General features: G+C 44.0%; 5 protein-coding genes across 14 annotated transcripts in view; 4 read left to right on the forward strand and 1 right to left on the reverse strand.

Moving 5' to 3' along the window:
* Positions 1-2,573: 2,573 nt before the first annotated feature.
* Positions 2,574-29,497, forward strand: phf21ab (PHD finger protein 21Ab). Of its 7 annotated transcripts, XR_004614030.1 has the most exons (20): positions 2,574-3,250; positions 7,450-7,489; positions 8,338-8,389; positions 8,721-8,810; positions 9,797-9,829; positions 9,945-10,010; positions 14,315-14,467; positions 14,788-15,027; positions 16,082-16,180; positions 17,920-18,249; positions 18,473-18,586; positions 18,660-18,711; positions 18,811-18,890; positions 19,095-19,155; positions 21,867-21,973; positions 22,392-22,547; positions 22,851-22,926; positions 23,011-23,114; positions 26,592-27,903; positions 27,956-29,497. XR_004614030.1 is itself a non-coding variant. In XM_034587130.1 (19 exons), the coding sequence occupies exons 3-19, from the start codon at positions 8,348-8,350 to the stop codon at positions 27,366-27,368; spliced, it is 2,496 nt and encodes an 831-aa protein (XP_034443021.1). In that variant the 5' UTR covers positions 2,574-3,250; positions 7,450-7,489; positions 8,338-8,347; the 3' UTR covers positions 27,369-29,497. The 7 variants fall into 7 exon arrangements, 6 of the variants coding, with proteins under 6 accessions (XP_034443021.1, XP_034443018.1, XP_034443019.1 ...); XM_034587130.1 differs by lacking the exon at positions 21,867-21,973 and adding an exon at positions 21,751-21,773 and having other exon boundaries at positions 26,592-29,497; XM_034587127.1 differs by having other exon boundaries at positions 26,592-29,497.
* Positions 29,498-40,753: 11,256 nt separating this feature from the next.
* On the forward strand, positions 40,754-49,681 carry prdm11 (PR domain containing 11). 2 transcript variants are annotated; one of them, XM_034588626.1, is made up of 7 exons: positions 40,754-40,961; positions 42,314-42,388; positions 42,482-42,741; positions 42,817-42,884; positions 43,550-43,737; positions 45,328-45,822; positions 47,033-49,681. In XM_034588626.1, the coding sequence occupies exons 2-7, from the start codon at positions 42,361-42,363 to the stop codon at positions 49,192-49,194; spliced, it is 3,201 nt and encodes a 1,066-aa protein (XP_034444517.1). In that variant the 5' UTR covers positions 40,754-40,961; positions 42,314-42,360; the 3' UTR covers positions 49,195-49,681. The 2 variants fall into 2 exon arrangements, with proteins under 2 accessions (XP_034444517.1, XP_034444518.1); XM_034588627.1 differs by having other exon boundaries at positions 42,321-42,388.
* A 3,513-nt stretch (positions 49,682-53,194) lies between these two features.
* LOC117763727 (CD59 molecule (CD59 blood group)) lies at positions 53,195-57,243 on the forward strand. Its single transcript, XM_034589094.1, has 3 exons — positions 53,195-53,528; positions 54,674-54,775; positions 56,872-57,243. Exons 1-3 carry the CDS (start codon positions 53,474-53,476, stop codon positions 57,069-57,071), a joined length of 357 nt encoding a protein of 118 aa, XP_034444985.1. The 5' UTR covers positions 53,195-53,473; the 3' UTR covers positions 57,072-57,243.
* Positions 57,244-61,341: 4,098 nt separating this feature from the next.
* On the forward strand, positions 61,342-67,151 carry LOC117763131 (E3 ubiquitin/ISG15 ligase TRIM25-like). Its single transcript, XM_034588039.1, has 2 exons — positions 61,342-63,006; positions 65,350-67,151. Exons 1-2 carry the CDS (start codon positions 61,342-61,344, stop codon positions 67,033-67,035), a joined length of 3,351 nt encoding a protein of 1,116 aa, XP_034443930.1. The 3' UTR covers positions 67,036-67,151.
* Positions 67,152-67,692: 541 nt separating this feature from the next.
* The window catches only part of kcnj11l (potassium inwardly rectifying channel subfamily J member 11, like), a 3,429-nt gene continuing 1,332 nt past the window's right edge, over positions 67,693-69,789 (reverse strand). For 2 of the 3 annotated variants that reach the window (XM_034587800.1, XM_034587799.1), the window contains exons 4-6: positions 69,498-69,767; positions 69,005-69,212; positions 67,875-68,870 (exon numbers count right to left, since the gene is read on the reverse strand). In XM_034587800.1, the coding sequence (XP_034443691.1) occupies positions 68,440-68,870; positions 69,005-69,212; positions 69,498-69,767 (909 nt within the window). In that variant the 3' untranslated portion in view covers positions 67,875-68,439. Of the gene's footprint in view, positions 68,871-69,004; positions 69,213-69,497; positions 69,768-69,789 lie in introns of all 3 variants that reach the window. The other variant, XM_034587801.1, reaches the window with a different exon arrangement.

Here is a 69,789-nt window from a genome sequence, read left to right on the forward strand (position 1 = left end):
ACGATGTGATGACTTTAATCTCCTGACAGTTAGTGAGTCTGTAAATTTGCACACGTTCACTTTACACCATACTTTACATTTTCAGCTGAAACAAAGTTCTCTATTAACTTTGCTCTTCGTTGTTCTTCGTGCAAAAACAGAGGAATTTCAAAACATCTGTTTCATCTGCAACTAAAAAACCAAACGCCTCCAGATCGGTCGGTAGAAAGTGTCCGACTTGACGTCTGTGTGTTTCAACTCCACCGCTGCAGCTGCTGATGGATCAAGTCAGATACAGTCCGACCAAGTCAAACGCATCTCATGTCACAATGATAGACTGCAATATAGGGCATAAACCTTTCTCCTCCATGTTAGCAGATGGGACATGAACCAAACTAAAACATCTAAGTACACGTTAAACAAATATGTCAAGGATGGTTTCTGTCATTTCAGGTCGTTCTTATCTCACTGATGCTTGTTCAAGTGTTTCGACAGACAGACACTAAAACAAACTCTGCTCACTGCTATATATATATATATATATATATATATATATATATGTGTGTGTGTGTGTGATCCACTCATATGTTGATCTGTGTCGTGTCGCCCTCCGGTGGTTTCTGTGTGTCACTGCATCTGAACTGGGAGTAGAATCGACAGAGACAAAGAACAAACTAAAAGCTGTTTATTTGTTTAACGTGACTGACATGAAGTATTATCAGATAGAGTAGAAACATAATGTTAATATATTAACAAATTGTTGTCTTACAATTGGTTCAACTTAGATTTAAAAGTAAAATTTCTCCAACACTGATGGAGGATCAGTTACAAATCGTTTTCTACATCACTGAAACTAATCAAGAGATTTAAGATCGATCAAATCATTCAGACCAAACTGGAATGAACCTGCATCTGTGTGTGTGTGTGTGTGTGTGTGTGTGTGTGTGTGTGTGTGTGTGTGTGTGTGTCTATCTATAGTTATGAGGGACAATTTTGTTTGAATACCATCATTGTGAGGACCTTTTGTCTGGGCTGTTTGAGGGTTAAGACCTGGTGCTAGGGTGAGAGTTAGGTTGAGGTTAAGGTTAAGGTAAGGGGCTAGGTAATGCATTATGTCAATGAGTGTACTCACAACTATAGAGAGACGTGTGTGAGAGGACACACACTTCATGTGGTCTAGTTGTGTTGTGTCGCCCTCTGCTGAAGAGACTGATGGTATAACAGGTCCTGACTTTGAACAGTCTACAGACCTGAAGTAAAAGTCTTCATACTCCATTACACTCACCCCTTGTCGGTGTCTCCACCTCTCTGTGTTTATCAGATCTATCTGTTTATTCATTGATTCATAAATAATTCTGATATTGATTCAGACAAATATCAGACGTCTGAAAAAGTCTTTACTTGATTCTTTGACCATTACTTTTAAATGATGTCTTATTTTAGCTGTTGTCTTTGATGTTTTGTTCTCTTGTTTGTTGATGTGTCCTCTTTGTAAAAGCATTTTTTAAAGGTGCTATATACATATATATATATGAATTCATTCGCATAAACATAACGTTCCTAATTAAAATCTTATCAAGAAAAAAAGTCTTAAAGTTTCATGATAAAACTTGTTGCATATTTTATATAGATTTTTTTACCAGTGAACACGTCTCCCATTAATGATTGAGTATCAATAAAGGTTATTGGAAGAATATTAAACTGCAAAAGAGAAGAGAAAATAAAGAAAAGAATAACATAGAACATCACAGATAAAATAAAACAGAACACAGTGAAGACGTGTAAAGAAAAAAGAAAAGTCTGTATCTTGTATTTATTTAATTAATTAATTAAGTTCTGCTGGAACATGACGGACTCACAGTTCAGTGGGTTTAAAGGAGGAGGAGGGGGAGGAGGAAGAGGAAGAAGAGGAGGGGGAGGAAGAGGAAGATAAGGAGGAAGAGTAAGAGGATGTGCAGTAGGAGTAGGAGGAAGAGTAAGAAGAGGAGGAGGAAGAGGAAGAGAAAGAAGAGGTGCAGGAAGAGTAGGAGTACGAGGAAAAAGAGGAGGGGGAGGAGGAGGAAGAAGAGGAAGAAGAGGAGGAAGAAGAGGAAGAAGAGGAGGAGGGGGAGGACGAGGAAGAAGAGGAGGAGGAGGAAAAAGAGGAGGGGGAGGAGGAGGAAGAAGAGGAGGAGGAGGAAGAAGAGGAGGGGGAGGAAGAGAAAGATAAGGAGGAAGAGTAAGAGGATGTGCAGTAGGAGTAGGAGGAAGAGTAAGAAGAGGAGGAGGAAGAGGAAGAGGAAGAGAAAGAAGAGGTGCAGGAAGAGTAGGAGTACGAGGAAAAAGAGGAGGGGGAGGAGGAGGAAGAAGAGGAAGAAGAGGAGGAAGAAGAGGAAGAAGAGGAGGAGGGGGAGGACGAGGAAGAAGAGGAGGAGGAGGAAAAAGAGGAGGGGGAGGAGGAGGAAGAAGAGGAGGAGGAGAAGGAGGAAGAAGAAGAGAAGGAGGAAGAAGAAGAAGAGGAGGAGGAAGAAGAAGAGGAGGAGGAAGAAGAGGAGGAGGAGGAAGAAGAAGAGGAGGAGGAAGAAGAAGAGGGGGAGGAGGAGGAAGAGGAGGAAGAAGAAGAAGAGGAGGAGGAGGAAGAGGAGGTCCGGCTCTTCCTTTGAGGAACAAACACAAACAGTCGGTTACATAATAATAAACAACAAATAAACAACAACAAACTGCTCTGCTGAGTTCAACTCGAAGCGCGTGCATGTGTGCGCGCGCGCTGACTTTCTCTCCATAGAGTTTCAGTGAGTTTACATCCGGGTTTTTTCCCTAGGCAATGGGAGTCGTAGCACCGCCGTTCCTTAGGCAAAGTGAAATAAATTCGCCGCACCGACACAAAAACTAGTCCGCTTTTCGAACACATTTTCCCGTCGCGTCGCTTCGTCCATCGGTTCCATCGGAGCAACTTTAACGGCACCGGCCGCGGACGTCGGCCGCTCGGTGGCGGATAAACGAGCCGGTGTCGGTCGGTTGAGGAGTTTTTGTCCCCCTTCCTCCAGCGCCGCAGCGCAGGGATCTGTGCGGTGCTGCGGCCGGGCTGAATGAGATTGAAGAAGAGTTCTTCTTGTTTTGTAGCTTCAGTTTTTCTCTTTTTACTCTTTTTCTCTAAAAGTCCGATTCTCTCCGGAGCAGCGGCGCGTGCGAGCGGGGAGCAGCGGCCGAGCTGTGCGGGGCCGGAGCGTCCACCGTGGATCGGCTGCTGACACATATATATTTAATTAATCTGGAGGAGGACTGCTGCTGAGTAAGTGCACATTGGGGCTTTTTAATTTCATAACTTTAATTTTCTCTCCTGTCAAACTTTACCTGCGAGCCGCGGCCCGCCCGAGCCGCTGTGTGGGAGTGTGTCTGCGGGCAGGTGTGCGAGCTACCGCCGCTGTTTGGGTGCAGCAGCCCGGTGTGTTTCTGTGTGTTTAGCTGCTCTGTTTCTTATTCTAGGAGTTGATATTGTGGAGGACAAGGGGCCGAGGTAACTTGGAGCCAGCGACGGCCGCTCGCTGTCACAATTCTTGAAAGATGGCGTCTTTCGGGACTGTTACCGAGCGGGCTTCTCCTCCTCCTCCGTGTTCGAGCCTCTCCCCGCGGCCCGCGGCTTTATTTCTCTTCGGTGTAAGTTATCAGCGTGGCTGGCAGCGTTAGCAGCGCGGCTAACAGCAGGGCTAGCATTAGCGGCTACTGCTAACGTTATCCACTTGTTCTCGGTAGCGTCCCTCAGCCTCCGCGGAGCAATGTCGGCGGAGACAGGGGGGTCGGTCCGGTGTTCCGACCGGCGCTCCGGAGCCTCTCGAGCCCCGAACCCTGCTCAGCTAGCGGGGATGTACCGAGGCGGCTCGGACGGAGGGTTTCCCCGGCGTCCAGGCGCCTGAAGAGGGACATTTTCAAAATGTCTCTGGAAACATTCAAAGACTTTCCTCTATTTGTTGTTCTCACACACTTCACTGCTCTGGAAAATAAAACCTCCATCTTAGCTCCGGTTCTCTGCTGCGGCATCTGATGGAAGTTTATCCGGAAAACTTCATGTCCCACCCGGGGAGCAATTACTGCAATTAACACACACACAGAGACAGACACACACAGAGACAGACACACACAGACACACACAGAGAGAGACACACACCGACACACACACACACACACACGCACACACACACACACACACACACACACGCACACACAGAGACACACACACACAGAGAGACAGACACACACACACACACACACACAGAGAGACAGACACACACACAGAGACACACAGAGACACACAGAGAGACACACACGATCGTACAGTTATCTTAGTGAGGATATTCATTGACATAATGCAGCCCCTAGCCCCTAGCCATCCAAACTAAATCCCTAACCTTAACCTTAACCTTAACCCTGATTCTTAACCCCCAAACAGTCCATTAAAGGGGGGGGGGGTCGGACCGGCCAAAAGGTCCTCACTCCGTAGGTTGTATGCTCAAACTGGTCCTCACAAAGATAGCTGTACAAACACACACACACACAGATAGAGAGAGAGACACACACACACACACAGTACTAGTAATGCTTGTGGTAGTAGTATTAATAGTTGTGGTAGTAGTAGTAACGTTGTGGTAGTAGTAATGGTTGTGGTAGTAATGATAGTGGTAGTACTAGTAATGTTAGTGGTAGTAGTAGTAATGGTTGTGGTAGTAGTATTAATAGTTGTGGTAGTAGTAATGGTTGTGGTAGTAGTAGTAACGGTTGTGGTAGTAGTAGTAACGTTGTGGTAGTAGTAATGGTTGTGGTAGTAGTAATAATGTTAGTGGTAGTAGTAGTAATGCTTGTGGTAGTAGTAATGGTTGTGGTAGTAGTAATAACGGTTGTGGTGGTAGTAGTATTAATAGTTGTGGTAGTAGTAGTAATGGTTGTGGTAGTAGTAGTAATGGTTGTGGTAGTAGTAATGGTTGTGGTAGTAGTAGTAACGGTTGTGGTAGTAGTAGTAACGTTGTGGTAGTAGTAATGGTTGTGGTAGTAGTAATGGTTGTGGTAGTAGTAACGGTTGTGGTGGTGGTGGTAGTAGTAGTGGTTGTGGTAGTAGTAATGGTTGTGGTGGTAGTAGTAATGGTTGTGGTAGTAGTAGTAGTGGTTGTGGTGGTAGTAGTAATGGTTGTGGTAGTAGTAATGGTTGTGGTAGTAGTAGTAACGATTATGGTGGTAGTAGTAATGGTTGTGGTAGTAGTAACGGTTGTGGTAGTAGTAGTAATGCTTGTGGTATTAGTAATAACGGTTGTGGTAGTAGTAGTAATAACGGTTGTGGTAGTAGTAGTAATGGTTGTGGTAGTAGTAATAACGGTTGTGGTAGTAATGGTTGTGGTAGTAGTAGTAATGGTTGTGGTTGTGGTAGTAGTAGTAATGGTTGTGGTAGTAGTAGTAGTAACGGTTGTGGTATTAGTAGTAGTAGTAACGGTTGTGGTGGTAGTAGTAATGGTTGTGGTAGTAGTAGTAATGGTTGTGGTAGTAGTAGTAATGGTTGTGGTAGTAGTAGTAGTAATGGTTGTGGTAGTAGTAGTAACGGTTGTGGTAGTAGTGGTTGTGGTAGTAGTAGTAACGGTTGTGGTGGTAGTAGTAATGGTTGTGGTGGTGGTAGTAGTAACGGTTGTGGTAGTAGTAGTAATGGTTGTGGTAGTAGTAGTAGTAACGGTTGTGGTGGCAGTAGTAGTAACGGTTGTGGTGGTGGTAGTAGTAGTAGTAACGGTTGTGGTAGTAGTAGTAATGGTTGTGGTAGTAGTAGTAGTAACGGTTGTGGTGGCAGTAGTAGTAACGGTTGTGGTGGCAGTAGTAGTAACGGTTGTGGTGGTAATGGTTGTGGTAGTAGTAGTAGTAACGGTTGTGGTAGTAGTGGTAGCGGTAGAAGTGTTTGTATTACTGGTTGTAGTAGTTTTGTCAGTAGTGGTGGTGGTAGTAATTGTTGTGGTACTAGATGTAGTAGTGATTGTACTCGAGCGTTGAACTTAATTCATATTTGAATGTTTACATTTCACAATACATAATACTTCTGTCTACCACATTTCAGAGGGAAATAATGTACTTTCATTTGTAATATCATAATACCACAGTAGTAGAAGTAGTACTAGTTTTCAGGTTCTTAAGATCTGATGGAAGTTTACTCCAAGTAACAACCCTCCTTGACATACTGCTGCTAACCAAGTAGTCGAATCTACCAGATACATGTACTAGTTTCCTTACAGTTATGTTTAGTCACTGTAAGTACAGGTACTTGAGGTACTTGAGGTAAATGAACAAACCAGAGGAGTAATGTAACTAAGTCAACTTCATAAAAATGTCAAAACAAAACTTGGTCACAAAAAACCAGAGCAGGAAGAAAACACTGTAAAGTGAGTCACAACTGTATTCTGCAGGTCAATAAGAAAACATCTGTGATGTCAGACAAATGTAGTGAAGTAGAAAGTACTACACTTCCCGTAGTCAAGAAAAGTGCAAGTATTCAGAATACTACCTGAATAAATGTACTCAGCAGTGTTCAGAGCTTTTTCTTGAGTAAAAGTACAAATACTCCATGACAAGGAAACTGTCCTTCTTTTTGAGTATTTCTATTATGTGTTACTTTATACTGAAAACCTTTTAGAGGTAAACATTTTCCTACGTGGGTATCGAGTTATACACATTAAGTGTTTAAACATTATATACGATTAATTGTATAGTTATTATATTCCATAATTTTAAGAAATCAAGTCAGTTACCTTTTATATCAACAGAATATGGGAACTCTGATCTTTCTGACTTCTTACAGTAATGTTGTGCTGCAGAGTTTGATAGAAACTGATTAATCTCTGGATTATTTTCTTTCATCTATAAAATGTCAGAAATGTTCACATCAGAATATTCCACAGCCTCGGGTGATTGATCCAGATTCCTTGTTTAATCTGATCTGTCTGTTCACAGCTCAAACTTAACATATTCACTTTAATGTTCAATTTATTTATGGATTTTCAATTTCTATCCCTGTAAAATATGACAAAGAGAATGTTCTCATCTGCAGAAACCAGGAGTATTTCACATTTTCACTCTAGAAATGACTTTAATGAAACATGAATGGACTTTACTTTGTGGCTCTAGTAGAAATATGTCGAATGCAAGTTTTTTTTTTTTTTTTTTTAAAGGCTGGAAGAGATGCATTTAAGGTTAATTTAATATTTAAAAAATGCGTTAAATCAAACAGAAAAATCTCAATTAAATTAGACCAAAAGAACATAACTATATAATAAGATCTGAAAGAAGTAACAAACAGGTTAAATAGAAGAAACTTGTCTTTGTTGTTTTATGGCTAATATATAAATGGTTAATTTTGAGTATTTGCAATATTTATTAATATAGAATCAGAGGTTGTCATTTGTTTGTTTTTTGCACTGACACTGGTTTAAACTGGGTTCGTAAGTGTGTGATTGTTCTGTGTTACAGGGCAGCACAGAGGGGTGGAGTCCAGTCCCACAGCCAGGTGGTGAGTCCCCAAATCTGATTTCATTAAACTATCATTCATTGAAGGGACATTAAACAGGTTAAGTTGTATTTTGATTTAATAATTAATAATCACAAAGATCTATTAATGCTCATCTAATTCAACAACTATTTTTACTTTGATATTAACTTGATTAAAATGTGTCAGTTAGATGAGTTATTTACTACTAATAAAAATAAAATACATGTAATTTATTTTAGTTAAACCTCCTTAGTTCAGTAACATTGTAATTGTTTAGTTAACGTTTTTTTAATGTAATTAATAGAATTTGATTGAATTTAACAGATTTTATGCAAATAACTTATATTCATTTACACTGCTAGTAATGATGTAGTTGAAGTGTAACTAATTCAGTAATTAAATAATAGTAGTAGCAACATACATAAAAAAAATTAAAGATCAATTTTAGAAATAAAAATTCTGAAATGAACAAAAACAAAGAAAAAGAAGATATGATTAGTTTTAGAATGTTTATGAAATGGACATTTTGTTTTTGTAATTGTTTGTCTCATTATTGGTAAAAATCAAGTTGATGAAACTTATGTCATTTGAATTTTGAATGTACTATTTATTTTGCATGGAATAATTCAGAGTTAATTATTTCTTGTAACAGAAATAAACTTTGAATGTGTCTTGTTTGTAGAGTTAAGTTAACAAGAGAAGCTGCCTTGTATTAGATTATTATTAATGATGATGACGATAAAAGCCTCTTTTAATAATAATAGCATATTATTATTATTCAACACATTTTCATACAACCTGTTGAATCATAATAAAGAGTTTAATTGTAAATAAGTGAAGTTACATCCTGTTTTTTGTTTTGTTTCCAGCGGCACTTTAATGCTTCAGTTGGATGGTTTTCCTACTGGACACGGTGTTAAGGTAAAAACCCAGTTACAGTAATAGTACTTGTGTGATTACTTTGTAATATTAATAACTGTAGTGCAGAACGTTCAGTGTTGTTCTGTGTGTGATGGTGCTGCTCCTGTTTCCTGTGACCTGGTTTGACCTGGTTTGACCTTGAAGGCATCGTGTCATTGTCAGCTTCACACAAGAAGTCTTTATGGTGCAGTACCTCCGGTTGCTATGACAACAGCTGTGACCCCAGCCCCGATACTGCTGATTTCTGTTGAATTGTCTTTTTAGACGTTTCTCCTCAGTTGTCCTGTGTGTGTGTGTGTGTCTCTCTGTGTGTGTGTGTGTCTGTCTCCAGGCTGATCGATCGGCTGGCAGACTGACTGGATCCATGATGGAATTACAGACATTACAGGAGGCTCTGAAGGTGGAGATCCAGATCCATCAGGTGAGACTCTGTCGTCCTGGGCACCTTTATTCAAGTTTGATTCAGTTTTCTGTTGCAGCTCAGGCTTCACATCATTTATCATCAATATGTTTTTTATGTTGACATATGAATGTCAGGAGCTTAACAACTGCATTGTATTTACCATGTAATTTACTTAATGGTCTAATAAGAAAGATTTATTTTATTTAGCAAAACACTGAAACATTGTGATCCTTAAATAAACATGGAAGCTTAAAAATGTGAAACAGATTTTGACCTTCTCCGACGAGGTAGACGTACACACATTCTTTACTCCAGCTGAAGTACTGAGACTTGTGTCCTAATGTAGTTCAAAGATTATTCTACTTAAACCAGTTTTTTAAATTTAATTTACTTTTAAGTCAATCAACTAAAAACCGGTTAAAGTAAGAAAAGATTTGTGACATGAAAAATGTTCCGGGAGGATGACGTGTGTTGAATGAAGTAGTCTTCATTATGGGATGGAGAAAGTTGTGTTGCTTCGTTTTTGTTGCCGTCAGTGATGTTGTTTGATTCTTCACTTTCCTCCGTGTGATTTCTTCTCATCACGGACAGATGCTCGTCGCCTCTTCTCCAGATTTGAGTCTCCCTCTTGTCTGTTTCGTCTCGATGTGTCTTTTCAACGCGTTACGTCTGTGTGTGATCTGCACTGATAGACACACAACAAGCAATTGTCTGTGTTATCGTCCATTTAGGCGGGAATGTGTCTTGATGATGACAAAACAAAACAAAAACATGATTCACCTCAAATCCATTCACACAAAAGTTATGATCCTGTTCAAAATGTAAGAAGTAGAAAGTTATAAAAGATATTTGTGTTAAAATGTAGAGTAAAAGTAAAAGGTTGAGAAATACTCAACCGCCTCTGGTTATTCAAATGAGTGTCACCAGGTTGTAGTTCTCCGTGGTGACCAGTAGGTGTCCCTGTTATTAGTATGTGTCTGACTGTGGCTTGTCTTCTTCTACAGAAACTCGTTGCCCAGATGAAGCAGGACCCTCAGGTAAACCCAGCCGACGATCTTTACAAAGGACTGTGCGCTGAACGCAGCAGTGAGGTCACACCTGTTCCCGTCACACCTGAGCTTCAGCTCAATCCGACTGGCTCTTGTTTTTCAGAACGCTGATCTGAAGAAGCAGCTCCACGAACTTCAAGCAAAGATCACAGCACTGAGTGAGAAGCAGGTACATTATCGCACACACACACACACACACACACACACACACACACACACACACACACACACACACACACACACACACACACATGCTGTTTCAAAGGAAAGAGTCTTTGACCTATCGACGCCGCACTTTGCTGTGATTGGTCCTTTTTTTATGTCATTTCCTGCAGAATCTTGTTTCCTATCTCTAAAATCTGTACAACCTCGGCTGAAAGGTTCTGTTAGTCAACAAACCATGAATGAATGATAAAAGTACAAAAGTATAAATTTAATAAATACAGAAATCTGACATGTTTTTCATTAATAAATCCCCAAAACATATTGATCCTTAAGATTTCTAAATATAGAAACATGAACTAAATGTTTATTAACTCTCCCATAGGTATTTCAACTCTGAACATTTTTAATTATGGAGATATTCATATTTTTCTCTGCACCTCTAGAGCCACCGTGTGTTAGCGACAGGTTTTCATCTCCACTTTCTGCTGGAAAAAGAATGAATCTTCTTAATATTATGGTTTTTAAATTTAGATTTAAACCGGATCATTAAAACAACAATCTCTTGAGGACATTCAGGGGCAGCCAGCAGGGGGCCTTGTTTTCAGAAGTTCTGCTGTGGAAACTTGATTTGACTGAAACAACAAATACATTATTCAACATTTTCAGTTACATTCTTTAATGTTTTGAAATTAAATTCACAAGAAAAGCTCTCACATGTTTTTTATGCCTCTGAGCAGGCGACAGCCAGCGGCCGGAGGCATTAAGTTTTCGGGTTGTCCGTCCGTCGCTTCTCGTCAACGTGGAATCTCGGGAATGCCTTGAGGGAATTTTTTCAAATTTGCTACAAATATTCACTTGGACTCATAGATTAATGGATTTCATTTTGGTAGCCAAAGGCCGAAGGTCAAGGTCACGGTGACCTGAAAAAGTATGTTTATGTTTTTCCTGAATGTGATCTCTTAAGATCAGCTTGAGGGAATGCCTTCACATTTGTTACAAACGTTCACTTGGACTCAAAGATGAAGGTCAAAGGTCAAGGTCACAGGGACCTCACCTTCCTGTGATATATAAGGACTGCTCATAGAGAATTTGATTACATCTGGTACCGTTCTCTTTGACTCATAGATGACCTGATTAGAATTCGGTGGTCAAAGGTCACTGACCTCTCAAACGCATGTTTTGCCTTGTGAATGTAAAGGAACATCTGAAGGGAATTCACACGTGAGTTCGGTGGTCAAAGGTCACGGTGGCTCAGAAACATGTTGTGGCCTCTTCAATGTGATATAAAACTGACTTGAGGGAATTTCTTCAACTTTTGATCGGTTGCCACTTGGACTCAAAGATGAAGTGATTAAATATCAGTGGTCACTGTGGCCTCATTATAATAATATAAACTTTATTTATATAGCACTTATCTAAACAAGGTTACAAAATGCTTCACAAACTACCTGGAAAAAACTAATTAATAAAAATAAAAGCTGAAAGCACAATGAGCAGCACTTTGGCGACAAAAAATAAATGAATCTGGGAAAAATATTTAAGTAGAAATATGTACACGGAAACTGCAAAGGTTGGCAACTGCACTGCGGAGAGTCTAGCTATTTCCTGTTTCTGCTTCAGAGGCAGAAATAAAAACCGGCAACACGTTTCCTCCCAACAGTCTTTACCTCTGGTTTGAAGTGAAGCCATCATCTTCTTCCTGGTGATCCTCCGCTCTACTTGCAAATAAATACATCACCCCGTTTGCAAAGATGAAATGTGTTGTGTTTTAACACACTGAGAAAACGCACACAAACGTTTTTTACACAAAGTCTGGTGATATGACGGATTTTAAACGTGAGCACAAACTAGACACCTGGTAAACCTGAGTTAACCCGAGGTAAACCCGAGGTTAACCCGAGGTAAACCTGAGGTAACCTGAGGTAACCCGAGGTTAACCCGAGGTTAACCCGAGGTAAACCTGAGGTAACCCGAGGTAAACCCGAGGTTAACCCGAGGTAACCTGAGGTAACCTGAGGTAACCCGAGGTAACCCGAGGTAAACCTGAGGTAACCTGAGGTAACCTGAGGTAACCCGAGGTTAACCCGAGGTAACCTGAGGTAACCTGAGGTAACCTGAGGTAAACCGGAGGTAACCTGAGGTAAACCTGGAGGTAAACCTGAGGTAACCCGAGGTTAACCCGAGGTAAACTGAGGTAAACTGAGGTAAACCGGAGGTAACCTGAGGTAACCCGAGGTTAACCCGAGGTAAACTGAGGTAAACTGAGGTAAACCGGAGGTAACCTGAGGTAAACCTGGAGGTAAACCTGAGGTAACCCGAGGTTAACCCGAGGTAACCCGAGGTAAACCTGGAGGTAAACTGAGGTAACCCGAGGTTAACCCGAGGTAAACTGAGGTAACCTGAGGTAAACCTGAGGTAAACTGAGGTAAACCTGGTAAACCCGAGGTAAACTGAGGTAAACCGAGGTAACCGGAGGTAAACTGAGGTAAACCTGAGGTAAACCTGGTAAACCCGAGGTAAACTGAGGTAAACCGAGGTAACCTGAGGTAAACCTGGAGGTAAACCGGAGGTAAACTGAGGTAAACCGGAGGTAAACTGAGGTAAACCTGAGGTAAACCTGGTAAACCCGAGGTAAACTGAGGTAAACCGAGGTAACCGGAGGTAAACTGAGGTAACCTGAGGTAAACCTGGAGGTAAACCTGGAGGTAAACCGGCGGTACACCGGAGGTAAAACTTCCAGAACGACAAAACTCACGATGCAGCCGCCGTCATGTTTAATCAAACTCTCCACTCTCGTTAGCTACTTCCACCATCAGCTCCGGGAACAAAACGATTTAAGATAGAATAAAAAAAGTACTTACTGAAAGAAATGAGAGTTGCACTTCATGAGTGACTTCATGGTTTGTTTTGCCATTAAAATATGTTCTCTTTAAAGAACAATGAACTTGTCAGTGTTTTCTAAATGTACCGGGTTCAGTCCCTGACGGTGGCTGAGGTGATGTGTTCATGGTCAGTCAGGACAGTTGAAGCGAGTAATGATGCTTTTTAAAAAGACCCGAGAATGTCCTAAGAAGCTCTGTAACTTCAGTGTTTGTGTTCAGCCTGAACGTCGTCTTTGTTTCGCTTGTTTTTTTTATTTGTCTTGAGTTTTTTATTTTTAACTGCTTTCAGCCTGAATCCTATTTTTATCTCCTGCCTGCACATTGTCTGTTTGTTTTCATGTTTCGTTGTGAAGCGGTTTGTTCTCGCTGCTTTGAGACAAATGTAGAATTAGAACAGTAGAAAAAGAATTGGTGCCTTTTTATTAAATCCACTATTAAGAACATGAATGTGTTTTATAAAGAGAGAAACTGGGTTGTTACTTGTGACTCGTTACAGAAACATGACTTCAGGTGTTATCAGACATTAACCGCATCATATTCACAAACGCACACGCACATAGTGTTCATTGTTGTCCAAGCACATTAATTGTCATGAGGTTGTTGATGTTTCCTGTGAGGAGACTCAGACTGTTATTGCTCCACCAGTTGTGCGGAGGTGAAATACTTTGTGAGGGACAAGCTGAAACCTGGTGATTGTAAATTTAAACGAGTTTTCTCTGTGAACAAGTTTCAACTGGACAAATACCTGCAGGCGGTTGAACTGAGGAACTTTCCTCTCCCAGAAACCCTGTCCTAATTTACTGAGATGACAAAAGTGCTCACTGTGACTACCAGCATCAAGAGCCTTTTACCACTTCGCAGGATTAACTGTTCACTGATGCCACGTTGAACTAGTTAGGGTAGAGAACAATTAACCCTTGGGCGGTGGTTTTCAAACTGCTGATGCAGGCGGGTGTCTTAAGAATTATGGTTTCAATAAAACAAATGTTTTTTAAAAATACCCTGAGAAAACACAGATGCCAGCTGCAGAACTTCTGACCAGACACCTTCATGTGGAAGCAGCCCACACGTGTCATTAACTCTGCCAAGGAGGTTCTACTTTCACCCCAGTCCCTCCACAATGCCTCAAAGCCATTTCTTCAAATTTGGTGCAAACATTCATTTGGACTCAAGATGAACTGATTAGATGTTTGTGGTCAAAGGTCACAGCGACCTCATGGGTCTACAGATTGAAACTGCAGTGGCTGGTGAAGACAAACGGCCTCATGGAGGTGATCTGTCTCTAACCACTGATATGAGTGTGTGTGATTCAGTGCAGGTTTAAGGGATGATACGTGGACCATATCTACACAGAGATTGTGTATAGAACACAAAGAATTTTACAATACAAGTCACTTTCATCCGTCATCTCTTCTTCTCTCCTCAGAAAAAGGTGGTGGAGCAGCTGAGGAAGGAGCTGCTGGTGAAACAGGAACCTGAGGCCAAGATACAGCTGCAGGTCCAAACTCCTCCAGGAGGTGGCGACATCAAGCCAATCACCCTGCTGCAGAGCCAGCAGATACCTGGAGGACTGCAGCAGGTCGGACACACACACACACACACACACACACACACACACACACACACACACACACACACACACACACACACACACACACACACATAAAAGTAGAGAAGAAACTACAGAACCTGAAAATGGTTCCCAATAAAACCCCCAGTGCTGCAGAGGGCGCTGTTGCTCAGTAAAACTATCGCTTTGCTTTAGTGGAAAAAAGCTGCTTTGTTTCACATTCAACGGTAACGGAGAGAAATCCAGTGTGGCCACAGTTGCATTCTGGGAAATTTAGGAAACGTAACTGAAGTAGAGGTCCGAATCATGGCTTCACTCTTCCTCTGCAGACGCTGACAGTGACGCCGGTCCTCACCGCAAAGACGCTACCTCTGGTGCTGAAAGCTGCCACCACGCCCACCCTGCCTGGCACCGTCCTGCCACAGCGCCCTCCCACTCTCGCTATGGTAACCACAGCTATCTGCAAACCTGACTCGCAGAACACCCCCATCAACCTGCAGGTGGCCAGCAAGCTGACCAATCAGTGCTCAGAGCCTGTGCGACTGGTGAACGCCAAGAACGCCATTGTGGTAAGACCCTCTAGTTCCTGCCGTCGTCCAGTCACATGTCATCATCGCCTTCCTCTAGTCTGACTAGCAGTGATCAGTGTTGTGGTCTGGGGACAGCTCCTGGATGTAAATGAGCTTTTAGACTGTGGTCTGTAGAGCTGTGGCGTTTAAAACAAACTCGCTCTGAGTGACAATGTTTCTCTCATCACATGACACGTGCTCGAGCCGGCTGTGGTGAGAGTGGTGGCCTCGTAGCTGCCAAACTGTCGGCGGTCAGACCAGTCACTTAGTCCGGTGGTCTGGTTCCTCTCACGTAGCCACACGTTTGTGTAAAACGACAGAGCTCAGGGTTCATCGTCATGGACACCCAGGAAACTGACGTTTAACGTCTCTGCTGCAGTTCAGGGAAAAACTGTTGAATGAATTCATTTAATTATGGAAGAAGCTGCTGCTTGTGTAGTTTCCGTTTGGTATCCAGGTGCAGTGTGGTTTAGCTAAAACAACATGATGGCACCTTCCGTTGTGAGTGGAACAGTCTGAAGAAAAGTTCTTTAGTCGTCAACTTCACAAACGTATAAAACGTCACTGTTAATTAAGATAACGCTGCAGAGACTGTGAATCCAAACTCTGACACATCCCATCAATACAGACTAAACAAAGGTCACAGTGACCTTATATAATTGTGAATGTAACATGTCAGGAATACGTGGAGGGACTGAAACTGCACATCCGCAGGGTCGTTCTAGTTATACTTCACATAATATTATTGGAAACTACCTGGAACTGTGCACCTTTTACAAAATGTAGCATCCACTTCGGAGAAGGCTCATTAGGAACAAGCTCAAACAGCAGGTTTTCGTGTTGTGGTGTTTGTGTGTACATTTGCATCATCTGAAGCAGGACAGCTGCTCGGCTTCAGTGTCCCGAGCCTCTGTTGTTGTGCACAGATGTGTTGCTATTGGCTGGTAGAGCCGTCAGAGGAGAACTCACAGCAGCGGACATGTCAGTCAAACATCAGCCTACATGTACGTGTAACAGCGGCACAGATCCACAATCTGCTGTGGTTTTGTCTCAGGTGCAGGCCACCACCACCACCACCACTGCCCAGCCAATCAAAGTTCCTCAGTTTGTCCCTCCTCCTAGACTGACGCCTCGACCCACCTTTCAGCCACAGGTGCGTCCCCTGTAAGACCCGCCTCCAAACCCTTACCCCCCCAGATCAGTGTGTGTGGCCCACCTGAGGTGACTTGCTTACTCTCCAGCAGAGGGCAGGAGTGCACCAAAGCAAACACTCATGCCTTGCTCCGTGGCACTAAAACATTGTTTGCTCTGTGCTGCCTCTACTCATCTCTTCTCCTCTCGTTGTGCTTTTTTTGATTTTCCAACTGACCTGTGAACAGGTTTTATCAAAGGTTTCCTGCTTGTGTGACTGTGTGTTTACCTTCTGTGGTAAGAGCTTGTTTTCCTGCAGCTTTGTGGTATTTTGTGTTCCTGGCTGTTGGTGTGTTTAACCCAGTAGGTGCAGTCATGTTGATGTGTCCCTGTGCTGAGCGACGTCACTGGGAGCTCTGGCTGCGTTGGTAGTTGGCAGTAGTTGCTGTCTTAATAAAACCCAGCAGCAGCAGTACAAGTAGTCCAGTTTAGTTTAACTTCAATAATAGAAAATGTATGAATATTTTAGTTTATACCTTTTTAGAGAGTTGTTCATTAAATGTCCAGCATTGTTGTTATGCATCACTTGGTTCTGTTCAATGGAAGATCTGCCTTTAGGATTAACAGGTCAAAGGTCATAGGCCAAATATAAGTCTTAGTAAATACAGTTAAAGAAAGCACTGTTGTATTAAACTACAGTTTAATTCAGCACGATTAAAATCAGGTGACCCGATAACCGCACCAGATACGCTCTGAGCAGCAGGTCACCAGTTCAACTCCCAGATGGTCAGACCATTTATCCAACTCTCTCTCTGTTTGCTGTCTCTCCTTCATGTAGATAAAGTTCTGTTCGGTCCAGTGTGTTGAGCTTTGGTTAGAAACTGAGCATAAAATAATCCCAGTGATGTTTTCACTAGTGTTTCATATGAATTCAGTCCAAATTGTGGTTCTCTTTACCCTAGAATAGGCTCTTTTGTATTTAAATACTTTATATTCACATACTTTATATTCACATACTTTATATTTAAATACTTTTTATTTACATACTTTATATTTAAATACTTTATATTCACATACTTTATATTTACATACTTTATATTCATATACTTTATATTCACATACGTTTATATTTACATACTTTATATCTACATCTGGAGCGACTCCTCTCTACGGAGGCAGCCATGTTTTTTTTACAGTAGCTCAGACTGGACAAACTAAACCTTTTGAGTTTCTATGACAACTGAAGCTACCACAGGTTCTCTTTCATGTTTGGAAGGGGGGGGGTGCTCAGCTGCAACATGACACTTCACCACTAGATGTCACTACATTCTACACACTGCACCTTTAAGATATGTGAGGATTAATTTACTGACTGTGACAAACATCCAACAGCGGGTTGAACAATTATTTAGCTTTGTGGTTTAATTGTTAATGCTAACCAACTAGCCCATGTGCTAACTGTTAGCAGCTAGTTAGTGTTGCTTTACCTCAGTATAATTCATAAACTAAATATCAGCAATCAGCATTATGACTAAAGAAAATTGCTAAACAAAAGAATTTGTGCTACTTGAAGAATTAGGTTTTTGTTTGTCTCATTGTTGTTCTCGTTAAGAGCAGAATTACTGTTATTGTTCTGAACTCAGTGCTAGTAGTAGTGTAATGCGTTAGTAGACTGGCTGGGGCAGAGCTCCACAGTGTCGATACTCAGCAGTGTAAGGTGATTTTATTTCTGTTTCCTGATTGGCTTTTTGTTGTCATCAGGTCAGGCCCAAACCGGCCACACCCACCAACATCCCCATTGCCCCTGCCCCTCCCCCGCCCATGATGGCGGCCCCCCAGTTGCTCCAGCGGCCCGTCATGTTGGCCACCAAGCTGTCGTCCTCGCTGTCCTCGGCGGCTCCCATCCACCAGGTCCGCATAGTGAACGGGCAGCCCTGCAGTAAAACCGGCTCCACTCCGCTGACGGGCATCATCATCACCACGCCCGTCTCCGCCACACCCACCCGCCTCACCAGCCCCGCCCAGACACCCAGCCCCGCCCTGACTCCTGCTAAGCCGATCCAGATCAGCAGCCTGATCACCGAATCCATGGTAAGAGGACTGTGTGTGTAGTGTCTGACGTTTGGGACAACAGAGGCTAAAAGAAATCGAGGCTGAAGGAAATGGAGGACAATAAATATTTTTTGATTTTAAATTACAAATATGTTATTCTGACAAACTTAAACATTTGAAGTTGTAACTGTAATACATTGATGATGACCTCTGTCCTGACCTTACTTCTTCATACTTGACTCCTCTTCTTCCTCTTCCTCAGCAGACTGTTAAATCAGGAGGTGGAGCAGAGAAGAGGGTCGTCAGCCTCCCCTCCTCTTCCTCCACTCCGCCGTCGTCTCCAGCTCCCAGACCCAAGAGAGAGGAGAACCCAGAGGTATGAATGACACATGACGTCTGTGGCAGATGACTGATCCTCATAATAAATGTGTTTTATATTTCTCCTGTAGAAACTGGCCTTCATGGTGTCACTGGGGCTCGTAACACACGACCACCTGGAAGGTGAGTCACACACACACACACACACACACACACACACACACACCCCTTTGGCTGCTGTTTTGGTCTCTGCTTTCAAAGCCTGACATTTTTAATTTGCAGAAATTCAGAGCAAAAGACAGGAGCGAAAGAGAAGAACGACGGCCAACCCGGTGTACAGCGGAGCCGTGTTCGAACCTGAGGTACGTACGCCGCCGACTACGACACAGCATTTTGATCAGTTGAAACAAAACAAAGAGATTCAAGTGTTAGGGTTGAAAATTTATTTTTAGAAAGTGGATCATACATCCACAAAAAATCTATATAACACTGATAAGACATCATATGTCCTGTTAAATGTTTTTACAGTTCCTGTGTAACGAACATGTCTCTCCTCCTTCTTTCAGAGGAAAAAGAGTGCAGTGAGTTACCTGAACAGTCCTCTGCACCAGGGGACCAGAAAGAGAGGTGCGTACGAACGCTGCTGCCACTCTAACCTGCTAGAAACAGAACAGAGCCTAGAACAGGCCGTAGAGTCTGGGGGGAGATTACAGAGACCGTTGGTAAAGACGAGACATTCTGCAGGAAACACACCAACCTCTATCAAAAATCTCTATGAGCAGATTATCAAGACAAGGAATCGCACAACCCTGAAACAGGAAACAGGCCGAAACCGTTTGTGTTTTTCTTCTTCTTCGCCTGTTTCCAGAGGCGTGGTTGTGTTTTTCTTAGTGGCCACACCTATCGTTCAGGAGAAGACTGCACTGAGTCACCGGGCCTCGGGTGCGAGTAAGAAAGAGAAAGATGTTACAACTTCATACAATGAATAATCTGTCGAGCACATCAGCGACTCTGAGGCTCTGACTCTTAGTTTGAGCAGCGTGTAAGAAAACTGCAGGTTAGTGTGTCTGTGTGTGTGAAGCCGGGGATTATCACGCTGAACTTCTTTGGTTTGCCCACAAACGACTTGATCAGTTGATTATTAGAATGTTGATCATGTTGTTTAGTAGTTTAAATCTGCCAGAACTCGCCTGTGGATCAATAATTAGATCTTCATGGACATGAATCAGTAGTGGCAGTGTGAACGACACAGTGACCTCAGATGTTTTTATCGTCTGAAGATGAAGAGGTCAAAATGTGGTTGAACATTTTTAGCTGAAGCTCCTCAGAATGAACTCCTTCACAGGTTAATCTTTTTAAACCAGATCCGTCTTTTTGATTTTGACTTTGCTGTTTCACAAGTTTCTCTCGTTTCCATTTGCTGCTCTGATTAAATTAGACGAGACTAGAATAAAGTAATAGTGATGTGTAGGACTGGTAACACGACTCCAGGTAATAACACGACTAACATGGATTGGCTTTTATAATATCACAACTCAAAGTACTAAAATTGATTTGTAGAAGCTTCCACTTCCTGTTTGCCCCTGTGTAATTACTAATCTTAGAGGATTATCATGTAACACTGAATAATTCCTGCACAACATTTTACTTTAGGGTTTTTCAAGAGAAAAAGGAGAACATTTGAAACCATGTCAGATTTTAACACGTCAGTCATCAACAGGCTGCTACTGAGCTCATGTAGTTTAAATATGGACACGTACCATGTTCAGGGTTTGTGATGCAACACCATGTAACTGTTACTGAGCAACAGCGCCCCCTGCAGCCACACATGGGAATTAATTCTATTGGGCTCTGAGCAATGACGATGAAGTGCATCAATGTGTTGACTCTGACTGAGTCGTCCCATTGAACTGAAACACAACTGAACGCTGGATATTACCCATGATCCCCGGCTTCCTGAACCAGAAGAGCTGTCAGGGTTTTTCCTGCATAAAGAATTGCGAGGCGCCGACCTCGTCATATTTCGATTGTGGTAGTGCAGTGCGAATGATAGAGACTCAGAGAGGAGCAGTAAATAACTGACAGAGCCGGTAAATCCTGTAAAAAATAACTTTTTTACTCTCCAAACATGTATGAAAAGACCCAGTTTAACACTGTAAGTGGACGTAGTGGAGCTGTGCATGGCTCCCTGGGTGTTTGCCCCGGGCTCGGTACACCATCCTTTTCCTCCAGGACAAAACAACAAATCCACCAAACTCTGTTCAGAATTCTTCATATTTCAAAGTTTCCTGCTGAATATTGGAGATAAACTCTGGTTTTTAATAACTTCAGAGTGTTTCTAACTGATCTCAGTTCAGCTTCACTCTTCAGCTGCAGCTGGTTGTGACAGTTGAAGCTGACTCTCAGTCAGTTCTTCTCACAGGAGATGGAACCCACTCAGCAGAGTCACAGAGAACAGACGCTCAGGGAGAGAAGGAGGAAACTTTCTCATGTTCACACTCACACATCAGACTCACTTTCATCAAGCTGCTGCTTTCAGGTAGAAAAGATAAAATCACATTGTCAGTAGACGACTGATGGTGAGCTGTTAACTGTCCATTCACTGTACATTCAGGTAAAATGGACCGTTGGGACTCGTTGTCGAGTTTATGCTCCTGTCATTGTCTCACTCTGTAAACGCGTGTTTGGACGGGTTGAAAGTGTCTCGATGACAGAATGAATCATCTCTTCAAGAATCACGGCTGTAACAGAAATTCCTGATGAGCAGGTGAAAGACTGAAAAATACAGAGAAACATCCCGAGAAAATCTTTTTGATCAAGTCCAGTCTCAAAAAGCACTGATGTCCCTTTCCTCCGTGTGAGGTCTGTAGACGTGGATGACGTTAGCTGCTGCTAGCATTGACGTGTAGCAGGTTTAAATTGCTCTTTAATTGAAACTGAATTACATTTAAGCTGGACTTCTTCTGTCAGTGGGGGGGTCGTGGTATAACGTGGCCCGTGTAGCGATGAAGGTGGTCTCTAACATCCCAGCCTATAATGAATTAAACGTGTTAACATCTGACACAAGTCCATTTGTTGAGTGCTTCAGACGACTTCAGTAGGTTTATACTCGTGCACGGCTTCTGCTTGCATGGAGCCAGTCTCCTGCACTAACACTGCTGTCTGTGCTTCTGACTCCTCTTCCCCCTCTTCCTCCCTTACTGCTCCCCTGGCTCATGCTAGCCAACGAAGACTCCCTTTCCAAGGTATGTCATACAGACTGTTTTTGTTTTTTCCCCCTCTCCATCTTTCTTTTTTTCTTTGTTTTCCGTCTTTGTTGTCTGTCTCATTTCACCCAGGTCGCCCACCCAAATACAGCAGCGTCCCGGAGCTGGGCAGCCTCACTCCGACCTCCCCCTCCAGCCCCGTCCATCCCCTCCCCCTGCCCAGCCCCAGCTCTGGGGATGTAAGTAACGATGGGGGAGACGGACAGCTCAGAGGGTTGGACACCCCATCACACACAATCCTATTGGCCCAGTAGCTCTGTCAGTCATTTGCACCTGAGACCTCCACAAACATACCATGAGTTTGTTGTGTCCATGTGATAATCATCAGTCATAAGTTGATTTTTTACTTTGACTCAGTCTTACAAAGTGAACAGTGTCCTCATTAATAACTATTAATAACTCAGAACACATCCTAACCCCCAAATGTCAAGTAACTTCTCTGTGGGCTCAGTAAATGAACACACCATGTCCATTAGACATCAAGGCTGACTGTAAACTAAACCAGATCACGGCGCCTCCCCCTGCCTTGCCTCTCCACAGATGGTCGGTGGGGCTCAGTTGAGCGGGGAAACTGATTGGTCCAATTCTTCCTCACAGGGAGACATCCATGAGGATTTCTGCACTGTGTGCAGACGCAGTGGCCAGTTGCTCATGTGCGACACGTGTTCTCGTGTTTATCACCTGGACTGCCTGGATCCACCCCTGAAAACCATTCCTAAAGGCATGTGGATCTGTCCAAAATGCCAAGATCAGGTAACCGCAGCAGCCGAAACTGATCCTGAGACAGGGGGATGGGGGTAGTGCAGTCCAGACATGGCCGATCAGGGCCAGTAGCTGTACTTTACGACTGTTCAATCCTTTGTAAGCATGTACATAATGCAGTATTGTTTTTTTGTACTCCTGTCTCATTCATTGTCAGTGAAGAATTGCATTTCACATCCATCCACCCCATTGCTTGTCCCTCCTCAGCCTCACCACAGGGTGGTGCAAATTTTATCTTCCTAAAATCTTTTCCAAGTTTTAGCCTCTGTTACAACTCAGAGCTTTTCTGTTCAGATCCTGAAAAAAGAAGAAGCCATTCCCTGGCCTGGAACTCTGGCTATCGTTCATTCCTACATCGCTTACAAAGAAGGTGACCACAGATTCTTTTCGTCCTAAAACATCTGCGACAGACACAGTGACGTTAACTGCTTTCTTCTATCACTGCCTGTTTCAGCTAAAGAAGAGGAGAAACTGAAACTGATGAAGTGGAGTTCTGAACTGAAAGTGGAGCGGGAGCAGCTGGAACAGAGAGTCAAACAGCTCAGCAACTCCATAACGGTAAGAGAGACGTCAAACAGAGCAGCAACACAAAGACCAGAGGTGTCCACTGACTCTGTTCCAACAGCCGGGTCTGTTTTAGAACCAGAGGTTAATTCAAGATAAACCTCTCTACTGAGCCCAGAGTCTCATCTCACATCAACTCTGTCTCCTGCACAAATACACTCATGTTGCTTCTGGACGTTACGTTTGCTCCTTGAAATGATTGTTGGCAGCAGATTTATAAACAAGTGTTAAGCCCCTGGTATAGATAAGAGAAGAAAAGAGATCTTGTCTTCATAACCCCATGAAAGGCAGCAGCACAGCGTCAACATTTGTTAAAAAATTTAACTTCAGAGATGAACAGCGCTCAAAACAGAAATGTCACTAAACCAAGGTAAGCAGAAATAAACACATGACAAATCTCAAAGCTCTGAACCGTGAACAAGAGTAAAATGTGAAAATGGAAAAAACGTGTCTGCTGCGTGTCTGCTGCGTGTCTGCTGCGTGTCTGATCCGTGTCTGCTGCGTGTCTGATCCGTGTCTGCTGCGTGTCTGCTGCGTGTCTGCTGCGTGACTGATCCGTGTCTGCTGCGTGACTGATCCGTGTCTGCTGCGTGACTGATCCGTGTCTGCTGCGTGTCTGCTGCGTGTCTGATCCGTGTCTGCTGCGTGTCTGCTGCGTGACTGATCCGTGTCTGCTGCGTGTCTGATCCGTGTCTGCTGCGTGTCTGCTGCGTGACTGATCCGTGTCTGCTGCGTGTCTGCAGCGTGTCTGCTGCGTGTCTGCTGCGTGTCTGCAGCGTGTCTGCTGCGTGTCTGCTGCGTGACTGCTGCGTGTCTGCTGCATGACTGCTGCGTGTCTGCAGCGTGTCTGCTGCGTGACTGATCCGTGTCTGCTGCGTGTCTGCTGCGTGACTGATCCGTGTCTGCTGCGTGACTGCTGCGTGACTGATCCGTGTCTGCTGCGTGACTGATCCGTGTCTGCTGCGTGACTGATCCGTGTCTGCTGCGTGTCTGCTGCGTGACTGCTGCGTGTCTGCTGCGTGACTGCTGCGTGTCTGCAGCGTGTCTGCTGCGTGACTGATCCGTGTCTGCTGCGTGTCTGCTGCGTGACTGATCCGTGTCTGCTGCGTGACTGCTGCGTGACTGATCCGTGTCTGCTGCGTGACTGATCCGTGTCTGCTGCGTGACTGATCCGTGTCTGCTGCGTGACTGATCCGTGTCTGCTGCGTGACTGATACGTGTCTGCAGCGTGAATGCTGCGTGACTGCAGCGTGAATGCTGCGTGACTGCTGCGTGACTGATACGTGTCTGCTGCGTGACTGATCCGTGTCTGCTGCGTGTCTGATGCGTGTCTGCTGCGTGTCTGTTGCGTGTCTGATGCGTGTCTGCAGCGTGTCTGATCCGTGTCTGATCCATGTCTGCTGCGTGTCTGCTGCGTGTCTGATGCGTGTCTGCAGCGTGTCTGCTGCGTGACTGATCCGTGTCTGCTGCGTGACTGATCCGTGTCTGCTGCGTGACTGATCCGTGTCTGATACGTGTCTGATCCGTGTCTGCTGCGTGACTGCTGCGTGACTGATCCGTGTCTGCTGAGTGACTGATCCGTGTCTGCTGCGTGTCTGCTGCGTGACTGATACGTGTCTGATGCGTGTCTGCTGCGTGTCTGCTGCGTGTCTGATACGTGTCTGATACGTGTCTGCTGCGTGTCTGCTGAGTGACTGATCCGTGTCTGCTGCGTGTCTGATACGTGTCTGCTGCGTGACTGATCCGTGTCTGCTGCGTGTCTGCTGCGTGTCTGCTGCGTGTCTGATACGTGTCTGCTGCGTGTCTGCTGAGTGACTGATCCGTGTCTGCTGCGTGTCTGCTGAGTGACTGATCCGTGTCTGCTGCGTGTCTGCTGAGTGACTGATCCGTGTCTGCTGCGTGTCTGCTGAGTGACTGATACGTGTCTGCTGCGTGTCTGCTGCGTGTCTGATCCGTGTCTGCTGCGTGTCTGCTGCGTGACTGCTGCGTGTCTGCTGCGTGTCTGCTGCTTGTCTGCTGAGTGACTGATCCGTGTCTGCTGCGTGTCTGCTGAGTGACTGATACGTGTCTGCTGCGTGTCTGCTGCGTGTCTGATCCGTGTCTGCTGCGTGTCTGCTGCGTGACTGATCCGTGTCTGCTGCGTGTCTGCTGCGTGACTGATCCGTGTCTGCTGCGTGACTGCTGCGTGACTGATCCGTGTCTGCTGCGTGACTGATCCGTGTCTGCTGCGTGACTGATCCGTGTCTGCTGCGTGTCTGCTGCGTGACTGCTGCGTGTCTGCTGCGTGACTGCTGCGTGTCTGCAGCGTGTCTGCTGCGTGACTGATCCGTGTCTGCTGCGTGTCTGCTGCGTGACTGATCCGTGTCTGCTGCGTGACTGCTGCGTGACTGATCCGTGTCTGCTGCGTGTCTGATCCGTGTCTGCTGCGTGACTGATCCGTGTCTGCTGCGTGACTGATCCGTGTCTGCTGCGTGACTGATACGTGTCTGCAGCGTGAATGCTGCGTGACTGCAGCGTGAATGCTGCGTGACTGCTGCGTGACTGATACGTGTCTGCTGCGTGACTGATCCGTGTCTGCTGCGTGTCTGATGCGTGTCTGCTGCGTGTCTGTTGCGTGTCTGATGCGTGTCTGCAGCGTGTCTGATCCGTGTCTGATCCATGTCTGCTGCGTGTCTGCTGCGTGTCTGATGCGTGTCTGCAGCGTGTCTGCTGCGTGACTGATCCGTGTCTGCTGCGTGACTGATCCGTGTCTGCTGCGTGACTGATCCGTGTCTGATACGTGTCTGATCCGTGTCTGCTGCGTGACTGCTGCGTGACTGATCCGTGTCTGCTGAGTGACTGATCCGTGTCTGCTGCGTGTCTGCTGCGTGACTGATACGTGTCTGATGCGTGTCTGCTGCGTGTCTGCTGCGTGTCTGATACGTGTCTGATACGTGTCTGCTGCGTGTCTGCTGAGTGACTGATCCGTGTCTGCTGCGTGTCTGATACGTGTCTGCTGCGTGACTGATCCGTGTCTGCTGCGTGTCTGCTGCGTGTCTGCTGCGTGTCTGATACGTGTCTGCTGCGTGTCTGCTGAGTGACTGATCCGTGTCTGCTGCGTGTCTGCTGAGTGACTGATCCGTGTCTGCTGCGTGTCTGCTGAGTGACTGATCCGTGTCTGCTGCGTGTCTGCTGAGTGACTGATACGTGTCTGCTGCGTGTCTGCTGCGTGTCTGATCCGTGTCTGCTGCGTGTCTGCTGCGTGACTGCTGCGTGTCTGCTGCGTGTCTGCTGCTTGTCTGCTGAGTGACTGATCCGTGTCTGCTGCGTGTCTGCTGAGTGACTGATACGTGTCTGCTGCGTGTCTGCTGCGTGTCTGATCCGTGTCTGCTGCGTGTCTGCTGCGTGACTGATCCGTGTCTGCTGCGTGTCTGCTAAAATAACATCTGGCTTGTGACATTAAATCAAGTGCTGTTGTCCCTCTTCCATCAGAAATGCATGGAGACCAAAAACACCATCCTGTCTCGTCAAAAGGAGATGCAGGTTTCCCTGGACAAAGTCAAACACCTAATTCGCCTCATCCAAGCATTCAACTTCAACAAAGCTTTGGCAGAGACAGAGGGGAAAGCCACCAGTGCCATAGTCCAGGACAGTTCTGAACGTGCACTTGGCTCTGAAGCTGCTCCAGAAGCCAACTCTGTAGAGAAAGTTAAGGCTGTAAGCTCCTCGACAAACAGCAACACCAACGGAAATGACAAACAAGAGCAGAACGGAGCCACTGGCAGCAACCAGACAGCAGCAGTGGGAGGAGTCCCTGACAACCAGCCCATCCCGGAAGACAGCACAGTCCTAGCAGCGGATACCAGCCTCGGTGTAGGATCAGGGGGTAAGATAGGGCCTGGTGTAGGACCAGGGGGAGAAGGAGGAGGTAACACAGGGACTGGTCCACATTCGGAGGTCATGGCCAAGTCTGAGACGGCTCCGGTGGTTGACAATCCTGTCACCTCGACGGTTTTAGCGGTTGCCACCACCAACGGTACAGCTGAGTCAGCCTGCCCTGACCACAACCCTGCAGGAGACTGCACCACCAACGCCACCGCCAACTCTGAGAACAAGATGTCTGCCGTGAACCCTCCAGAAACAGCGGTGGAGAAGAAACAGGAGGAGATCGCTGACAGTGACGGCAGCAACACCAACAACAGCAAAACCTCAGAACCCTCCCAGCATTCTTTGCCAGCTCTTGTCAGCAGTTTGGACAATAAAAAGTAATTCTATGTCTCTTGAGTTGCGGGAATTCAAACATATATATTAAAAAAAGACTTTTGCTTGCACCATATGGTGCCCTGAAGTTGCCAATCTGTATAAATGTTGTTTGTTTGCATTGTATTGTCAGACTGTGTCAATGGTAGATATACAGCCCACGTCACATGGCTCTAGGGAGGCGTAGGCTGTGGGCCACAGAGCTGCGGTACATAAAGATCTACGTACTAGTGTCATCATGCCAATTAGTGATAGACGCAAGTGGTGGGAATGCTCAAAGGCAGATTTAATACATCATCGCACCAGTGCGTGCCTGTGATAGTGGCCCCTGAGTTGTCTTGTGCGGTGGGGAGATGAGTTCACATGGGTACAAAGAACCAAGAACACAGAACCTAACATCTGGGGTTACTGGTCTAAAAAGCAGTGTTGTGATAGAGTTCAGAAAAGAGAACCTGTTCATCCCCTCGTCCCAATGAACTTCTGCAATCCCACAAACCTAAACCCCTGAACCTCCAGCTCTAAAGCTTCTTTATTAACCTCAACCGTATCCCTTAAACCATCAACAGGCAACAAAAAACATTATCGGCCAATAGCAGTAAACTTCTCCTGATGACTCCAACTTACCTTTCCCAGTCCTCGAGCAATCAAGGTGACCAGTGAAAAACCTGTCGTGATTAAAGAGAACGATGCCAAAACCCAAACTTACTTTCCCTGAGCACCAGTTATCCAGTGTCACCTTTTGAGCCCCTCCACCCTAATCCAGTGAGTCGTAAGCACACTTCAACAGTCCAACAACAGGGTCCCTTCTGAAGACCTCGATCCTGCTCAGTTGTTTAGTCTGAATACTTTGTTGGATTACCGGTTTAAGTTAATTCTGTAAATCCAGATTTGAAGAAGTCTCTGGGAAGGCCGGCACAGAACCCCAATGTCTTCACTGGGAAAGTGTGGCCGAGGTTAGAGATTTACCTAATTTACAAATCTGCTCATGATTGAAACCACATTCATTCCCCTGGACCTTCCTCTGGTGACAAAGACCCAAACTTACCTTCCCCAATTTGCCAACAACCAAATTTGACCTTCTGAATCCTTAACAACCCAATAACTGAAGCTCTGCCCCAGTTGACCAATGACTTCTCCATCTCCCCCCACCCCCCCATCACCCCCCACCTGAGCTCAGGCAGAAAGACGCTGAGCGTCGAGTTCAGCAGGTACGAGGACGAACAGGCGCAGTAGCCGAACAGATGTTTTCAGTGGTGTCGGTCAAGTGTAGTGATTGAGTTTTCATTCGTGAGTCAAGTGTGTCAACTGTGAGCACTAAATGTGAAATTGCAATATTGCAATGTCAACACACACAAACTATATCTGGGCTGTGTTTCTTTTTTATAGGAAAAGATATTCAGGTCTTCCTAGTCTTCAGAAATAAGTGCTTTTTGTTCCTGAACCTGCTGGACTGGCATCATCAACACAAAAAGAAATCCTCTTTTTGAAGTGATGATCTTTGCATTGTACATTTCTGTTGAATCCTGAACTGCCAAAATCAGCAGGGACAAGTCCACTTACTGTATTGAACGATCAAATCATTGGCATTGTAAGATATAACTGCTTCAGAAATTGGAAGTCCCCAGATCGAGACAGGAGAGCTTATCAGACAATAACATTGAGGAACTTTTTTCCTTGGAGGGATTTGTCGTATGAACCTGCTCCTCCAGATGGAAGATACCACAAATCCTGAGATTAAAGCACAAGCTTGCTGCATTACAAAGAAGTGCTGAAGAGCTTTTTGTATGTTGATATCGAGTTAAACAGAGTATGCATCTCTTTGTTGTGATGTGACTTATCCCCACATTGCCAATATTTTTCTAGGAGGAAATACAAACCTCTGTCTGACATTAAGGCTCAAGTGTAGTTGATATTTCCAGGGGGAGTGTCCGGGCTTCAGTGTAGGAACCCCCCCCCCCCACACACACACACACACACAGTTTCTTTCTGGAGCATGTCGGGGCTGACACGTGATGCTGTTATTTGTTGGCGTTGTCTGTTTCTTTGGTGAACTTCTCATTACGTCTGGCTTCTTGTTGAGTTCGGGGCATTAACAAACTGGTCTGTTCGTTAATGGAGCCTCTGGTTGTGCTGGAACATGTTGCAATTTGGGATTCAGTTTTTTTTACCTAATTTTAAGTCGTCCAAAAACGCATTAACTCCCGAGTTTTCATGGTTCAACCAAGATCATCACAAAATGTAAAAAAATTTGATTGATTTCTTTGTCACGCTAGCAGCATTATCTCTATTACTGCCAGTGTTGTTGTTTTTGCTGATTCCAAGGTCAAAGTTTTCGTTTCGTGTCCATCTTATGAAATATCTTGATGTTCATGTTCCTCAGAGGATATTTACCCTGTTCATCCTCTGGCTTTTCCTCCTCACATGTTTGGTTTTCATGGTCTTTTATCAGCTGTTGACTGGATATTGATGAAATGTGGTGCTCCCCTCAGGATGAACTCTGACTCTGGTGATCCTCTTCACATTATATTCAAATCCCTGCAGAATCGATGACGTTCCCATCAGCCTTTGCTCCACACTGTTTACTGCTAAAGAGCTAATGTTAGTGTGCTAACAATCTAAACTAAGATAATGAACATGGTAAACATTGTACCTGTGTGATAGCATTATCGTAGTTAGCACATTAGCATGCTTATGTTAGTACTCATTTTCAGAGCTGCTAGCATGACTGTAGCCTCTTGTTTGAACCTCCTGGCAGATTTAAATTCCTACTAAATAACGATGCTACTCGTAAAATAATGATTTGATTATTAATCAAAGTGTGTGTGTGTGTGTGTAATTGAAGGAGTGAATACGTTGTTGGGCGACTACAACATCCACCGTTACAGGTGTGTCTCTTCATATCACACGGACTGTCCACATATCTGAAACCTGCCTTCATCCACAAGGTCCCAGAAACAATCTGTCACGTTTCCACATGTCTGACACATGGGACTTGTCCCTGAAGACTTCAGCCATTGGAACATGGAAGGAAAAGACTGGACAGAGATGCAAGTCAAATAGAAAATGGCAACTAACACTGTCCCCAGTTCCCTTTGACTATCCACGTGTTGTTTGTTGTCGGGTGGATGTCCACATGTTTTCCTGTGTTCCCTGACGGATGGAGCAGAGTAGTTATCTCTTCACACTCAACAGGTTTAGTTTAAAAGCCCAAACCCGTCCCAGACTAACTGGACCTCTCCCTCTGTACAGTAGGTACCTCGAGTGCCTTTCTTCAAACAGCAGATAATATTTGTCTCTTGACTTGCACTGTGACTTGTAGAACCTTACCAGCCCCCCCGCCCTCCCCCGGTCCGTCCCACCGCGCTCCCCCAAAACTCCGGAGCACGAACCCGGTCCCTTCGCCTCAGGCTGCCAGTAGTCAATGCAAGTTGAAACTACATTTCATGTTATGCTGTTTAGATTGACCACATAGTGTTTTGTTGTTGTTTAATATAGGAGTTGCCTTAAATGTGTTTGATTTCCTTTTTACGTGATTCAACTTTTACATTTGGGGGAAAAAACGGTGCAGACGCTGGCGAAGGTCAGAGGTCGTTTGGTGAAAATCTGGTCGTCGCCAGTCAATGAAACGCTCCAAAGAAGAATCGTTGATGTTGAGATCTCACTTTGTTGGCAGCCAGTTGTTCTGTGATGCACTTTTGGTTTGACCAGTATTATTATGGGAGTGAGAATGGGATCCGGCAGCGACACAAAGTGCAGTCGTGAATCTGGCTGCAGGTTCGTAGACGTCGCATCTGTCTGGACTCTGGAGCTCGTGTTGTTTTTGTTTGGAGTCGTTCATCGTTCCCTCTGTGCTGTGATTCTTCTTCTGTTTCTGGAGGAGGGGTGAGTTTGCTGAATCAGGTCATGTGAGCCGGAGCCTGTGTGGAACAAACCAACCTGCTCCCTGACGACGGGCGGACTTGGACCCAATTAGCAACATCTGTCCTCTCAGTCCAGTGGAACGCATGCCTTCTTATGCAAATTTTTATACAAGATTTGTCAAACCTTTTTAATATGCATTTCGTTTGGTTTTTTAAGTTTTATGTGAAACTGAAGTCACCTTTTAATTTCTTTGAACATTCTGGTATCCTGATGCCGACAGTGCGGTAGCCATCCACGTTAGCATGGAAACGCTTCTTCCTGAAGGCGTGTTTTATGGACGGAGCTGAAAAGGTTTTAGCTCCTTCGTTTAGATTTTAGTTTTAACTTGGCTAATGCACCATGCTGAATGTTGGGATCCCAGTGGGGTGGATCAAGTCTTAATGTCTAAATTGTGTCATCGTCCTCTTCTAGAGAAAAGTCTTGGTTTTTATTGAGTTGAGTTCTAAAAGGTGAATTTATCCAAAGAACACTGCGAGAGTACATTTGTGTTTGGAATCCTTTTATGTAGTCGATGCATATCATTAGGAAAAACATTTCTGCGTCATTCACAGAGGTGTGAAAAGAGTCGCGTGTCTGAGAGCTGCTCACTTTGTGTCCGAGGAAATCATTTATGCATTGAAGACGTTCTTCTCCAGTTCCCTGTGTGGTGGATTGTTCTAGAAGCATCCTGTGAAGTGGTTCGCCCCGCATCTGCTCCTTTCAGTTTTAAAACGATCAATTCATGATTGTGGCCTTCTAGTATTTTGTCGATACATGACATCGGTCCATTGTTACCGCTCAGCATCCATCCTGTCCGGACCCAACTGTTCACCTGAAGCTTCTTACCTCATCCACGGCTGATTCCATCGGGGGTGTGTTGAGTGCAAAAAAACAAAACAAAAAAGTCTTTTTTTATCTTCCATATGGTGAGATGCATTGTAGCGATATGAATAAAGAAAAGTTCACCTGGTGTGCTGAATAATGTGTAAATTGGTAATTACACAATCTGAATATTTGTATAATTGTTTGTATTTTTTCATAATGATTTTGGAAAGGAATGTGTTTATTTTTTTGACTTCTGTTCCAGATGTGTCTTCTGTTGGCCTGACATTGTGACTGGTCTGGTGGGATTCTTACCTCTGTATTGAGCCTCTTCTGTGATGAATTCTTTGTATGCAGTGTTTAGGAAATACTGTAGGGAACATGGGGAGGAGTTGATATTAGGAGCATTTGATCAATTTGTATTTATTTATTTTATCATTTTGTTAATAAATTGTGAAAAGCAGCATGTGTTGTCTGTTGTGTTACCTGAACAATCTTTGAACTGCAGTTATATTTCACACCATTCTTTTTACATTTGAAAGGATGGTCACTCATCCAGGGACCTGTTGTCTCAAATCCAGAAACACTGGAAATCTGAAGTGGGCGATAGTTGATGTGATGAAAGTTCATACATTAACATATAACATTTTTATTATTATATACGTGTGCAGTAAATGTAAAAGAATTTTCATTGTGGGCCCTTTGCATCACCACATGTTCTGAATGAATGCAGCATCCGCACATACGGAACCTTTTGTGTGTGCAGAACTTAATTTTAAACAATGTGTCAGAACAATCCAGGTGAAGGTGTTTTAACGGGACGGTATCATTTCCAGTGAGCCAAGTTTTCCAGACCACATTTTCGAGGGGTAAGAGACAAAATGGTGAGAAATGTTTTCACACTGCTTTTTTCTCATTCTTTGTATTCCTCCACGGTCACAATTATTTCGATATGTATGAAGTTTTTACCCATTTAAACGCCATTTTTTTTGCCCCTGCGAACCTGGGTAGTATAACCCATCGCCCGTGGGCTCTGTAACGAAACTCCTGGAGGGAGGCTGGACTTTCCTTTTCCGGAGTTGCCCAGGGTGATGGGCACCGGGTGGGAGTGATGATACTTAAAGGTTTCCTTGTGGACACACCTCCTCGATGTGGGAGGAGTTTGGGGAGGCCATGGAGAAGGACTTACGGAGTTCTGGCAAACCATTCGGCAACTCAGGAAAGGAAAGCAGGGCTTGTTCCAGACTGTGTCATCTAGAGCCTTGGAAGGAGAACCCACATCCTCTCCGGATGATGCAGAGTCTGAAGACTCTGGGAAGGCCTTGCCAAATACAATGCCTATAAAAAGTATTCACCCCCCCTTGGATGTTTCACCCTTTTGTTGCTTTTATACATGAAATAGTAAAAAAAAAACTCTTTAATATCAAAGTGAAAACAGATTTTTACAAAATAATGTCAATTAAAAATATATAAGGTAAAGTAAATGATTGCATAAATATTCCCCCCCTTCAGGTCAGTATTGGTAGATGCACTGAGTCTGTGGATATGTCTCAATCAGGCGGGCACATCTGGACACTGCAGTTTGTCTCCGTTCTTGTCTTTGAACCGTTTCTGTGTAGCTTTTGCTGTATGCTTGGGGTCGTTGTCTTGCTGGGAAATAAATCTTCTCCCAAGTGTTCGCCAAACATAGCGTCTTGTCTGATGAGACAAAAAGCTCAATTTCTGTCTCATCAGACTAAAGAACCTTCTTCCAATTGACCTTGGAGTCTCCCACGTGCCTTTGGGCGAATTCCAGGCGAGATTTCATATGAGCTTTTTTCAACAGTGGCTTTCTCTTTGCCACTCTCCCACACAGCTTCGACTGGTGAAGAACCCGGGCAACAGTTGTATGTACAGTCTCTCCCATCTGAGCCACTGAAGCTTGTACCTCCTTCAGAGTGGTCGTGGGTGTCTTGGTGGTCTCCCTCACCAGTCTTCTTCTGGCCCGGTCACTCAGTTTGTGAGGACGGCCAGCTCTAGGCAGATTTAAACAAGTACCATACTCCTTCCATTTCTTAATGATGGAATTAACTGAACTCTGTGGGATGTCCAGTGAGTTGGACATCTTTTTGTAGCCGTCTCCTGACTCCTCTGAGTTGCTTGGAGTGTTCTTTTGTCTTCATGTTGCAATTGTAGCAGGAATCCTGATGAACCAGAGACTGGACCTCCCAGACACAATTTATTTATTTATTGGTATACTTTCTTTTTACTTTCTCTGAATTGCTTCCCTTTTAATACCTTTTTTTACTTACTTTTCACATTGCATAATTATTTCTTGAGAGGTAGATTCAAAGTGCTAAAAGAACAGTTTTTTAACATAGTGGGTACAAATTGGAATTAATGTATAAGAACTTCAGGTACAATTTAATCAATTTAATAACATTTTATTGGTACACGTTTTGTGGTTAGACGTGTGATGGAAATCTGGAAATACAAGAGGCTGGAAACACCAAATTTGTCTTTGTGTATTTTAATAGAGGCTTTCTGCAGAAAGGATCAACACAGAGAGTCACAGGGATCTCAGAGTGAAGACGCAGGACAGTCAAATACAAGGATCTTATATAGGAGGACTAAGGCTGTCTCTCAGAACCAGTTCAGACTGGTTCTGTAGGCGCAGGTTGAGAGAGGAATCTAAACACAGGGAACTGATTTACATGTGTTTCCTTTGGAGATAAGCAGACATACATTCCGTTCTTTGGAGAGTAAATAAGTGATAAAAAGGGTGTGGCAGTTTTCAGGTCAACACAGTTCAGACCATAAAACAGCTCAGGTCATAAAGTATTTGGACAGGTTGTATATGTATGTAGATACAGGTCATAAAACTTACTTTTCAACTACAACATAGGTTTCAACCATACTTAGTTAATTTTCCCAGTACAGACACTACGCCCCCTGCACACAGACAAGGATGAGACGGAAGAAGAGGAGAAGACAAAAGTCCCAAACTAAAACCTTACTGTACATACACAATACAACATACATTATGTCAAGGCAGAAGAGAGAGAAGAGAGAAAGTGTGTGTGTGTGTGGGGGGGGGGGCGAGAAAGACACACAACCTGCTTCCAGACCTGAACTCCTCAATTCTCTGGATCTTCTCTGGAGGATCATGTGTGAACACAAAGAGTGAGACTCAGTTTCTCTTTCTCCTCCTGAGCTCCTGTATAAAGTGTGAACACAGCAGAGGATCCTCCACTGATTCACTGTGAGTGAGTGGGGGGGTGATGAGCTTCTAACACATGACACGAACATGAAGAAACAAAAAGAAAACATATCTATTCACTGGATTTTACCCGGAGGTCATGTCTGAAAACAGCTTGAGAGAGAGAGGAACAGGAATTACACACTGACACTGGCTGTGCTTGTTCAGAAGGGAATTGGTTGGTGGTGGTCGTGGACCCATGTCAGCTCAAAGGTCGCGTCCCACTGTGAAGCCAGGCTGCCCAACTGGATCGTTGCAAGATACACAGCGACAATGCAAAGACACAGAAATACTGTCAGTAGCCATATGCAGCAGTAACCCCACCGAGCTGGAGACTCCTGTTGAGGAACCTCAACATCTGGTGACTCCTGTTCAACCTCAACATCTGGTGACTCCTGTTCAACCTCAACATCTGGTGACTCCTGTTCAACCTCAGCATCTGGTGACTCCTGTTGAGGAACCTCAGCATCTGGTGCCTCCTGTTCAACCTCAACATCTGGTGCCTCCTGTTCAACCTCAACATCTGGTGACTCCTGTTCAACCTCAGCATCTGGTGCCTCCTGTTCAACCTCAACATCTGGTGCCTCCTGTTCAACCTCAACATCTGGTGACTCCAGGACATTTTCCAATTGGGTCTGAAGTGTGCTCCGCTCTTCCTTCAGTCTTTTAATCTCTCTTTCATTTTTGTCTGTCAGATTTTCAAGGCGAGCCACTCGCGTAGTGTAGATCTTGTTTTTGTCAATCAAGTCCTTCTCATTTACTCGCGTACTATGAAGATCTTCAGACAGCTGTGTATTCTCAGTCTGAGATTCACTCAGCCTGATACTCAGAGAATTATATTTGCTCTGCAGATTGTTCACTGTTGCCAACAGATTTGTGTTTTTCACTGTCTGGAGATTCTCTTTGCAAGTGATCACCCTGATAAGTTCCTCACTTGTTTTCACATCTCCATCCTTGCGGACCTCCTCCAATTGGGTCTGAAGTGTGCTCCCCTCTTCCTTCAGTCTTTTAATCTCTCTTTCATTTTTGTCTGTCAGATTTTCAAGGCGAGCCACTCGCGTAGTGTAGATCTTGTTTTCCCTAATCAAGTCTTCAGACAGCTGTGTATTCTCAGTCTGAGATTCACTCAGCCTGATACTCAGAGAATTATATTTGCTCTGCAGATTGTTCACTGTTGCCAACAGAGTTGTTTTGGCTGTCTGGAGATTCTCTGTCTGGAGCTTATATTCATCCAGCTTCTTTAGTAGCTCATGATGGCCACTGCAGATCTTCTGCTCATGAACTGTTCGCGTGGACTCCTGTGGTTCCAATGTTTCTTCAATCTCGAACATGTAAAGTCTACGTGACCTGTCAGTTATGTCTGAGGAATCGTGTGCCATGCTTGTGAGAGTCCTTGTTTCACTGCACAGTTGCTTCAGGGAATTAAATAATATTGACTTTACATGCAGTTGTTCACTTGGTCTTTAAGCTCTGTTGTGTCTGTTAAATAAGACAATGTTCTTTAAGGTACAATGGCTAAAGGCTAAATGCAAGAAGACAGATGCACTAAATCCGGCTACATCAAAGGAGAGTGGTGTTTTGTCTTTTAGCCAATCCCCCTTGATTTTGCACCTTTAGCCTCTCTCCTTTGACCTAGCCAATGCTCTTTGATTTAGCCTGATTTAGTGTGTCACTCTTCCTGCATTTATCCTTTGATTCAATGTACCTTTGAATTACTATTTGGCAACACTTTTGCCACCCACCAATAAACCAAACTAAAAAGTAAGCAGAAGAATACTTCATTAGGAAGGAAGGAAGAAGAAGACCTTGATGTTGGTTGCAACTCGCCAATAAACAAAGAATTGCAAATAGACTTAAATGAAGATGTTGAGGTTATTGATAAAAAGTTTAAAACAATAATTCTAGATGCTGTAAAGCAGCCAATTTCTAGAAGTAAAGGAAGAATGAAGAGAAAGGTGGTTCCTTGGTGGACAGATGAATGTGGCCAAGTAGTGAAAGAGGAATAAAGCTCTCAAGATCTCAAACTATGCAGAATTTAATTCAGTATAAACAAGCAAGAGCGAGGGTTAGGAAAACAGAATGAAAAGCAAAAAGGCAACGTTGTCAATCTTTTTGTGGGAGATGTTTGGGGCCTGATTCGGAGCAGGAGGGGAATCAGGAAGTATCCAGAATTGTGGAGAGAAGGGAAGATACTGACAGTACAATGGATGCTCCATTCACTTTGGAAGAAATGAGGAGAGAAATAGAAAGATCTGGGCTAACATCTCCAAGGAGGAAATCAGTTATGTTAAAGCAGTTAGGTATGTAGCATCACTGAAGCTGTTAGGTTTGTACTATACGGTTTGGGAAGTGAAGAACCAGGGAAGGATCCATCAAACCAAGGAACTACAGGCCAATAGCACTGACATCACAGTAATGTGATGATACAGGAAGATTAGTGTTTTATATGAAAGCAGAGGAATCTTATCTCACCTTCCGAGTGGATAGGAGGGAAGATGGACCATGGTCACATGTTTGGAAACAGGTTAATAAAGAGTCTGTGATGTTTTTAGTTGAAGAAAAGTCATATGATATAGTTTGGAAGGATTACTGATTAAATGAAACATGATAGCAGGTAGGATATACAATTGGATCAGATACTTTTTATTTGATTTGTGGTTGATTTGATTTTGCATTTGGTTTATTCAAGTAAGAGTTGTGACAGCATCAAGAAGGTACATGGTAGAAAATGGTGCTCCTCAGGGCAGTGTCATTAGTCCAATATAGTTTTCCATTGTGATTAATGATGTTTTCTCTCACGTTCAGGAGTCTTCATTGAGCATTATGGAAAAGTGGAATATGAATCATATTCGAAGAACCGGAGCACAGCTCTCTGACACCGAGGGAGGAAGCTCCTCGACCCACTTCCCCGCCTGGAGGAGGCAGGTCAACTCTGACATGGAGGTGTGAGCTCTCACAGCGTCCTACTTTCTTCATTGGTTTTATTTTTGACTGATGCAGAAACTGATGATAAGATATATTTTCGCGGTGCGGGGGGGTCAGAGGTCCTTCCCCGGTTCAAAGCTAAATCTCTGCTGATGTCAGCTCTGCAAAGTAAAACCAATCAGGTTCCCCCTCCAGCTGCAAAGAGGACGGACGTCAGCTTCAGAGTAAGACGGCCTCCATCTTCTTCTCCTTTCTTTTTATTTCTGTGCCAGTGATGGAGGAGTTGTTGGTTAATTTAAATTCTCTACTGATTCTGGAAGAAACGCTCTGGTGATGTTTAAAATGTTTTTTCTCTTCAACAAATCCCATGAAAAATATCAAACCACCCATAACTGTTCAAATTCAATTGTGAACAATTGACAGATTAATCAATAAGTGAAAATGTGACTGATGCTGTATAAACCCCAATCAGACATTTTGATATTGTTATAATGATATTTTGTGAATATAAAGTAGTATACAGTCAGTATATAAAAACTGTATAAATATACATTTATATATACAGTCACTGATGGTCTTTATATACAGTCTGTGGTTTATAATAATTACATGTAGAAGTTTTAATTGACATGAAAACATGTTTCTAGGATTTCTTCACAGTTGCTCTGGATGTTGCTCTGGAGGAGAAGTTGTCTCCTGTGGCAGGACAACAGGAGGACATGCAGACCTCACAGGTCTTCAGTGGGGCTCCATGTGAACCAGTCCAGGTCCTGCAGAGTCCTGAACCTGACCACACAGGAGAGGAAGAGTCTGAGTGTAAGTCTGAGGAAACTAGAGATAATTTTCATTTCTGGATAATTGGAGGAGGTGGAGACTTGTCATCCATCTTCATAATCACTGATATTAACCTGATGTCTGGAGTTGCGGACAGGGTGTAATGAGCTCGGCCTAGAATATAGACGGTCGCAGCACCCTGGCTCCATCCAACCAGGATGTTGGATGTCAATAGTGACGGTTCCACTTATGTTAATGCTCAGATCAAACAGGATTTGTTTTTTGTGCTGGAACTATTTCTTGACAAACATCAGTTTTCCCATCCGCCCAGAACAGTGCTTGGTTTTCTGGGGACTTCATGTGTTAGTATTTTTGTGTACAGATTGAACTATTGATGTGAAGCTTTAATCTGTGATCTCTATATGTTGCTGATATTTTTATGCCTCTGCACCAGCCAGTGGCCGGAGGCATAATGTTTTCAGGTTGTCTGTCCGTGGCCTCTTGGGTGTGAGCTCAACACCGACTTGAGGGATTTTCTTCAACTTTTGATCAGTTGTTACTTGGACCCAAAGCTCACAGTGACTTTATATGAATCTGGAAAAGGAATTATGTCGAAAGATGTGCACAAAAACTGCACTGGTTGGCAGAGGCATACAACTGCAGTGCAGTAATTCTAGTTAATACTTAGTTAATACTAAGACTGAGCTAACCAGTGTGGATTTCCTCGCCTCACCCTCACCAAGTGTAAAATCTGATGTTCTGATGAACCAGTGGTCAGAGTCTTTCTGTGTCCACAGGGACGGAGCCTCTCTGTCTCCTTCTCAGGACGATGAACACGACAACTGTTCTCTCTCCGGCACCGTGATCCCGTCCCAGTGCAAGGCTCGCCGGCCTGTTCCCTTCAAGAAGGCCTGGCTCAACCTTTTCTGGTTCCTCTGCTATTCTCCGGACAGCAATCAGATGTGGTGCCACGTCTGTCGCCTCCACACAGACACCAGACACCAGAACTCACCTTTAACCAGAAGCTCCAGGTCGATTAAACTCGACCACGTCAGGAAACACAGTGACAGCAAGTACCACACAGACAGTCTGGAGCGCTACATGATGCACATGTGTGACCTGTAGCTGTGAAGAGCCACATTCCACTGCTTTGTCTGAACAGGAGCTGATCACTGTCAGTTCAGATGCTTTTATTTTGAAAGAACAGGATCGGATCACAGCCAGTTCAGCTGCTTTTATTTTGAAAGAACAGGATCGGATTACAGTCAGTTCAGCTGCTTTTATTTTGAAAGAACAGGATCGGATCACAGCCAGTTCAGCTGCTTTTATTCTGACACGGTGTGAAGTAATAAATCAAAGAGAACCATCAGCTCTCTGAGGTTTTACAGGTTTTTCTCTTGATAGTAAATTTTTTACAGGTTGTATATTTCAACTTTTTATTGTTTGGTGGTCCTTGTTGTTTTTTAAATAATTAATACACAAACGCCCAGTTAACTGGTCAAATGTTTCGCTGGTTTACACAAATAACCAAAGTGTTAAATATGATACATGAATTATTCGTATATTATATTTAAATTCATCTCACTGGAGGTTTTTGAACAGCCAGTAGCTCCTCCTCCTCCTCCTCTGTGTGTGTGTGTGTGTGTGTGTGTGTGTGTGTGTGTGTGTGTGTGTGTGTGTGTGTGTGTGTGTGTGTGTGTGTGTGTGTGTGTGTGTCTCTGTGTGTTTGTGTCTCTCACTGAAACTTAAACATAGCTTTATTTCCCGCGCTGGCGCCTCCTTCCTCTGACGTCACTTCCTGTGATGAAGATGGCCACAGATCGAGGAAACAGTCGTTGTGTGAATTAACGGAAACTTTGGAGGCGGCGGCTGGAGCTCAGTGTCCGGGTGAGAGCGACGCTTCCCCCGGGAGAGAAGCCCCGTGTCCCCGCTGTCTGCACCAGGTGGGTCAGTGTGTGTGTCACTGAGGGCAGCTGATCGAGACCGAGCGGACCATATATAACCTGATATATATATATATAACCTGATATATATATATATAACCTGATATATATATATATATATATAACCTGACCGGTTCAACTCTGTACCGACCAGAGGAACCACAGACTGTATATAAAGATGATCAGTGACTGTATATAAAGATGATCAGTGACTGTATATAAAGACGATCAGTGACTGTATATAAAGACCATCAGTGACTGTATATAAAGATGATCAGTGACTGTATATAAAGATGATCAGTGACTGTATATAAAGACGATCAGTGACTGTATATAAAGACCATCAGTGACTGTATATAAAGATGATCAGTGACTGTATATAAAGATGATCAGTGACTGTATATAAAGAGGATCAGTGACTGTATATAAAGAGGATCACTGACTGTATATAAAGAGGATCAGTGACTGTATATAAAGATGATCAGTGACTGTATATAAAGATGATCAGTGACTGTATATAAAGAGGATCAGTGACTGTATATAAAGATGATCAGTGACTGTATATAAAGATGATCAGTGACTGTATATAAAGACGATCAGTGACTGTATATAAAGATGATCAGTGACTGTATATAAAGACCATCAGTGACTGTATATAAAGAGGATCAGTGACTGTATATAAAGAGGATCAGTGACTGTATATAAAGACCATCAGTGACTGTATATAAAGATGATCAGTGACTGTATATAAAGACCATCAGTGACTGTATATAAAGATGATCAGTGACTGTATATAAAGACCATCAGTGACTGTATATAAAGACCATCAGTGACTGTATATAAAGATGATCAGTGACTGTATATAAAGACCATCAGTGACTGTATATAAAGATAATCAGTGACTGTATATAAAGATGATCAGTGACTGTATATAAAGATGATCAGTGACTGTATATAAAGATGATCAGTGACTGTATATAAAGAGGATCAGTGACTGTATATAAAGACCATCAGTGACTGTATATAAAGACCATCAGTGACTGTATATAAAGATGATCAGTGACTGTATATAAAGACGATCAGTGACTGTATATAAAGAGGATCAGTGACTGTATATAAAGACCATCAGTGACTGTATATAAAGACCATCAGTGACTGTATATAAAGATGATCAGTGACTGTATATAAAGACCATCAGTGACTGTATATAAAGATGATCAGTGACTGTATATAAAGACCATCAGTGACTGTATATAAAGAGGATCAGTGACTGTATATAAAGATGATCAGTGACTGTATATAAAGATGATCAGTGACTGTATATATAAATATATATATATGTGTTTGTTTATATCACAGTGGGCGGTGAAGTGGGTTCTCTCATCATTATGGTTCCACCATGAACGAGCAGCCTCTGGATCTCTGGTGTAAGATACTTCAGTTTCTTCCATCAGGGAAAAACCACTGAACCTAAATTATTTTGTTGTTTATAAATTCAAAGATCTGACGTCTGTCCACAGTCTGCGAGGAGTGTCAGGACCACTTCCTGGACGAGTGTCCGTCACACGGGCCCCCTCTGTTTGTCCCTGACACGCCCGCCATCCCGGGGTTGGCCAACAGGGCGGCTCTCACGGTCCCAGGAGGTCTGGAGGTCTTCTCAGAGGGAAGTCAGGTGGATGTTCGCTGTGCGGACGCAACCATCCCCAAGGGGGCGGTGTTCGGTCCGTATGAGGGGGAGCTGGTGTCTAAAGACAAATCATCCGGCCTCTTCTCCTGGATAGTGAGTCCAACCAATCAGAAAGCAGCCTCCACACGCAACTCCTTTCTAAACCTCTGGTTTCTGTTGTTGTTGCAGGTTGTTGATGTAGACAACACGTATCAGTCCATCGATGGCAGTGATGACACCAAAGCAAACTGGATGAGGTGATGTTTGTTTTTTGACACTTGATGTTTCATTCATGTTTTTCACAGATGTGCTGACACACAGCAGCTGTATGGAGCAGTTCCTGTTTCTACCTGCAGGTGTCTCAGTTTAAACAGCCATGTACAGAATGGAGGTGGTTGATAGCGTCGTACACTGGGTGCTAAACATCTGACGGTGCTGTCAAACACAACCTGTGACGTCAGGTGAGATAGTGGAGGAAGAACAGGAAGTGGCTGAACAAGTCAAACAAACTGAAGTTTAAATAACTTTTATTTAAAACCACACAAACCAACACGCAACTGCTCAACACCGGCCGACAGTCGCTCGCTCATCAAGTACAACTTTGAGACTTTGGAGGTGGAGCCAGTGGCTGATGCTCCTCTCCTTTGATTGGTCACTTTGAACACTCCTCTACCCAGAATCCCTCTGATCAGTCGGGGTTTCGCCTGATGAAAGATGTAGCGTGAGAGGAACATTGAGCCACTTCTATAACATAATTTACAAGTAAATAAACAACATTAGACTATAATTTACACGTTGGAATCTATTTTCCTCACAGAATGAATTCACTCCGTAGAATCACAGGTTCACTGTTGTTTCGGGACCTGATGGAAACTGAACGTCTCCTCTGATGCTGATGTCGTGATCCTCGTGTTTCCTGCAGGTTTGTCCGGACCTCGTCTGAGGAGAGCGACAGGAACCTGACGGCGTTCCAACACTGTAAAAGCATCTACTTCAGAGTGTGTCGGAGGCTGGTGGCAGGAGACAAGCTGAGGGTTTGGTACAGCGACGATTACGTCCAGCGGCTTCACTGTGTTTTGCAGGGGAGCATCAACTGCAACCTGGACTCAGGTGAGATGCTTCAGCACAGAGATGAACGCAGGCTCCTTCAGTTTGGAGTTTACAGCTGTTGTGTGGCAGCTGGAGTCGTAGTGTTACCTGTGTTACAAAGTCTTCAGTGGAGGAGTTCACGTTTATCATGAACTTCGACTATACCTTGAACAAAAAAAAATATATATATATAAAAGTAAAAAAAAAAAAAGAAGTAGCGCTTTAGTAGCACTTACCTATCGCACTTTGTGGTTTGGCTTTCTTGTTGTTCTGGGTTTGTTCCTCACGGTTGATCCACTTATTGTGAGTCGCTTTGGATAAAAGCGTCAGCTCAATGAAATGTAATGTAATAAAAAATATCAGATTTTTTAAATTGTATTTATTGATATTCAGTTTAGCTGCTTTAAGATATGAGCTGAACATAACAGACGTGAAACTGGAAGAACACAAACATCTCAGGATGAAGAAGAGGAGCCGTACACGTAGAAGACGAAGACGTCCACTGGGAAACACGAGGAGGTTCCAGATCTTCTGGTGATGAGGGCCGACGCCGGTGTGGATGAGCTGTAAACAACAACACTGATCTTTCCACAGCAGAGTTTATACGTCATGTCCGGCCTCCTGCTGCTCTACAGGCTCCGCCCCTGTTGCTCTACAGGCTCCGCCCCTCGCCTGGATGTTCCCACATGTTCCTGTTTGAACGAGTCGGACCCGACAACCTGCTGCTGCTGCTTCACAAACACTAACTACACAACATGTCCAGAAACAAGCTGCTGCTGCTTCACAGGACAAACGAGAAATGTCTGGGCACAGTTTTCTGGAGTTTATGTTTCCAGATGTATGTTGTTTATGAACAGCTTTTGCTGGTCACCTGACAGGAGGAGAGTTGACCGGGGATGGCATTGGGAATTTTTTCTTGAAAACCCTTTTGAATCTATCATTTTGAGGATCATTGAAGAGTTCTAGGTTGTTTGTGTAATATGCTGCTGGAGTGGAGCTTTAAAAGTTTCCTCACTGAATATTGGAGATAAACGCTGGTTTAAATTCATGTTTTAGCTGAGCTGTGTGATTGTGAGTCAGTGACTACAAAGATAAATCTCTTATTCATGTGGTGTGGCTGTGATCTTTTGTCCGTCACTTGAACAGACTCTGATCCTCTGGATGTCAGTGTGACACATTTAGGAGAAACTGAGGTGCAGCTGTATTTGGAGGCCAGTTAGCACATCTGTTCTCCAGCAGGTGGTGCTAATGTCACATCTGTTCCCTGCTCTACAGTTTATAATGGAGCGACTCATCTTTTATTACAGCGGCGTGGGGACATTTGTTTTCTATTTGCGAAGCTCAATATTCCAGTTAAAACTGAACTGGATCCAAACTGATTCCAGGTTTGAAGTTGAGTTTTATTGTCATTGTAGAAATTGTGTTTATCATCATAAGATCAGTCAATCGCAACAATTAAAATGAAAAATTTGGTCAAGAAGTTTGTAAAATTATGAAAATAATAAACACAGAATATTCCTAAGAATCAAGAAGCCACGTTGTGCTCCTGATGGTCAGTATGGGCCTGCTAATAGAAGAGTGACACTGAATCTGAAAACTGTTTTCTTCTAGAAACCAGGAAGCCAGAGGTCCTGCCCAATGTGCAGAGAGACCACCTGCAGTCAGCTGTGCAGGGCAAAGCCTGCCCCAGTAAACAACCCAGTGACGAGTCCGACACTCAGCCTCCTGCCAAGAGGAAGAAGATAGACCTCATCTTCAAAGATGTCCTCGAAGCTTCTCTAGTGGAGCCCAGCGAGTTCAGGTCCCAGTCGTCCCTTCACAGTGAGTGCAAAGTGCCAGCGCTCTGGTTGGGCTTGAACTCGACTGAAAGCGGCTCCAACGTCCTGAACCTGAAGGCAGAGGAGAAGGAGGAGGGGAACCAGGAGGCCTCCACCTCCTTCTGCCCCAACTGTGTCAAGCTGAAGAGGAGGATCCTGGAGCTGGAGGAGGAGCTTTCCCGTGTCAGAGGAGAACAGGCGGGCGTGGTCGGTCCGTCGATGTCCGAGCAGACCCATCGCGATCAGGCCCCCCCCCACCCTGAGCAAGGACCCATCGAAGACTTTCAAGGTAGGTTTTGAAAAGTAATTGTTGGACCCATTATTCCAGACTTTGTCAGACCTGTAGTTCTTTGTCTTAATTGGATGTGAACTTGATTCTTTAAATCAACAATGTGTTTTCTTCATGGAAACTGATTTTATCTAATGTGAGTGTTTTTCATTAATATCTTTTCAAATACAATTTAAAAAGACGAATGGAGGGATGAAAGTCAGAGAATCCCCAAACTCAGTTGGATTGATCCTCTGGACGTGATGAAACTGTGCAAGCTTCATATCGATCCGTCCAATAGTCAATGAGAGATTTTCCTTAAAGCGTATGAACCTCATCAGGGCTCCAGACACAAGTTAGTCGAGTTTGTCATCTGAACAATAACCGTCCTGTTTACAGCTGGTTACATAAACCCGGAGCCAAATGTTTCATATTTATTTAAGAGCAGAGCCAGAGTCCATTATATTTATGGTTTTGGTTGTGTGGTTTATTTTATTCATGTTTTATTTATTCAGGATATTATCATATTTTTATTTCTAATTCAAATGTCAGACAGAATATTCTTAAGGATTCAAAGTTCAGTGAGTCCGATGTGTTTTATTGTTCTATTCATTCTGATGATCTGAGATCAGATGGAGCAGTGGGGTGGATCTGTGATCGTCTCACTAACGACTGGGTCCATCTAATCCTGAGAAGCCGTCAGGAACAAGGAGAATTTCATCTTCTGATCATTTCCACTTCGGTTTCAGGGCATCGGGATCCAGTTTGATTCGCTCCCAGCTCTGAGACCACACATTAAATAGAAAACAAATGTCTGTGATCCAGTTGATCCTGAACACCTCAAACATTTCCCTGACACGACAGACAGATGTGAACAACGCAGCAAATCCAACATGCTCTGAAAACTTTAATGGCGGACTAAAGTTTCGGGGTCGTGTGTGATTGACACAAATTAGGTCGTATATATTTTTATATGCCGAAATTTCACACAATAAATACAGACTTGTTGTGCAAAGACCAGTCAGAGGATCAGTTGGATTGATCCTCTGGGGACCATGAGTGTCTGCAGTAAAGTTTGAGATATTTCAGTCTGGGTCAAAGTGGCTTCCATCCACAACCAAAAATCACAATAACAAGTTCAAATTGATCGGTAATAATATTATTCAAATTTTGAAATTTAAATCTAAACCAAACAAAAATGACTGGAAGATGATTGTGTTTGTGTTTTCAGGGATGAACCCCTTGACCCCCACCCAGGTGGTTCTGGACGAAGACGACCAGGACGTGGACTCGGCTGATGAGTCGATTGCTGCAGATCTTGTGATTTTTACAGAGGACTCTTCGAAGCTTTCCTCTGGAGGAGGCCGACGGATTCGTCGTTTCAAGCAGGAGTGGCTAAAAAAGTTCTGGTTCCTTCGCTACTCACCGACCCTGAATGAGATGTGGTGCCACGTCTGCCGCCAGTACACCGTCCAGTCATCCCGAACATCCGCCTTCATCATTGGCTCGAAGCAGTTCAAAATCCACACAATCAAGCTCCACAGCCAGAGCAACCTTCACAAGAAGTGTCTGCAGCTGTACAAGCTGCGCATGCACCCAGAGAAGACAGAGGAGATGTGCAAGAACATGCTGCTGCTGTTCAACGCAGCGTACCACTTGGCCCTGGAGGGACGGCCCTTCTCAGACCTCCGTCCACTGGCAGAGCTGCTGAAGAAATGTGAGCTCAAAGTGGTGGATCAGTACATGAATGAAGGAGACTGTCAGATGCTGATCCACCACATCTCCCGGGCTTTAAAAGAAGACCTGGCTGAGAAGATGCGCCTGTCTCCCTTTCTCAGTATCATAATGGATGCCCAGAATGACGACCTCTTCTCAGACATGGTGGCGGTCTATGTGCAGTTCATAACCAATGAGGGCTCACCCAACACTGAGTTCCTGTCCTTGCAGAGACTGAGCGTGGCCAGTGTGGACGGATATCTCCAGGCCATAGAACGAGCCTTTGGCGTTCTGGGACTCAGGTTTCAGGACTCGATGGTTGTGGGTCTGGGGGTGGATGGTACTAACATCTCTTCAGGAATGAGAGCCAATTTGTACATAGCTGTGCAAAAGTCTTTTCCCTGGATCCTCTGTCTTCCCATCATGATCCATCGGCCTCATCTTGAGGTGCTGGATGCTATCAGTGGGAAGGAGCTCTCCTGTCTTGAGGACCTGGAAAACAACCTTAAGCAACTCCTCAGTTTCTACCGCTACTCCCCTCGTATGATGGCCGAGCTACGGTCAACTGCTCCGACACTGTCAGAGGAGACGGAGTTCCTTGGAGACATCAGAGCCATTCGATGGATCATTGGAGAACCAAATGTCCTTAATGCACTCATCAAAGATTACTTGGAGGTAGTTGCCCATCTGAAGGAGATCAGCAGCCAGACCCAGAGAGCTGATGCTGCAGCCATCGCTCTCACTCTCCTCCAGTTCCTCATGGACTATCAATCAGTAAAGCTCATCTACTTCCTCCTGGACATCATAGGGGTTCTTTCACGGTTAGCCTTCACCTTCCAGGGAGAGTACCTGCTGGTGTCACAGGTGGAAGCCAAAGTCGAGGAGGCCATTCAGGAGATAGGCCAGTTGGTGGACTGCCCTGGAGAGTATCTACAGGAGTTCGAGGAAAACTTCCGTGAAAGTTTCAACGGCGTTGCTCTGAAGAATCTGCGTGTTGCTGAGTCCAAGTTTCAGTCGATCCGAGAAAAGATTTGCAACAAGAGCCAAGGCATCCTCTCCCAGAGGCTGGATCTGCAAAGCCGCTCATTTGCCAAAGCCTGCAAGGTCCTGGACCTGTCCACATGGCCTCACAACCGGGAGGACCTTCAAGCCTACGGGCAGGAGGAAATCCAGCTGATATTCAAACATCTGGAGTCCATTCCTTCTGTAGGTCAAGAGAGCTCCCAGGCCAGGACAGAGTTCAGAGGCTGCCTGGTGGTGGAATGGAAGGATCTGAAAGCAGACTACTACAGCATGAATGGCTTCAAAGAAGTCATCAGTCACATCTGCAGGTACAAGCAGCGTTTTCCTCTGCTGAACCGGATTGTGCAGGTTGTCAGGGTGCTGCCAAGTTCCACGGCCTGCTGCGATAAAGGACGAGGTTCTCTACAGAAGATGTGCAAGAACAACCGTTCCCGGCTGACCCTGGAGCAGATGAACGACCTTCTGACCGTGGCAGTTAACGGACCGTCCATCACCAGCTTCGACGGGAAGCGAGCGTTGGACAGCTGGTTCGAGGAGAAGTCTGGCAACAGTTACTCTCTGTCAACCGAGGTGTTGAACAGGATGTCAACTGCTGATCAGAAGTCTGTTTTGCATAGTGTTGACGTCAACACAGAGTTTTACCCAGACATCTAACAGGCACTCCCAGGGGTGTTAGCTAAGTTAATGGGAAGCTGATCTTTAGTATAGTTTTGGAAATCATCAGACGAGGAATTAGCCGCTGGGTAGATATGAGACTTTGTCTTCCGTTCTCTGTTCTGTCTTTTATCACGAGTCGAACGTTTATCCATATAAAACGCAAGATGTTTTGATATTTTGGCTAATCTCGATCAATAGCTATATAAAGTAGATGAATTAAAAAGTCAATAGTCGATATATTTCAGACTATGTGTTCCAGCTCAAACCTGATTGGTCGAACTAGAAACAGAAACCAGAAGCTTCCAGCGCCAAGTTCTGGTCCCTGGACACAGATTCTGCTTCACCTGTAGAGAAAAAAGAAAGAACCGCACCGTGGTTGTACACCTCCGCCAAACTGCACAGATTCAGTCGACATACATTTTTCCCCAGATTATTATAAGGTCAATGTGACCTTTGACCTCTGAAATTGAATCAGTTGATCTTTGAGTTCAAGTGACAACTGGTCAAAATTTGAAGAAATTTATTTGATGGAGTTCTTGAAATATCATGTTCACAAGAATGGGACGGACGATAACCTGAAAACGTAAAGCTTTCGGCCACTGGGTGTCGCCGGTGAGGAGAAGTGTTCCTTCACCGATGAGTCCGACCCACACGAGTTAAATACTGGAGTCAGTTTCACATGAGGAACAATCAAACGAGTGTTGGGATGAGAACAGGCTTTATATTTCAATTAGAAATACACAGCCTGCTTCACACTGTACAAACTGTGTAAACTGTATATGCTTTTCAACTGGTTTTTAAAGAGACTATTTTTCTCTTGAATTGAGGATTGTGACATTTTGACTGAATGCAAGAACTGAAGCAAAAGGTGCTCACCTGCTCGGCCATAATATTTGTTTAGCACTGCGGCACATGTTTGAACTAGGTTCTTTTTCACTGATGCATCTTCTTTGTTTGACCAAAGCTCGGTTTCCAAACGTTTCATAAAACTGCATGAAGATGTTCAAGTGTTGCTTTTAGCACTTAAGTTGTATATGTAGGTATTATTAAAGCTATTGTTGGTAATCCTGGAAAATCTGGCAAGAGCAGGCTACACTCTAAACTCATATGACAAAACTCCTGGCTGTACGCTTTTTTTTTTCCTTTCCCGTTGCCAGTAGAGGAATTTGCCTTCCTGTTTTTTCCCGTCATATTGACATCATGAACCAAAACTGGGGCGCTCGGTCACCTCACTGTCGCACCCTGGTGTCCTGTTTCCATCACTGACTGACAACTACTCAAGATGACTTCTCTGTGACTCGCTAACGTCTCACTCTGGTCTCAGAGGTGATTTCTCCATCTGAAGACTCGTGCAGTGAGAGGACAGACAGGGTGAATGCAGACAGACGGTTAGTGACAGACAATCCTTAATTTGATTGGTCATGTTTGTTTTGTCTTGTGAGACACCGACTTTTTCCGGGGTTTTTCAGACGACTTTATTTATTGAATCTATCAGGACATGACGAGGATTTCAACAAATTGTATAAAGTATTTCAGAAACAAATGAACACCCGACCTTATGTCGGCATCGGTGGTCAATAATCCTTAAGGGGTTCTAATTAGAGGCAGTCGATCGTTACTGAGCAGTAATAACAAGTGTATTTTTCAAACTGTTGAAGTTGTCATGACGACGTGACGCTCTGAGCTGTTGAATCCTTTCATGTGACTGAAAGATAAAAGCTGTGTGTCTATGATTTTATGGATATTTTGTGCATGTGTGTGTTGTTTGCACGTGGTTGCTAATGTTGGGATGAGCTGTGTGAGATGTGACGTCAGAGCAGCATCGAGCTCAGTCGCTTTAATCACTGTTGTGCTCTTATTCTGACTTTCTCTTCACGATACCGTGGCTGATTGTAATCTGACTCCAGAGCTGCTTTCAGTTTGGTTTATGCTGAACTTCTTATCGCGGATGAACCAAAAACAAACTTATTTCTCTGCTCATTGTTTTTTTCTATTCTGCTTCTGATGCATATTACAGATTAAAATACATTTTATCTGAGCATCTTTCTTCAAACTTCTTTTGACGTTCCACCACATTGCTGGGGTCAGAGGTCGGGGGGGGGGGCTGTCACAGACTCCTGCTCCATCTCATTAGAGTTTCTCCAAGTTTTTGTCTGAAGGAGGAAGTTTTGGTTTCCAGGGGACGTGAGAAGATTTTCATCAGAGAACAAAAACTTTGCTGCCGCTCGGCCCGACAGGAAGGAAATGTGTTCGCTTGGGTGACGGACACGGACAACAGGCGTCAGCAGGAGATCCGACCCCCGCTAACACTCGATATTCAAATGAAGCTCTAAAAAACGTCTGAGTGGTTCAGCAGCGAATTAAAGGACGTTGGTGAAACTGTCGTCTTCACTGTCATTGACTGTCAACCAATCAGCTGACGTCACCTGATCAGTGGGTTAGGGGTTAGGGGTTAGGAGTTATGATTTAGGGGTTAGGTGTTAGGGGTTAGGTGTTAGGAGTTAGGAGTTAGGGGTTATGATTTAGGGGTTAGGTGTTATGAGTTAGGTGTTATGAGTTAGGGGTTAGGAGTTATGAGTTAGGTGTTATGAGTTAGGGGTTAGGTGTTATGAGTTAGGGGTTATGATTTAGGGGTTAGGTGTTATGAGTTAGGGGTTAGGAGTTATGAGTTAGGGGTTATGATTTAGGGGTTAGGTGTTATGAGTTAGGGGTTAGGTGTTATGAGTTAGGGGTTATGATTTAGGGGTTAGGTGTTATGAGTTAGGGGTTAGGAGTTATGAGTTAGGGGTTATGAGTTAGGGGTTAGGTGTTATGAGTTAGGGGTTAGGTGTTATGAGTTAGGGGTTAGGAGTTATGAGTTAGGGGTTAGGAGTTAGGGGTTAGGTGTTAGGAGTTAGGTGTTAGGAGTTAGGTGTTAGGAATTAGGGGTTAGGAGTTAGGTGTTAGGAGTTAGGTGTTAGGAATTAGGGGTTAGGAGTTAGGTGTTAGGAGTTAGGTGTTAGGAATTAGGGGTTAGGAGTTAGGTGTTAGGAGTTAGGTGTTAGGAATTAGGGGTTAGGAGTTAGGAGTTAGGGGTTAGGAGTTAGGGGTTAGGAGTTAGGGGTTAGGAGTTAGGTGTTAGGAATTAGGGGTTAGGAGTTAGGTGTTAGGAGTTAGGTGTTAGGAATTAGGGGTTAGGAGTTAGGTGTTAGGAGTTAGGTGTTAGGAATTAGGGGTTAGGAGTTAGGTGTTAGGAGTTAGGTGTTAGGAATTAGGGGTTAGGAGTTAGGTGTTAGGAGTTAGGTGTTAGGAATTAGGGGTTAGGAGTTAGGAGTTAGGGGTTAGGAGTTAGGGGTTAGGAGTTAGGTGTTAGGAGTTAGGTGTTAGGAGTTAGGTGTTAGGAGTTAGGGGTTAGGAGTTAGGGGTTAGGAGTTAGGAATGGATGTGGACCTGGTCTCGGGTGTTTCGTGTTAATGTTCACTGCACAGATTCAAACATGCAGTAACATCTGCCACTAGGGGTCTCACTCTGCTTATCTCTTTATATACAAGTTATTGGATCGTGATCCCTGACTCGAGTGTCAAGTGCGACCAAAGCGCCTCCTGGTGGAGAATGAGGGGAAAGCGGAGAAAGAATAAATGATGGTTTCACGTTCGTCCTCCAGTGTTCAAAGTCAAGTAGTTAGAGTGAAGAGTGAAGGTCTGGACAAAAGGTCTCCGGGCTGGACGCAGATACAGACGCTGCTCTGTGAGGCAGCAGCTGAGCGTCACGCCCTGGAACCGATAGAAACAACAGAACAGTCGACACAGTCACACACACAGAAACCTCGGCACCCGCAAACCACCGTCTAAATGTCATAATGTCATAAGTAACACGTTAAAATGCTGCGTAGACATTGATGCTTAAGTAATATTATAATATATCATATCATACAATACAATACAATATATAATACAATATGATATAATATACCAACACCACAGTACTTTAGTCACCACAGTTACTTGTATTGGAATGAAAGATGTTTATCAGTGGAGACACATGATGGATTCAGCAGATCCACAGTGAGACGAGACCTTTGCTGTACATGAACACTGATTGTTGGAGGAGGAGGAGGATGTTTGCTCAGACAGGGGGTCTTTGTGGGCCCCTGGACAAAGAGCCACTCTCAGTCCACTGCCATCCTCCTCAGGGGGAGTTCAGTGACAGTGGAACAAGCTCGGACACCAAACCAGCCGGACGCTCTGCTGCTGTGGCTCCGTCCTCCAGTCTGCTTCAGGTCGATCTGTGAGACGACATGAAGCTCTGCCTCGGACTCTTCCTGCTGCTCTGCTGTGGGACGCTTCATCTGGGTGAGTTCACATGGGATCCACACACGGGATCCACACACATGATCCACACACATGATCCACACACGGGATCCACACACATGATCCACACACATGATCCACTCACGGGATCCACTCACAGGATCCACACACATGATCCACTCACGGGATCCACTCACAGGATCCACACACGGGATCCACTCACAGGATCCACACACATGATCCACACACAGGATCCACACACAGGATCCACACACATGATCCACACACAGGATCCACACACATGATCCACTCACGGGATCCACTCACAGGATCCACACACGGGATCCACTCACAGGATCCACACACATGATCCACACACAGGATCCACACACATGATCCACACACGGGATCCACTCACAGGATCCACACACATGATCCACACACAGGATCCACACATGGGATCCACACACGGGATCCACACATGGGATCCACTCACGGGATCCACACACATGATCCACACACGGGATCCACTCACGGGATCCACACACATGATCCACACACGGGATCCACTCACGGGATCCACACACATGATCCACATACAGGATCCACACACATGATCCACATACAGGATCCACACACGGGATCCACATACAGGATCCACTCACATGATCCACACACAGGATCCACACACGGGATCCACATACAGGATCCACTCACGGGATCCACACACGGGATCCAAACACGGGATCCACACATGGGATCCACACACATGATCCACACGGGATCCACACACAGGATCCACACACAGGATCCACTCACATGATCCACACACATGATCCACACACGGGATCCACACACAGGATCCACTCACATGATCCACACACATGATCCACACACAGGATCCTGTTGGTGTCTCAACTGAAATATCAGACATAATTCTGTAATGCTGAAATTATTACTGATGTGTGTTGTCTGATTGATTGAATTATATATATATATATATATATAATTACACACATATAATATTATAAATTATATTAATTGTGTGTGTGTGCCTGTGTGTGTCTGAACTAAACCTGAGTATTGATGCCTCTTTGACCCGTCAAAATAAAACACATAATTTCCTGTTGATGGTTGACCTCGGTCCGTCGAGCTGATGAAAGTAAAACCAGTTTCTTCTTCTGCAGGATCTGGACTTCGCTGCTACAAATGCTCGGATTACACCGGACGCTGTGAGAACGTCCAGGAGTGCACGTATGAGGACTCCTGTATTTCTCTGAGTGAACGAGGTCAGTGTTCATAATAATTAAGAATCATTTACAGTTAAAAGAACAGAAAACTGTCATTCAGTCATTCAAACATACAAGAAACAACATGGCCTCCAGTAAAGCACAAATAAAATGTTTCAAATAAAACCCAGTTCGGTTTGAAGGTCACATGAAGATTAGAGGAACGATGTTTGAAGTTTTTCTTAAAGATTCTCACTCGGCTCATTTCTCTGATTCCAGTTCTCACTTGATGTTAGTCAGGATTTGAAAAGCTCCTGACGCTACATCCACACAAATAGGTTTTAATTTGAAAACCATCTCTGTTCCTATCAGTTTTAATCCCGCCCACACACAGGCCTGAAAACACAGATCATGTGACCACTCACATACACTGGTCCTGTGTAAACAGATTGAAGAACATCTGGTGTCCTCCACATGTAAACAGCTGTATCATAGTAAAATAGAGACTTTAACTAACAGCTGTAAACAAAGACAACAGGGTCAATGACCCTTTGATTCTCCATGTTCTTCTACTCTGGAAGCTCAGGCTGATGCTGGTGGTTTTATTGTAGAAGGGGGTCATGTGACAGGAGCCTGACCAATCGGAGGTCAGATGAAACTGCAGCAGAGATGATGAGTTTTCAAACGATAACGTAGTCATGTGGGTGGAGTCAGAAGGACGGAGGAGTCAGACCCTCAACGTCCTGTTTCGGACCTGACGCCTAGATTTTCTGTCCGACTGCATTTTCTTCAGTTAAAAAAAGGTTTAAATACATAAAGAAATACCATATATATGTAGTACCTTTCCCGTATATGTACACACTTTAATTTTCCAAAAAGCATTAGTTATTTGTAATGTTTCTGTTTTTTAAAGTGTCAAAATATCATGTGGTGCGACCGTCCGGCCATGACTAGTGTTTTGAAAACTTCTTTGAAATTACTCAAAATCTATTCAAATGTATTTTCTGCCATATTTGGCAGGATTTCCAAAGTATTTTGTAATCCTGTACAAAATTGCAAAGCATTTGCATTCATATTTCCATCATAGTATACAAACAGACTTTGTCCGATGACGTCCATTTTATGAAATATCATGTGGTACGACCATCAACAAAGGACCAATTTGGGACTTTGATGTTTGAAACCAGTCAAAGACAGGAAGTTGCATCATAAACCAACTTGATGCAGATGGAGCCCAACGTACTTTCACACGTCAAGTTTAATGAAATGTTTGTTCATAACAATGTGTGCAGCACTTAAATGTTTGTGATGAGATTTTTATTTTAAAAAATGTTGATGAAATGTTTGTGATCATGAAAATTCTATGAAATTTTTATAAAATCTGGTTTAAATCAATTTTTTGTATGGAATTTATTGTTTATTGATCTCTTTAAACGATAGGAGGTCTTCATATCATTTGGAGCGACCACTCATGTGGTGTAACCGATAATACCAAGACCTGTATTCAATTTTAAGTAAAATATAAAATTTCTGTGGCTGAAATATGAATCACTGATACAGTATGCTTAAATGAATGGTATTTTTTAAACATTTGTATCAGTTTTATTCGCTTCACAGGAAAAATAAGTCTGTTAACTACATTTAAGAAGGGGACGGGGACGTTATAGAACCAAAATATGAGATCATTATTTACAAAAAATCTAAAGAATGCAACTACTTTGTTTCTAATGACTTTATATTATTGAGAAATTGTAAAAAAAATGTTAAGCATATTAAGGAAATTAATTAATTTTAAGATAAATCGCGGTCGCACCACATGACATGTTTGAAGACCATGTGGCCATGTGGAGTTTGAGTCCAGCTTGTGGGAGACATACCCCCACATTTCCTTTACTCCACGGTGTATTGACTGTTTCAGTAAATATGTTTAAAGTCCATCTTTACAGGGTTGACACCACCTAACACTTTTGTTTCAGTACATTCAGCACTTTCATACAAACAAAAACTTCTCTTTATCAGACCTGGGATCAGTGTTTTCCTGCAGCTCATTATAGAGGCTGAATATAATTCAGATTTATCAGTAGATATATCACATATGACATAGGTTATATATATATATATATATAGATATATGTGTGTGTGTTCTTTGTCTCCAGGTGGAAAGACCATCCGTCAGTGCATCAGATACACAGACTGTGATAACTCTCGCCTCACCCAGATGTTCCCGGCCATCTCCGGCTTCACTTACCGCTGCTGCAGCAGCAACCTGTGCAACTCCAGCCATGCCGTTACCATGGCGACGCCCATCCTGGCGCTGCTGGGGTCCCTGCTGAGCGCCTGGTGCTGTTGGACCTGAAGACGCTGCGGCTACATAAACTGGTTCATGATCATTACTGATGTTTTGTGACGTTAACATGAACTAAAGTGAGAGTTGCTGTTTGTTTTTAGTCGATTCTGTAACTTCCTGTTTCTCAGATTAAAAACTTTTTTATATTAGTTTAACAATAAACAAACTAGACAGTTAAAGTGTTGTGTTTTTGCATCACATTCATGTTGTCATCACGGAGTCACCACACGGAAACAAGGTAACGTATGATGTCATCTTCTTCAACCACTTTTTTCCTGTGACAAACACGAGGCTGAAGTGACGTCACTAAACGAAAACTACGACGAAATCTTAACCTGCCGTTAAAACCAATTAACTAAAATACAGTAGATTTTAAATATAACTAGAATTATTAAACCTCTGGGACAAAGAGGAGGAGACAGGAAGCTACAGCTGCCCTCAGTGTAGACAGACCTTCACACCGAGGCCTGTCCTGGGGAAAAGCACCATGTTAGCTGGTTTAGTGGAGGAGCTGAAGAAGACTGGACTCCAAGCTGCTCCTGCTGATCACTGCTATGCTGGACCTGAAGATGTGGCCTGTGATGTCTGCACTGGGAGAAAACTGAAAGCTCTCAAGTCCTGTTTGAATTGTTTGGCCTCTTATTGTGAAAAACACCTCCAGCCTCATCTTCAGTCAGCTCCATTGAAGAAGCACAAGCTGGTGGAGCCCTCGGAGGAGCTCCAGGAGAACATCTGCTCTCGTCACGATGAGGTGATGAAGATGTTCTGCCGCACTGATCAGCAGTGTATCTGTTATCTCTGCTCTGTGGAGGAACATAAAGACCACGACACAGTGTCAGCTGCAGCAGAAAGGACTGAGAGGCAGAGAGAGCTCGGGCTGAGGAGACAAACAATCCAGCAGAGACTCCAGGACACAGAGAAAGATGTGAAGCTGCTTCCACAGGAGGAGGAGGCCATCAATGGCTCTGCTGATAAAGCAGTGGAGGACAGTGAGAAGATCTTCACTGAGCTGATCCGTCTGCTGGAGAAAAGAAGCTCTGATGTGAAGCAGCAGATCAGATCCCAGCAGGAAACTGAAGTGAGTCGAGTCAGAGAGCTTCAGGAGAGACTGGAGCAGGAGATCACTGAGCTGAAGAGGAAAGACCATGAACTGAAGCAGCTCGCAGACACAGAGGATCACACCCAGTTTCTACACAGCTACCCCTCACTGTCACCACTCAGTGAATCTACACACTCATCCAGCATCAGGATCCGTCCTCTGAGGTACTTTGAGGACGTGACAGCAGCTGTGTCCCAGGTCAGAGGTCGACTACAGGACATTCTGAGTGAGACAGAGACAGAGATTTTACAGATTGTGTCTCAAGTGGATGTTTTACTGACACAACCAGAGCCAGAGACCAGAGCTGACTTCTTAAGATATTCACAGAAAATCACACTGGATCCAAACACAGCAAACAAACATCTGTTATTATCTGAGGGAAACAGAAAAGTAACATATATGAGAGAAGATCAGTCTTATTCTAATCACCCAGACAGATTCACTGATTGGTATCAGGTCCTGAGTAGAGAGAGTCTGACTGGACGTTGTTACTGGGAGGTGGAGGTGGAGGTGGGAGGAGGAGTTGAAGTAGCAGTCACATACAAGAATATCAGCAGAACAGGAAACTCATATGAATGTAGATTTGGATTCAATGATAAATCTTGGTCATTATCTTGTGATGGAAACAGTTATATCTTTTATTACAACAGCATCAGGACTCCAGTGTCAGGTCCTCTGTCCTCCAGAGTAGGAGTGTACCTGGATCACAGTGCAGGTGTTCTGTCCTTCTACAGAGTCTCTGACACCATGACTCTCCTCCACAGAGTCCAGACCACATTCACTCAGCCTCTCTATGCTGGAGTTAGGCTTGATTATGGAGACACAGCTGAGTTGTGTAAACTCAAATAGACTCGAGTCATTAAAAGCAGTGATTTAGATTCTGTGTTTAAATCTTTAACTTCTTTTGTCTCCATGTTTGTTGATCAAAGTTCGTCGTGGTGACGTTTCTGCTCCGCACAGAGATCAGCTGTCAATCAAACACTGACCTTCCTTTATCACACATATTCAGTTCTCACTTTGTAAAGACAGAAATCTATAATTACACTGACATGAATGTGTTTGAAAGAACTGATGTTGCTGTTGTTTTCTAAATCAAAGTAGAAATCAGGTTGTGTGATGTTTTAGAACCTGTATCGATCCTGATCCTCATCAATGAGCTGATTATTTGTTCTTTTCTTTTCCACATGTGAGACGGAGGTGAAACAAACTGATTGTGTGTCCATGAAATCACTGAACAAGAGTCACTGAACAGACTTTACTGATGAAGTGATCAATGAACTCAGAGCGTCAACATGTCCAACAGACCAACTGCACTCTGGTTGGATTTACAGAGCATCAGTGTTATGGGATGTTTGGTCTCATTGTAAATGTGGAACCTGGTTTGTTTTTATCACGGCTCATCTCTGTAAAGTGTGAATCCACTCGTCCTCGTTGTATTTACATATTTAGTGAACGGGCATATTGATCTGCTGCTGCGTAGGTTTCTGTTCTTTTTGATTTTCCTGATCTGAACCAGCAGTTCCATTGGACAGTGTCCTGATCGAGTCCCTGAGGGTTTGTCCTGCAGCTCTCATCACATGTGTTTCTTATACATGTGATTATACATTTAAATCTCTTATATATGTATAAAGCAATAAAATCTAATGTGTGAAAAAGCTGAAAGTTGAAATAAAGAATAGATCCAGTCTGTTCTTTTGTCTTCATTCCAGGATCTCATTCAAAGCTGATGGAGACAAAGTGAAACTCCTGTGAGAGAATAACTGAGGCAGTTTCCTCCTGAAACTCCACAAACCTCAGTTTTCATGTTCAGTCTCTGTCTTTGCAGCTTTTCTGCTCTAAAACAGCTTCATCGCAGAGAAATGAGCAAAGTTTTCTTCCACTCGCTGATTTTCAAAACCCAGATCTTGTTTGTGATCTCAGTGGATGAAGAGAGTTCGTCACACAGATTTAAAGAAGTGGAGAAATAATGGTTTGGTGAAGTTTCAGGGTGAAGACGTTGAGTTGAGTCCTGACACACAAGCCACATATTGGAGATATTGTGATGTTGTGGACTTGAGGTCGTTCCGTTTATCGTGCTGTTGATTTTCATGAGGATGAAACTTCACAACGAGTTTGTGGTGTTGCTTCAGTGTTTCACGTCGTCACCTCACGGACAGACGCTCCTGGGTCGTACAGTTTGAATCCAGACTGGATCAAAACTTCTTGACACCAAATTTGTCCGAGGTTTAACCCACAAAACAAACGTTGCTGCTTGAAGAGGTTTCGTAATTTCTGCAGAGTTAAAACAGTAAACGGTAAAAACACTCAGGATCAGGTTCCTGACGACTGGGATCGATTCTTTGCTCCGTCACAGACAAACTTCATCAACTGTTTCAGAACAGAAAGAACTTTGGTGTCACTTGTATTATATAGAAACAGTTTGAGCAGTTTATCATTTTCTTTGATAGAAGCTGAACAGTTGTTGACATGGTTCCTTTGCTCTTTGTCATTGTTCTTCTTCAGAACTCCATTAACTTTGCTGTAAGTCTGTATCATCTCTGGCTGCATGTGCTGTTGTAACAGCTCAGCTTAACACTGAGGGGGACAGAGCTTTAGAAATAAGAGTCTGAGACTCTGAAACAACCTGAGGAAATACAGCAGGCTGAGTCAGAAGCTTCCTTTGAATCCAAACTTCAAACGTGCTGTTATCGTACCACGATTTGATCTAATTCTAGTTTTTAAAGTGTGGTCATGATTACATTTCTGTCACCTGTAGTGTTTTTATACTTTGACTCTTTCATACGTGTGTTTTAATGTATTTTTACTTGTGTTTTTCGTTTGTGAAGCACTTTGTAAGTTGTTTTTTATTCCATTGAAAAGATTCGTTAACTTTTCTGGAAACTTTGAAGAATGTGAATCTTACAACCTGTGTTGTTGTGAGCTGAATGTGACAGTTCCCAGAGCAACTATTCACTTTGAAATGTGATAACACAGATAAAAAACTGACAACCAGCTCATCCCAGTCAGGATGTGTCTGTGTCTCCTCCCTTCACAGATGTGTAAGTGTAAGGACCAGTGAACAACAAGCTGTGACCTGTGGGAGATGAGTCACTGCAGGGAGTGAACGAGAGGGGGAGGAGCAGAGATCTGTTCCTGTTCAGAGGAAGTGAAACTGTTCTACAGTCTCTGGCACCAGCTGAAATGGCGCAGCAAGAAAATCAACTGGACAGAGAAAGATTCTGCTGTTCGATCTGTCTGGATCTACTGAAGGATCCGGTGGCTACTGTCTGTGGACACAGCTACTGTATGAGCTGTATTAACACCCACTGGGACAAAGGGGAGGAGAGAGGAAGCTACAGCTGCCCTCAGTGTAGACAGACCTTCACACCGAGGCCTGTCCTGGGGAAAAACACCATGTTAGCTGATTTAGTGGAGGAGCTGAAGAAGACTGGACTCCAAGCTGCTCCTGCTGATCACTGCTATGCTGGACCTGAAGATGTGGCCTGTGATGTCTGCACTGGGAGAAAACTGAAAGCTCTCAAGTCCTGTTTGAATTGTTTGGCCTCTTATTGTGAAAAACACCTCCAGCGTCATCTTCAGTCAGCTCCATTGAAGAAGCACAAGCTGGTGGAGCCCTCGGAGAAGCTCCAGGAGAACATCTGCTCTCGTCACGATGAGGTGATGAAGATGTTCTGCCGCACTGATCAGCAGTGTATCTGTTATCTCTGCTCTGTGGAGGAACATAAAGGCCACGACACAGTGTCAGCTGCAGCAGAATGGACTGAGAGGCAGAGAGAGCTCGGGCTGAGGAGACAAACAATCCAGCAGAGAGTCCAGGACACAGAGAAAGATGTGAAGCTGCTTCAACAGGAGGAGGAGGCCGTCAATGGCTCTGCTGATAAAGCAGTGAAGGACAGTGAGAAGATCTTCACTGAGCTGATCCGTCTGCTGGAGAAAAGAAGCTCTGATGTGAAGCAGCAGATCAGATCCCAGCAGGAAACTGAAGTGAGTCGAGTCAGAGAGCTTCAGGAGAGACTGGAGCAGGAGATCACTGAGCTGAAGAGGAAAGACCATGAACTGAAGCAGCTCTCAGACACAGAGGATCACAACCAGTTTCTACACAACTACCCCTCACTGTCACCACTCAGTGAATCTACACACTCATCCAGCATCAGGATCCGTCCTCTGAGGTACTTTGAGGACGTGACAGCAGCTGTGTCACAGGTCAGAGGTCGACTACAGGACATTCTGAGTGAGACAGAGACAGAGATTTTACAGATTGTGTCTCAAGTGGATGTTTTACTGCCACAACCAGAGCCAGAGACCAGAGCTGACTTCTTAAGATATTCACAGGAAATCACACTGGATCCAAACACAGCAAACAGACATCTGTTATTATCTGAGGGAAACAGAAAAGTAACATTAATGAGTGAAGATCAGTCTTATTCTAATCACCCAGACAGATTCACTGGTTGGTATCAGGTCCTGAGTAGAGAGAGTCTGACTGGACGTTGTTACTGGGAGGTGGAGGTGAAGGTGGGAGGAGGAGTTGAAGTAGCAGTCACATACAAGAATATCAGCAGAGCAGGAGACTCAGATGAATGTAGATTTGGATTCAATGATAAATCTTGGATGTTATATTGTGGTGGAAACAGTTATGACTTTTATTACAACAGCATCAGGACTCCAGTGTCAGGTCCTCGGCCCTCCAGAGTAGGAGTGTACCTGGATCACAGTGCAGGTGTTCTCTCCTTCTACAGAGTCTCTGACACCATGACTCTCCTCCACAGAGTCCAGACCACATTCACTCAGCCTCTCTATGCTGGAGTTAGGGTTTATTATCATGGATCCACAGCTGAGTTCTGTAAACTCAAATAGACTCGAGTCATTAAAAGCAGTGATTTAGATTCTGTGTTTAAATCTTTAACTTCTTCTGTCTCCATGTTTGTTGATCAAAGTTCGTCATGGTGACGTTTCTGCTCCGCACAGAGATCAGCTGTCAATCAAACACTGACCTTCCTTTATCACACATATTCAGTTCTCACTTTGTAAAGACAGAAATCTATAATTACACTGACATGAATGTGTTTGAAAGAACTAATGTTGCTGTTGTTTTCTAAATCAAAGTAGAAATCAGGTTGTGTGATGTTTTAGAACCTGTGTCGATCCTGATCCTCATCAATGAGCTGATTATTTGTTCTTTTCTTTTCCACATGTGAGACGGAGGTGAAACAAACTGATTGTGTGTCCATGAAATCACTGAACAAGAGTCACTGAACAGACTTTACTGATGAAGTGATCAATGAACTCAGAGCGTCAACATGTCCAACAGACCAACTGCACTCTGGTTGGATTTACAGAGCATCAGTGTTATGGGATGTTTGGTCTCATTGTAAATGTGGAACCTGGTTTGTTTTTATCACGGCTCATCTCTGTAAAGTGTGAATCCACTCGTCCTCGTTGTATTTACATATTTAGTGAACGGGCATATTGATCTGCTGCTGCGTAGGTTTCTGTTCTTTTTGATTTTCCTGATCTGAACCAGCAGTTCCATTGGACAGTGTCCTGATCGAGTCCCTGAGGGTTTGTCCTGCAGCTCTCATCACATGTGTTTCTTATACATGTGATTATACATTTAAATCTCTTATATATGTATAAAGCAATAAAAATGTAATGTGTGAAGAAGCTGAAAGTTGAAATAAAGAATAAATCCAGTCTGTTCTTTTGTCTTCATTCCAGGATCTCATTCAAAGCTGATGGAGACAAAGTGAAACTCCTGTGAGAGAATAACTGAGGCAGTTTCCTCCTGAAACTCCACAAACCTCAGTTTTCATGTTCAGTCTCTGTCTTTGCAGCTTTTCTGCACTAAAACAGCTTCATCGCAGACAAATGAGCAAAGTTTTCTTCCACTCGCTGATTTTCAAAACCCAGATCTTGTTTGTGATCTCAGTGGATGAAGAGAGTTCGTCACACAGATTTAAAGAAGTGGAGAAATAATGGTTTGGTGAAGTTTCAGGGTGAAGACGTTGAGTTGAGTCCTGACACACAAGCCACATATTGGAGATATTGTGATGTTGTGGACTTGAGGTCGTTGTGTTTATCGTGCTGTTGATTTTCATGAGGATGAAACTTCACAACGAGTTTGTCGTGTTGCTTCAGTGTTTCACGTCGTCACCTCACGGACAGACGCTCCTGGGTCGTACAGTTTGAATCCAGACTGGATCAAAACTGCTTGACACCAAATTTGTCCGAGGTTTAACCCACAAAACAAACTTTGCTGCTTGAAGAGGTTTTGTAATTTCTGCAGAGTTAAAACAGTAAACGGTAAAAACACTCAGGATCAGGTTCCTGACGACTGGGATCGATTCTTTGCTCCGTCACAGACAAACTTCATCAACTGTTTCAGAACAGAAAGAACTTTGGTGTCACTTGTATTATATAGAAACAGTTTGAGCAGTTTATCACTTTCTTTGATAGAAGCTGAACAGTTGTTGACATGGTTCCTTTGCTCTTTGTCATTGTTCTTCTTCAGAACTCCATTAACTTTGCTGTAAGTCTGTATCATCTCTGGCTGCATGTGCTGTTGTAACAGCTCAGCTTAACACTGAGGGGGACAGAGCTTTAGAAATAAGAGTCTGAGACTCTGAAACAACCTGAGGAAATACAGCAGGCTGAGTCAGAAGCTTCCTTTGAATCCAAACTTCAAACCTGCTGTTATCGTACCACGATTTGATCTAATTCTAGTTTTTAAAGTGTGGTCACGATTACATTTCTGTCACCTGTAGTGTTTTTATACTTTGACTCTTTCATACGTGTGTTTTAATGTATTTTTACTTGTGTTTTTCGTTTGTGAAGCACTTTGTAAGTTGTTTTTTATTCCATTGAAAAGATTCGTTAACTTTTCTGGAAACTTTGAAGAATGTGAATCTTACAACCTGTGTTGTTGTGAGCTGAATGTGACAGTTCCCAGAGCAACTATTCACTTTGAAATGTGATAACACAGATAAAAACTGACAACCAGCTCATCCCAGTCAGGATGTGTCTGTGTCTCCTCCCTTCACAGATGTGTAAGTGTAAGAACCAGTGAACAACAAGCTGTGAACTGTGGGAGCTGAGTCACTGCAGGAAGTGAACGAGAGGGGGAGGAGCAGAGATCTGTATCTGTTCAGAGGAAGTGAAACTGTTCTACAGTCTCTGGCACCAGCTGAAATGGCGCAGCAAGAAAATCAACTGGACAGAGAAAGATTCTGCTGTTCGATCTGTCTGGATCCACTGAAGGATCCGGTGACTACTGGCTGTGGACACAGCTACTGTATGAGCTGTATTAACACCCACTGGGACAAAGAGGAGGAGAGAGGAAGCTACAGCTGCCCTCAGTGTAGACAGACCTTCACACCGAGGCCTGTCCTGAGGAAAAACACCATGTTAGCTGATTTAGTGGAGGAGCTGAAGAAGACTGGACTCCAAGCTGCTCCTGCTGATCACTGCTATGCTGGACCTGAAGATGTGGCCTGTGATGTCTGCACTGGGAGAAAACTGAAAGCTCTCAAGTCCTGTTTGGTTTGTTTGGCCTCTTATTGTGAAAAACACCTCCAGCCTCATCTTCAGTCAGCTCCATTTAAGAAGCACAAGCTGGTGGAGCCCTCGGAGAAGCTCCAGGAGAACATCTGCTCTCGTCACGATGAGGTGATGAAGATGTTCTGCCGCACTGATCAGCAGTGTATCTGTTATCTCTGCTCTGTGGATGAACATAAAGGCCACGACACAGTGTCAGCTGCAGCAGAAAGGACTGAGAGGCAGAGAGAGCTCGGGCTGAGGAGACAAACAATCCAGCAGAGAGTCCAGGACACAGAGAAAGATGTGAAGCTGCTTCCACAGGAGGTGGAGGCCGTCAATGGCTCTGCTGATAAAGCAGTGAAGGACAGTGAGAAGATCTTCACTGAGCTGATCCGTCTGCTGGAGAAAAGAAGCTCTGATGTGAAGCAGCAGATCAGATCCCAGCAGGAAACTGAAGTGAGTCGAGTCAGAGAGCTTCAGGAGAGACTGGAGCAGGAGATCACTGAGCTGAAGAGGAAAGACCATGAACTGAAGCAGTTCGCAGACACAGAGGATCACACCCAGTTTCTACACAACTACCCCTCACTGTCACCACTCAGTGAATCTACACACTCATCCAGCATCAGGATCCGTCCTCTGAGGTACTTTGAGGACGTGACAGCAGCCGTGTCCCAGGTCAGAGGTCGACTACAGGACATTCTGAGTGAGACAGAGACAGAGATTTTACAGATTGTGTCTCAAGTGGATGTTTTACTGCCACAACCAGAGCCAGAGACCAGAGCTGACTTCTTAAGATATTCACAGGAAATCACACTGGATCCAAACACAGCAAACAGACATCTGTTATTATCTAAGGGAAACAGAAAAGTAACAAATATGAGTAAAAAACAGTCTTATTCTAATCACCCAGACAGATTCACTGATTGGTATCAGGTCCTGAGTAGAGAGAGTCTGACTGGACGTTGTTACTGGGAGGTGGGGGTGGAGGTGGGGGTGTTCGGAGGAGGAGTTGATGTAGCAGTCACATACAAGAATATCAGCAGAACAGGAGACTCAGATGAATGTAGATTTGGATTCAATGATAAATCTTGGATGTTATATTGTGGTGGAAACAGTTATAACTTTTATTACAACAGCATCAGGACTCCAGTGTCAGGTCCTCGGTCCTCCAGAGTAGGAGTGTACCTGGATCACAGTGCAGGTGTTCTGTCCTTCTACAGCGTCTCTGGCACCATGACTCTCCTCCACAGAGTCCAGACCACATTCACTCAGCCTCTCTATGCTGGAGTTAGGCTTGATTATCATGGATCCACAGCTGAGTTGTGTGAACTCAAATAGACTCGAGTCATTAAAAGCAGTGATTTAGATTCTGTGTTTAAATCTTTAACTTCTTCTGTCTCCATGTTTGTTGATCAAAGTTCGTCGTGGTGACGTTTCTGCTCCGCACAGAGATCAGCTGTCAATCAAACACTGACCTTCCTTTATCACACATATTCAGTTCTCACTTTGTAAAGACAGAAATCTATAATTACACTGACATGAATGTGTTTGAAAGATCTAATGTTGCTGTTGTTTTCTAAATCAAAGTAGAAATCAGGTTGTGTGATGTTTTAGAACCTGTGTTGATCCTGATCCTCATCGATGAGCTGATTCTTTGTTCTTTTCTTTTCCACATGTGAGATGGAGGTGAAACAAACTGATTGTGTGTCCATGAAATCACTGAACAAGAGTCACTGAACAGACTTTACTGATCTAATCAGTTCATCTAAGAAAGTCCCCGGAGGCGGTCTTAAGATATCGTGTTCACAAGAATATGACGCGCACAGACAAACTGAAAACATACTTCCACTGGCCACCAGGTGTCTACGGCGAGGAGACATTAAAACTATAAGAAAATGTAGCGACATTATTGTCGGAGGAGAAAAAACCTGCTTCTCCAAAATCATCTGGGATTTATTCACAAACCCGAAGAAACTGACATCACAGTTCAAAACTATTCACCATCAATTAAACAGTGTTTAAAGTTGTTCTGTTAATATAAAACATACCTATACAAACTTTAGAGCTTTTTTTTTATTGTTTTGATATTTGTTTTTATTATGTGTTAATGTCATCAGAGGAAAAATACACATGTAACTTAACCCTGTGTAAAAATAATAAAACCTTCATAAAGTCGTCAGCTTTTTGTTTCGCCTAATGCTTCTTGTTCTTGGAGGAAAATTTAATATAAATATATATATATATATATATATATATATAAAGAAAAGTACAAAAAATTGTTTTATTAAACCTGATAAATAAAATGTCCGACAGACTATTCACAACATGAAAATAATGAGTGACACACTGGTCTGATATTAATATTTTCATACATTATTAAGAATATTCAGAATTACTCCTCAGCAGGTTTTACAGTTTATATGAAATTATATCAAAGGAGGAAACACAACAACAACTTGACTTTACGTCTCATCCCGAAGTTTAATCACAGTGCAAAATAATCAGCATCATCTCTGATCTGTTGAATTTTCATCATATTTAGGACAAAATAACTTAATTAAATAAAAGCCAATTAGATAATCTTATATTCATCTTATATTTACCTTATATTCATCGTATATTCATCGTATATTTATCGTATATCTATCTTTTATACACCACAGTTGACTCAGGGCGTCAGAGTCGATCAGATGTTTGCGTTTGTTGACATTTAGTCCTGGGACGACGTCTGTTTCCATGGTTTCAGTCACTCATGTCTCCCAGTCCGTCCTCTTCCATCTGTCGTCCAATGACCTCCAGCTGCATCGTCTTCTTCTGTCCTTTCTGCTCCGCCACTCCCTCCAGTTTCTCTGATTGGGCATACCAGGGCTGAGGGGCGGAGCTGTCGCAGGCCCTGCCTCCTCTGCGGAAGCCTCCTCTGCCGGCTCGAACCAACCCCCACCCCTGCAGCTGCGCCTCGGACCCCCCCTCCTGGACGCCTCTGGTTTGGTCCAGCTCCTTGGCGCTGAGAGACGACATCCGGACGGGAACCGTGTTGCCGAACTTGGAGTAGTCGACGCAGTGGCGACCGTCCTCCTCCGTTATGATGGAGACGAAGCGCCTCCCCCACAGGATCTCCTCGGGGGTGTAGGAGGTGCGGGCCTGCATGGTGATCCCTGTGGTCTCCACTACGCCTAAAGAAAGATAGAGAAGAAGAGTTGGTGCTGAACCCTGCATCACACGCTCAGCTGCTGTTTTATCAGCAGATCCTCCGCAGTGACGGACAGGTGTCACTGTGACGTCACATGGATCTGGGTGAGCTCCTGACCTTCCAGGATGACGATGATCTCCAGGTCCTCGGCCGCCAGCGACTGGGCGGAGAGCTCGTACAGGGGGCTCCCTCTCTCCATGGTGTGGCTGATGATCAGAGGAGAAACCAGGAAGATGCCGTTGCTCCTCAGAGGGTTCTCCACCTGGATGTCCAGCTGACACACCGGGATCACCTCGCCCTCCGCCGTGACCGTCCGTCGGATCACCTGCAGGGAAACACCTCGGTTTTAGGGCCCAGTCCCACATACATGCGACTGAGGAGGAGAATAAAACCTTTGCTTCCTGTGGCGAGACGAGTCGCAGTCTGGCTTCAGGTGAAGTTCAACTTTGGTGAACTGTGACCGTGCTCTTACGCAGGAACACGAGTGGGTTCAGAAGCATCAGCGGACATTGTTTTATCTCCTGTAGTGAGTCATGATGTCTGGACCAGGACCTGCTCAGTATCCAGCCGCTGCTGATGAAGACCAAGCGATATGGCTGAAAGCTCTTACCTGCAGCTGGACAGTGGCAGAGATGATCATACTTTTCCTCAGGTCTCCGACTCTGAACATGAAGGTCGGCCGACCGTTTCGAGGAGCGATGACGGCATTTCTGGAGAAGATGAGTGTCTCTGCGCGGCGGTTGGCCTGAGCCGTCTTCATGAAGACGCAGCCGAGCATAACGGCGTTGATGATGAGCCCCAGAATGTTCTGGATGATCAACACGGTGATGGCCAAGGGACACTCCTCCGTCACCATCCTGCCGCCAAAACCGATGGTCACCTGCGGAGGATGGGACACAGCT

Source organism: Hippoglossus hippoglossus, chromosome 6 (genome assembly GCF_009819705.1).
Source record: "Hippoglossus hippoglossus isolate fHipHip1 chromosome 6, fHipHip1.pri, whole genome shotgun sequence".
NCBI classification, from domain to species: Eukaryota; Metazoa; Chordata; class Actinopteri; order Pleuronectiformes; family Pleuronectidae; genus Hippoglossus; species Hippoglossus hippoglossus.

Bases quoted from the DNA above. Each gene is read 5' to 3' on its own strand.
- phf21ab (XM_034587127.1), top strand. From the start codon at position 8,348: ATGCTTCAGTTGGATGGTTTTCCTACTGGACACGGTGTTAAG. The intron at 15,028-16,081 runs GTAAGACCCTCT...GTTTTGTCTCAG, and splicing joins ACGCCAAGAACGCCATTGTG to GTGCAGGCCACCACCACCAC. The intron at 22,548-22,850 runs GTAACCGCAGCA...TTTTCTGTTCAG, and splicing joins GTCCAAAATGCCAAGATCAG to ATCCTGAAAAAAGAAGAAGC.
- prdm11 (XM_034588626.1), top strand. From the start codon at position 42,361: ATGAACGAGCAGCCTCTGGATCTCTGGT. The intron at 43,738-45,327 runs GTGAGATGCTTC...GTTTTCTTCTAG, and splicing joins CAACTGCAACCTGGACTCAG to AAACCAGGAAGCCAGAGGTC. The intron at 45,823-47,032 runs GTAGGTTTTGAA...TTGTGTTTTCAG, and splicing joins ACCCATCGAAGACTTTCAAG to GGATGAACCCCTTGACCCCC.
- LOC117763727 (XM_034589094.1), top strand. From the start codon at position 53,474: ATGAAGCTCTGCCTCGGACTCTTCCTGCTGCTCTGCTGTGGGACGCTT. The intron at 53,529-54,673 runs GTGAGTTCACAT...CTTCTTCTGCAG, and splicing joins CTGTGGGACGCTTCATCTGG to GATCTGGACTTCGCTGCTAC. The intron at 54,776-56,871 runs GTCAGTGTTCAT...CTTTGTCTCCAG, and splicing joins TATTTCTCTGAGTGAACGAG to GTGGAAAGACCATCCGTCAG.
- LOC117763131 (XM_034588039.1), top strand. From the start codon at position 61,342: ATGGCGCAGCAAGAAAATCAACTGGACAGAGAAAGATTCTGCTGTTCG. The intron at 63,007-65,349 runs AAACTCAAATAG...GCACCAGCTGAA, and splicing joins GATCCACAGCTGAGTTCTGT to ATGGCGCAGCAAGAAAATCA.